This window comes from Carcharodon carcharias, chromosome 19 (genome assembly GCF_017639515.1).
Source record: "Carcharodon carcharias isolate sCarCar2 chromosome 19, sCarCar2.pri, whole genome shotgun sequence".
Classification (NCBI taxonomy): Eukaryota; Metazoa; Chordata; class Chondrichthyes; order Lamniformes; family Lamnidae; genus Carcharodon; species Carcharodon carcharias.
This window is the reverse complement of record NC_054485.1, coordinates 32,046,621-32,118,709: the sequence shown is the minus strand read 5'-3', so window position 1 is coordinate 32,118,709 and position 72,089 is coordinate 32,046,621. Positions and strand designations below refer to the sequence as shown.

The following is a 72,089-nucleotide window of genomic DNA, read 5'->3' as shown; positions in this document are numbered from 1 at the left end:
CCAATGGCCAATGAGGCAGGAGCTGGCCAAGGGCCTGAGCCCTGGCTGCTTGGACTGAGCACCTTGCAGCTCCAGGGTCACGAATTGGCTGAGCCCTGCGAGATGCTCCTCAGGTGGGATTGGCCAGGCTGCAATGGCGTTGTAGGTAGAGAGTGGACTAATCAATGCTCCTACGCCCTTTCAGGAGCAACAGCCCAAAACATTGCTGAGAGGTCCCGGACTGGCGACCCCTGCATCTCCTCATCCTCTCATGATACAAGCAGGAGGCCCTGGAGCTGGAGGGGCAACAGGCACCTTTGTCAAGCGGCTGCGGTGAAGTTGTGGTGCCAGAGGAAGGAAAGAGTGCAGCGCACTGAGGTGAGAATGTTGTTATTGCTACCATTCCAGTGTAGTCTCTATATTGATGTGAGCCTGGTACCTGGAATCCCCATTGATAATCAAAATGAGGGCTCAATGGTGCAAATCCCTGTCTCATCAGAGTGCCAGGCATGCACATTGACAGTTTCATGACTTAAACTAATGACATATCCTTCTTCTCCCTTTTAGGCCCACCAGCAGAAGGCCCACCCCTGATTCCTGAGGACCACCATGTTCACCACGCAGCTGCGTCACACCCTGTGTCAAGCAGGCACCAGCGCAAATACCAGCAACTTGGTGAGCATAACATCACCGTGTAGTCTATCGGTGCACATTGGCGAGAGTGCATCACACTCGCTTGAGGTGCAGGTGGAGGCAGAGAGTGCCAGAGCACCGCAGTTGGAAGGTAGTTGGGGAGCAGGAACATGCTCAGTATGTGGCTGATGATGGGCCTCTGGAGTTGCTCCTGAGGCAGCAGATGCTGGATATCCAGCAGGCTGTGCGGGAGGATCTGGTAGAGATACATGAGGGAATGTGTGCCATTGCCTCCGTTGTGGAGGAGTCCTTGTGGAGCATGAGCGATGCAATGACTCTCATGGGTGAAGCACTGCCTCCTCCATTGGGAGAGTGGCGACTCTCATGGAGAGTATCCTCCAGGAGCTGAATCAGGGGTTCCTGGGGTTGCGCTCAGACATGCAAGCCTTCACAGCGGCAATGACCTCAGGTGGTCAGTGTCAGTGTGGGAGATGGATTGGGCACCCAGTATCCCAGCTAGGTGCCCATCCATCAGTGGTGAGCAGGGAGGTCCAAAGCGACCTGACGTTGGCTTCTCTCAGGATGCTCCAGAAGATGGCAGCAGCCCCTCTGCCCCTCTGCCAGTGACCGAGGCTGTGGTGACTGGGGAGATGCCAGCCATGGCACTGGCCACTCCCTCCCAGGCGCAGCCAGCACAGGCTCCACAGGCCAGGGGGCGCATGCCAAGGTCATCAAGGCCAACAAGATAACAGAGTCAGCAGTTCTGTTGAAGAGTCATACGGACTCGAAATGATAACTGTCTTCCTCTCCGCAGATGCTGTCAGACCTGCTGAGTTTTTCCAGGTATTTTTATTTTTGATTTTGTTTTGGATTTCAAGCATCTGCAGTTTTTTGTTTATATTTTGTTATAGCAGAGTCAGCAGGCTGTCTCCAGTGCCAGCTCCAGCAAGGGGGAGCACCTAGACATAGCACCCGCAAGAGAAAACTTAATACACCTTAAGCTTAACACAGGCTTATCATGGGTGATATTTGGGCCCCCCCCATTTTTCTTCATTTGTTGAAGGTGTGATGGAAAACACCGGTTCATGTTAATTTCTGTGACTTTTAACATTCACAAGTAAATGACATGTTATTTTGTGCAACTGGTCTCTGTATGTTTCATTTGTTCTGTAGGTGCAGGGCAGGCCATGATGTTTTGATGGAAGTGTGTCCTGAAACTTTATTGCAAAAGCACATAATTTAGGTTGTTAACCAAGGAACTGGTCCTGTCAGGGATCGAGTATGGAGTCTGCAACCCTGGCGTGTGGTGATGGTTCTTATTTGGTAGGGTAGCTGAAGGAGCGTTGGATCAAAGCCTCCCCAGGGTCCCTGCCTCCCTGGAGGTTACCCAGGTCAGCATCCACACCCTCAGTGTTCTCCTCGCTGTGTTCGTCTTTGGACTCACTACTGGACCCTTCATCTGTTGCCTGTGCAGCTGTGTCAAGATCTTCTTCCTCCACAGCATTCCCCCTTCCCAGTGTCAGATTGTGGAGAATGCAGCATGCAACTACTATTAGTGACAGATGATCTGGGGGCTATTGCAGTGCGCCCCCTGAATCAGAAGCTCACCTTGAGAAGACCCATGCTCCTCTCTACCACCACCCTTGTGGAGGTGTGGCTCCTATTGTATCGCTGCTCGGCCTCTGTTCTTGGGTGGCGGAGAGGAGTCATGAGGCACCTTTTGAGGGGATAGCCCTTGTCACCCAGCAGCCATCCATCCAGTCGGGCTGGAGCACTGAAGAGCCCTGGCACCTGGGACTGTCTGAGGATGTAAGCATCGTGGGAGCTGCCAGGGTGCCTTGCACAGACTTGCAGAATATGCATCCTGTGATCGCACATGAATGGAGTGGAAGCCCTTCCTGTTGACGATGGCTCCCGGCTCACCCACTGGCATCTTGATGGCCACATGTGTGCAGTCTATTGCAACGCAGGCTCAGGGGAACCCAGCAATTGCTGCAAAGCCCCTGGCTCGCTCAGCCTAGCTGGCCTCATCTGTACGGAAATGAGTGAAAATCAATACCCACCTGAACAGAGTGTCTGTCACCAGTTTGATGCAACTGTGGACAGTTGATTGGGAGACTCCACACAGATCCCCCACTGAGCCCTGAAAAGAGCCAGAGGCATAGAAGTTGAGGTCTACTGTGACCTTCAGAGCCAGTGGCATGGAGTGTCCACCCACACAGTCGGAGCTGATCTCAGGGCTGATCTTCTGACAGACGGAGCCTCTGACGGCATTGCACCTCAGACATATTGAGATAGCTGCATCATTGCCTGTATACCCTGGCAGGATAGTGACATTTTCTGTGGCCCCTTCCGCTTTGGACTTCCTGTTGGCCCTGCGCCCTTTGTGCCTGCACATCTGCTCCCACAGGTCCCTCCCCTGGAAGCTGAATAGGGACACGCGGCCTCCTCCCCCTTCTGGCCCTCTCTTCCTCCTCAGAGGAGGTGCCTACAGCGAGAACCCAATCCCCATTACCAGGGTAAGGGAAGGCTGTCTGATACCTGGAAGGCCCCACATAGTGTGAATCCTCCGGTGTCCTGGAAAACAACAGTTGAGTCTTGAACTGAAGCCTCTAAAATATTGGAATGCAGCTCTGAAGTGAGATGAAGCTGTCCTGTTCACAGAAGCAACCAGCAGCAAGTGATATCCTGCACTCCTCACTAATCGCTTTGACAAGGCCGCTGACCCCTCTCATCCTCCTCGTGGATGAGGATTTGCAAATTGTGGCCTGCCCGCCTGCCCGTTTTGTCTGTGCAACGGCCTAAAAGTCGGACAGGCTATGTAAAGTCAAAGACAACTGGTGTCTCAAGGGCCTTAACTGCCACTTAATTAATGGCGGGCGTGCGTCCGTTTCCAACGCTCACCCGCCTAGAGTGCATGTTGCGAGAGTGCATGTTGACATCGGCACGCTCGGCCGACATCAACGCGCTTTAATTAACGCTCAAGCGGGCTGGGCACTGCCTGCCAAGCTAAAAATTCTGCCCATTATGTGGGGTATGTGCAAACATTTGCCCACAATGAACTTCTCACCAGACTTTACAATGGTTCTGAATGTTGATATGATTATAGAACCATGGAAGAATTATAGTGCAGAAAGTGGCCATTCAGCTCACTGTCTTTGCAACAGCCAAAAAGAGAAAAAAGAAACTAGCCGCTCATTTTAATTCCACTTCCCAGCACCTGGTCCATAGCCTTGCAGGTTACAGATGTAGATCCAGGAACCTCTTAAATGAGTTGAGCATTTTAGCCTCAACCACCAACTTAGGCAGTTGAATTTATGGGCAATATTTATCTCTCCACCAATATTATCTGATCATTATCACCTTGCTGTTTGTGGGATCATGCTGTGTGTAAATTGACTGCCATGTTTCCTACATTTTAAAGTGTCGACACTTCAAAAATACTTAAATGACTGTAATGAAGTTTAAGATGTCCCTAGCTCAGGAAAGGTGTTATATAAAGTGAGTTCTTTATTTTTCCTTTTTCATCTGGATCTCGACTTAAGCTCATCTTCTATTTATTGGTCTTCTACCTGAGTTCTGAAAGTACTCAGTCACCAACTGAAATAAAAGGCTACGCTTGAGGAAATAGTATTAATATGAATTTGCCAAACACCAGATCAGGTGCCACAGTTAGGTGGTGATCACTGGGCCGTAGAGGTTCTAATCAACTGTTATGGCATAGCGGATGGTAAATGCTGAGCTGTTCAAATCCCAGAAGGAAACTTGAAACAGCTGCTACAACTGTTTTGCAATCTGTATTTTTATTTTGAGATGCATGCCTTGAATTCAGCATTAATATGTATATCGAGTCTTAAAGGTTTTTTTACAAAACTAAATTAAACATTCATTCATAAAAGAAAAGATTTTAAACACATACACAGGTCTACAAATTACTACTATGAGAACTCCTAAAACTCCTAATTAATCTGCCTCCCAGTTACACCTCCATTAAGGCAACAGTAAAAACGAAGTCGATTTTAATAGACCCAGGCAAAGCACATAACATCCTGAACAGGGATATTCATTGTGAATTCTCTTGGCTTCGGTTCCTACAGGCAGCAGCTTGGTACATAGAGGCTAAAGGCTTTTCACACTTGTTAGATCTCAGAATGCCTTCTTCTTACACATAGTCTCCTCTCTTTTGTACATATTTTCCCCTTTGAATGCAAATTTCATTGTTTCAACATGTCTTTGGACTTTACCTTTCTAATAATAAAAATCTTTCATAATACCAATTTTATCAGTAAGCTTTGGGAAAAATAAACACACTGTTTGACTTCATCTGGCTAAGTGTAACATTTCATCCTTTCTTTTGAAATTTGAACTACTCTAGCTTATCTAAAAACTCAAATTTTCCTTTACACCTCATATTCTAAAACTTCAGCCATATTTACTTATTTAGCATTTCAAACCTGGCTTCTCCTTTGATACATCAAAGCCTTCAGACCAGCTGATCTTTAATTCAATTAAGTCCCCCCTTCCCACCACACACACACACAGACACACACATGCACAGACTATCCAGACCCCACTATTCCTACTTTACAATAAATTCCAATAATGTTATGAAAATTATTATATTTTCATGAGATCAACATATATGACAGGACTTGAGAATTGGGGAAAAAAACATTTTGCCAAAGCTTTTCATCTTTCACTCATCAGGGCAATCACAAGAATATCAATGTCAGAGGAAGCAACAACTTTATACTGTAAGAGAAGAGAGTGCTGATTGGTTGGTAAGTGGACACTGATTGGTAGAGGCATTGCCATGGAGAATGCACAAGTTAATGGTGACTGACAGTTAACTACCAAACATTGTTTGAATTTTTTAACCAGGCAACTTGACTCTGATTGACCAAGGCATTGCCCTGAGGAATGGACCAGTGAATGGCTATCACTTATTTTGTTTAGCTGTCTGCAAAGAACAGGGCTCTCTGTATTAATAAATGTCGCTTCCAGTACACTCAAATGTACCACACTGCAAGCCCGACTGACAACCTTAAATTGGTTGTCAGCATAATTTTTAGCACACTGAGGAATATTTAGCAAATGTTATCCACTGGCAAAATCACATCTAATGTTGGACACTGTGTTTTGAGTTTTGCAATCACAGGCTGGTTGGGTATGGTCTGTACCTTGCTGTTGCAAACATTGGAAGGAGCATTCAGTTTGATACAATCCACCAGTCTTTGGGATGTATGGCCTAAATACTTAGCATCACATTGGCACTGAAACTCATATACCATATTACTCATTTGTGTAATAGGCAGAACGTCTTTTTGGCTTGATGCAGCATCCTGTTCATGGCGAATACTATTTGTGTTGCTACTGCATAGTAGCAGCGTGAAACAGCTAGCTTCACCTGTTCCTGAAATTTTTGAGAACATTGCCCTTCCAGGGTAATCTGGCGTAGACTGGGCACTTTTCAGGACCGGAAGTGACAGCCTTAGGCCTACTCATTAGTTTGCGCTATATACAGAGCGAAATGATCTGATTAGGGCTGCCATTATCCCACAGGATGTCTTTGTTGTACTCTATTTCAGCATCAAGCTTGCATGATGATCAAATGGCTTGGGCCTTACTTACGAGGTTGCCGATAAGGCCAATCTTATAGCATGTGGAACTCTAAGAATCCTAATGCATGTATTGACCAGTGAAGGTAGGCTTGCAGTAGACTGTGGTAGAGAACCCTCTGGCAGATTTCTCAACTAGTACATCAAGGAAGGGAGTTCATTTGACTGCTCCATTTCAAAGGTGAATATGAGTGTAGGATGGAACTCGTTAAGGCATGCAAGGAAATTATTACATGTAGCTGCAGATTTAAATATATCATCCACATATCGGAAATATGCAAGTGGTAGGAGGTTAGGTTTCATTCCATCGAAGACATGTTTCTCATGGAACCCAACAAAAATGTTTGTGAGAGCTGGGCCTAGAGGGGATCCCATGGCAACACCAACTATTTGGGCATACACGCTTTCTTTAAAGCTGAACTTAACTGTGTGAGTTGCTGAGTTCATAAACTCATTGAACACTGTTTCAAGCAAAGATGGCGAGTTTAGGTTGCCATGATATAATGCTGAAGTGCAAATATCTAATGGCTTTCTTAGTGGAACATCAGTGAATAGGCTTGCAATATCAAATGAGCACACGGACACAGCATTGCTATCGATATGCAAGTCCTGTATGGTCTTTGCAAATGTGAAGGAACTCTTCACTGTGTATGTTGAGAACTTGCTCAAAACTGGTGGTAAAAACTCACTCAATCATTTGGTTAATTCATACTGTGCAGAGCTGGTCATAGATAAGATAGGGCATAAAGGGATATCACTTTTGTGTGTCTTTGGCAGCCCGTACATATGCAGACACAGCAAACCGTGAGGATGAGCCCTGCCAAATATATCACGTGGCTGCTCATTGTTCTTACACAAGGCCAGCAAGCATTTTTTTAATCTTGTTTCTGAGCGAGATCACCCAGTCATGTTGAGCAGCATATCCAATGGATACAAATTTGGACCTGTTTTACCATTGAGCTTATGAACTCAGCAACTCACGAAGTTGAGTTCGGCTTTAATGAAACCATGTATGCCCAAATAGAAAGTGCTGCCATAGGATCCCCTCTGGGCCCAGCTCTCATGTTCCATGAGAACCATGTCTTCAATGGAATGACCCCTGACCTCCTACCACTAGCATATTTCTGATATGTGGGTGATATGTTTGCAATGTTTAAATCTGTAGCAGCATGTAATAATTTCCTAGCATGTCTTAATGGGCTCCATCCTGCACCCAAATTCACCTTTGAAATGGAGCAGTCAAATGAACTCGCTTTCCTTGACACATTAATTGAGAAATCTGCCAGAGGGGTCTCTACCATGGTCTACCACAAGCTTATCGCTTATCAGCAACTTCGTAAATAGGGCCCAAGCCATTTGCACCATGCAAGCTTGATGCTAAAATAGGGCACATCAGAGACATCCTGCAGGATAATGGCTACTCTGATCAGATCACTTCACACTGTATATCACTCAAACTCATGAACGGGCTTAAGGCCATCACTTTCAGCCCTGAAAGGTGTCCCGTCTACCTCAGATTACTCTGGAAGGGCAAGTCATCGCAAAAATTTGAGCAACAGGTGAAGCTAGCTGTTTCATGCTGCTACTATGCAGTAGTAACACAGGTGGTATTCGCCACAAATAGGATGCTGCTGTCAAGCCAAAAAGACATTCTGCCTATCTCACAAATGAGTAATGTGGTGTATGAATTTCAGTGCCAGTGTGATGCCAGGTATGTAGGCTGTATGTCCCAAAGACTGGTGGATCATATCAAATAGCATGTCCCTTCCGCTGTTCACACTGGGGAGGGTACAGACCATACCCAACCAGCCCGTGCGTGCAAAACTCAAAACACAGTGTCCAACATTAGATGTGATTCCGTGACAGGACAACATTTGCTAAATAATCCTCAGTGTGCTAAGAATTACACTGACAACCAATTTAAGATTGTCAGTCAGGCTCACAGTGTGACTCTATTGTGTGTACTGGAAGCTACATATATTAATACACACAGCCCTGACCTTTGCAGACAGAAAGAACATGTACATACATTGCACCTGTTTCAGCTAAACAAAATAAGCAAAAGCCATTCGCTGGTTCATTCCTCAGGGCAATGCCTTGGCCAATCAGAACCAAGCTGCCTGGTTTAAATTTCAAACAATGTTTGGCAGTTAACTGCCAGTCACCATTAACTGGTGCATTCTCCACAGCAACGCCTCTACCAATCAGTGTTCACTTGCCGACCAATCAGCACTTTCTTCTCATACATTATAAAGTTGTTGCTTCCCCTGATATTGGTATTCTTGCGATTATCCTGATGACTCTAAGATGAAAAACTTTGACAAAATGTCTTTTTTCAGCAATACTCAAGTTCTCTGTCACCAAATGACTACATATCACAGGCTTCACAAATGCAGTACTCAATATCTGCCAAGTTCCCTATGCCTTGATTTATTTTTATGCACTGGAGTGTGTTTTTAATCTTTTAGGAAACGAATAGTCCAATAAAATAATGGCAAAGTTTATTCTGGTTTCTGGTAGCAAGTTCACGCTGAAGAGTTTTGTAGTCACAGCATTTATCCTCTCTGGTAAACTTTAACTACCTTGTCTGCTACATCTTAATGGCCTTTATCAGTTGACTGAATTTTGAAAACAGCCAGAACTTTGTACTGTAATCAAACATTTTGTGTAAACTTTATAGACCATGGGTAATTGAAACTGAGTTAATGGAGAATTGATTTCGATTCGTTTTGAATCACAGCTATTATGATTGTTTGTATACCCATTTGAACATAGCTTATCTTTGTGGCTTTCAAGCTTTTAATATTCTGTACTGAAAATTTCTCTCTATGGCTTTCCATCATTTACGATGATTCACATCTACTGTTCATCCGTCCGAGTCTCCAGGTGGGAGTACAGTCCTATTCAAGCAAGGTATTGTCAGTCACTCTGGAGGCATTGCAGGTTGTCATTTGCTGATGCAGGAGCTACTGTGGCGTGATTCTTCCTGTGATGCAATCTGAAGAGGTAGTCCTTCAAATTTCCTTTCCCCAATGTGGAGACCTCAGCACCAGATTCTCCGGTCATGTACAGACTGTTCTCTGTTGTCGAATTCAATCTGGCATGAAATGATTTCTCACTTGCATGACTCCTTATATCTTAGTTTTGGCTGACCAACAACCCGACTGGCAACATCAAATTCTCGTTATAGGGCATCTCTTGGTAGGCGACCATTGTCCATTCTAAAGACACGGCCCAGCCATGGTACATGCATTGAAAATAGCCATGCTACGTTCTGAGTTAGAAAGCTGCAGAACTTCTGTGTTGGGGACTCTAGCTGCCAGTGGATCCCAAGGATCTTTCTCAAGGAATGCATATGCAATGAATTTAACCTGTATTCTTACTTCTGATGTGTTGTCCAAGTTTCAGCACCACAGAGCAGTCTACTTAGCATTATAGATTCTTAGCTGTGTGGCAATTGTTTGGTGTTTTACCAGGCTCTTGCCCGAAAACTTGCAAAATATGCATAAATCATAAAAATAAAGAAATGTGCATTTACAAATCTCCTTGTCACATTAATGTCCTAAAATACTTCATACAACAATTAAAGATGAAGAATCTTAAGGACTCGAAACGTTTACTGTATTCCTCTCCGCAGATGCTGTCAGACCTGCTGAGTTTTTCCAGCTATTTTTGTTTTTATTTTATAGTACAGAGTGTTATGTACACACACACACACACACGCACACACACACACATAAATTTGTGTTTTTCTATGCAAGGCATTTATAATTTAAGGATTACTGTAGATTATCATTGACACCACTCAATATCTCAGAAAGATCAAAACTCACCTGTCTTGGAATTTAAATGCTGTGAAAGGATTTTGTTTCCAAATGCATGTTTATTATTTATTCGTTGTTTTTAACTTCAAATTCACTTTCTGCTTTATTGTAAAAGTTTTAGGCACAAATCAAATGTAGCATTAATAATCTTAGATTACTTGTAAAATGTATTAAATCATATATGTTCAGTACAATTCCATGATGTGTTTAAAGCTTGTTTTAGTGTCTCTTGTCCTACCTCCGCACAATTTCAAAACAAATTGGGTCATCTCAGCTTTATTTTCCCCATGATTCGTGGTGATGTCCTTAGATACATACAGTTGGGAGTCATCTTTTGCTGAAATGATATTATCTGGCATCTTCCTGAGAAATGAACCACAATAAACGTTGGACTCTGCAGCACTCAATGTAATCAAGTGGCCTGGTGACATAATACAATGATCATCACCATGGTGAGTCACCACAGCTGGTTGCCAGGCAAAGATCTGAACAATTTGTTACAGCAAAGCTTAGGTGGAGATCAAGAATTGATTCAGCTCTTCACTCACTTCAGAAAATTCTCTGTGTGAATCTTGGGAACCTAAAGAGTTGAGAAAATTATTTTAAAAGGCAAATTAATTAAACTGAAACCAGATTCAGACCCAAAACTCTTTCATGCGATTAGCTTATGAGAGCAGATGCTAAATTCTAGGGCCTCATTTACCTCATTTGAATTTCTCCAAATGGACAAAACTATGGCAGAGGGAGATTATGTGGGCAAGTATAAATTGGAATATTTTCTAGCCAATGAGAAATTGGAACTAAGCTATCTTCACTGCTTTTCTTCCACAACCGCTGCACTGAGCAATTTCTCCTCCTTGGTGATTTCAACCTCTATCTTAATTCATCATACGCTTCCTCCTCTGAGTTCACTGATGTCCTATCCTCCCTTAATCTCACCCTCAATGTGAACTCCTGAACCTATACACAGCCATGCCCTTGACCTTTTCATCTCACATGGCCTTGTTGCTCCCATACTTTAAATTATAGATAAGGTGTCTCTGGTTGCCTTCCTTATATTGGTCTCTATCCACAACCGCTTCCCCTTCCAAAAGCTAATTCCTTCTCTATCCACCCCTAGGAAAATCTTCTCTAAATTAACTTACAACTGCACTTTCAAAATCCCAACTACCGAGTTTTTGACCCTCTGTCACAACATTTCCACAGCTACTGAAATGCTCAACCACACCTTCACTTCCACCAATAAAATGATCACTTCTCTCACCCTGGCCACTCCATCAGTAAGGTCCTCATCTCCACTCCATTAAGTTCACAGGTTGTAGACTTGAATGGGCATAGCAGACAGCTGGTTTAACCATTCACTGCCAAACTGGACCATATTAAGCATTATCAAGTCCTGCTGTCATCTAGAAAAACTGCTGTCTATTCCAGGATCATTCTGAAATGCAACTGATAACCCTGGATTCTTTCTTCTACTGCAAACCATCCTCTTAAGCCCCTCTCTCTTGATTCCTTTGCTCTCACCTCCAACAATAAGTGTGAGAAACTATTGGATTTCTTTGTCACTAAGATTGAGACCATCTGATCAGCTGTCTCAGCCATATCCCTCCCTTCCACCAGCCTACCAGGCTGAACTTTCTCTAAAGTCCCCCATGCCCTATTTTGTAACTTTCTCTAGTTTCATTCCTATCTACCCTCATCCCCTTTCCAAGCTTATTTTGTCCATGAAACACATCCCCTGCTCTCTTGATCCAATTCCTACTAAACTACTGACCATCCAACTTCCCCTCCTGGTCCTGAGTTAGCGTATATTGTTAATGGCTCTCTTTCTCTCTTCAGGTGTTGATCCCCTCTCTTGCAAATCTGCCATCATCACAAATCTCCTCAAAACAAAAACCCTTGACCCCTCCGGTCTTGCAAGCCACTGTCCCATCTCCAACCTCGCTTTCCCCTGCAAATTACTGAAACATGTTGTCACCTCCCAAATTTAAGCCCATCTTTTCTGGAACTCCAAGTTTGAATCACTCCAATCAACTTTCTGCCCCTGCGACAGTACTGAAACAGCTCTTATCAAAATTACAAATTATATCCTATGCGATGGTGACAACAATAAACTTTTCCTCCTTCTCTTTCTCGACCTGTCTGCGGTCATTAACACGGTTGGTTGTTCAGTTGTGTGGGACTGCACTCACCTGTTTCCTTCTTATCTATCTAATGGTAGCCAGAGAATCTGCAATGGCTTCTTTTCCTGCTCCTGGACAGTTATCACTGGTGTCCGCCAAGGATCTATCCTTGGCACCTCCCCCTTTATTTCTCAATGACATGCTGCTCTTGACAGACGTCATCTGAAAATTCAACCTCCATGTCCGCATGTGCGGCCGAGATTTTCCAGCCCCAGTGCGGCAGGATGCGGAGGGACAGCTAAAAGTCCACTGGCTTCGGCAGCACTGATAAATCCCACAGGCAGGCGGGACCAGATGATCCTGCCTAATGTTAATGACAAATACATTCTCCCATCACCCCTATGCCAACCCACATTGACTCCTGGTTAATCAACACCTTGATGTTAAAATTCTCATCCTTGCTTTCAAATCCCTCCATGCCCTTGCCTATCTCTTTAATCTCCTCCCCTCAACCCTCAGGGATATTTGCGTTCCTCCTTTCCTGCCTTCTTGAGCATCTCTGATTTTAATTGGTCCACCATTGGTGGCCATACCTTCAGTTACCTAGGCCTCACATTCTGGAATGCGATCCTTACACCTCTCTGCCTCTCTATCTCACTTTCCTCCTTTAAGAGGTAAAATCTACTTCTTTGAACAAGCTTTGGGTCATCAGCTCTAGTATCTCCTTAACTGGATTAATTAAGAAAAATCAGCATGGTTTGTTAAATCAAATTTTGTTTAATTAACATGATTGTGTTTTTTGATGAGATAACAGACAGGATTGATGGTATGGAATTCCAAAAGGAGTTTGATAAAGTGCCATGTAATAGGCTTACCAGTGAAGTTGAAGCCCATGGAATAAAAGAGACAGTAGCAACATGGAGGAGTGCTGATTCATCAGCTGAGGGTGTGGGGAGGGGGAGCGTGGAACATGGTAATCAGCAGGAGGTTTCCTTACCCATGTTTGACCTGATGCCATGAGACTTCATGGGGTCTGGAGTTGGTGTTGAGGACTCACAGGGCAACTCCCTCCCAACTGTATACCAGTGTGCTGTCACCTCTGCAGGGTCAGTCCTGCCAGTGGGACAGGACATACCAGGGATGGTGATGGTGGTGTCTAAAATGTTATTTGTAAGGTATGACTCCATGTTGTTTGACTAGTCTGAGACAGCTCTCCCACTTTTTTAAGGAGGGCTTTACAGGTTTGACAGAGCTGAGTTTGCCGTTGTCATTTCCGGTGCCTAGGTTGATGCTGGGTGGTCTGTCCAGTTTTATTCCTTATTAATTTCTATCTGTTTGATATAACTGAGTGGTTTGCTAGGTCATTTCAGATGGCATTTGAGAGTCAACCATATTGCTGTCGATCTGGAGTCATGCAGGGCAGACCAGATAAAGACAGCAGATTTCCATCCCTAAAGTGGAAGGACTGGCAGGACAAACCCAGCAAACATGCTGGCAGTAGTGAAACCAGATGGGTTTTTACAACAATAGACAATGGTTTGATTGTCATCTTTAGACTTTTAACTCCAGATTTTTATTGACTGAATTCAACCCGGTGGAATTCAAACCCACGTCCCCACAGCGTTACTCTGGGTCTCTGGATTACTGGTCCAGTGGCAGTACTGCTACACCACCATCTCCCCAGTTGTTTTTGATGAACATGTTTTCTGTTTACAATGATAACGATTCACCATCTATGATGTAATTGATTTTGAAAGCCTGAAGTGAGCTCTGCAGTTCACTCGCAATAGAACGAAGTCACACAAAATGGAAATCTTTCAAAAGAAATGGATGACACTTTTCACTTTCCATGACATCAATGAACCATCCAATAAATCCTTCTGAATGAGGGGAACTCTCAAACCATTGCTTAGGAAGGCAGCAGTTCAAGTTACCCCATTGTGAGATTACATGCAGTATGAGAGGGCCATTTTCACCCTTTTGCGTGAAATCTGTACCTTAATTTGGGATTTTTTGCAGTCTTTTTGAAGAGAGGTTGAGTTGCTGAATTGTCACAAAACTGTAATAATTTTCATAATATTGTTGAGGTTTATTGTAAAGTAAGTTTATGGATGTGAGTATAGATGGTTCTGTTCTGTGTGGTTTAATTGAATTAGTCAGATAGGCTGCAAGATTGAAATTATCAAAAGAAGTTTGGGCTAAAAGGCATCTGAAATGCTAATGTGTAAACACGGATGAGGCCTTAGCATGTCGATGTGAAAGAAATTTGCATCTTTAGATAAGTGAAGCTGTTGTTTGGGTTTCAAAGGGATGGCAGGATGTTTACAACTAACAAGATAAATAGGGCAAGGTTATTATGTTTATTTTTCCCAAAAGGTACTGACCATATTGGCAACAGGAAAGATTTTATATTCTGGGAAAGATATTAAGAACTATGGAATTTAGAGATTAAAGAGAGAGAAACATATATAAAGGAAGGAAGGTGATGTTGGGGGCCCAAGTAAGATCTAACAGGGGTGTGTGAAATAACCTTCAGAAAACCTCCAAATATTTTTGCAAAAATCTGCTGTGTCCAGTAACTAAAGTTGGAGAAAGGCCTTTGGAATTCCACTGTCAAGTAGGTGTTGTGGTAAACATGCTGGCTTGCTGTTTAAATTAAAAATCTATTTTGGGCTGTTTCCTTAAAGTGGGTGTATAGTTGGGAGTCAGGTTAATTAGAAATGTTGGGATTTGTTATAGTATTAAGTAACTAGAAGCTTATTTATGTGCTTGAAATCTTTTATTTTGTAAGTGTTTTAATTAATTTTTTAAAACTCTAAAGGGTGCTAGTGGACTCATTACTTCTGAAGTCAGTGTCCAAATCTTCTCATAACAAATACAAATTGCAAAACCATTGTGATAGTGTGACCAAGTTTCCCTTGTGGATTTGGTCTGCCTGGCACATATCATCTGCCAAATCATAACAGATGAAAAATATAACTAGGCTTTGCTATACATCTTTAGCAAATTGGTCATTCTTGCCTGCAAGTAAAAAAATGCCCTGATCCCAACTGTTTCCCTTAGTAGTAGGGTTGAAAACCAGAGGACACCGATTTACGGTGATTGGCAAAACCAGAGATGACGTGGAAAAACTTTTTTATGCAGCAAGTAGGGAAAAGGAGATACTGGTCCCACTCATGAATGGATTGAGAATGAGAGGGCACAGACTTAAAGTAATTTGTAAAAGAAGCAAAAGCAATATGATAAAAATCTTTTTCATACAGCAGGTGAGTCTGGAATGCATGACCTAAGAGTGTGGTGGAGGCAAGTTCAATTGAGGCATTCAAAAGGGAATTAGGCTGTTATTTGAAATGGAACAATGTGCAGGTTTATGGGGAGAAGGCAGGAGAATGGTACTAAGTAAATTGTTCATTCTGAGAGCCAGTGCAGACATGATGGGCTGAATGGCCTCTGCGCTGTATAAATTCTGTGATTCTGGTTAAAATCTGGAATGCACTGCTTGAGGGTATAGTGGAGGCAGATTGAATTGTGGCTTTCAAAAGAGAATTGGATAATTAACTGAAGAGAGAAAAATTGCAGGCTATGGGGAAACGACAAGGGAGTGGGACTTTCTGAATAGCTCTTACAGAGAGCCAGCATGGACTTGACAGGCAGAATGACCTCCTTTTTTACTGTAATTATTCTATGATATGAAGCATAAAAATTCTTGAATAATTGGTGTTAATTGAACTGTGGTATTAGTAAGTGCAGCAACTTCTTTCTAATAACATTCAGTGCACAATGAGGAGTCACGTTAACTGCCTTTTTTATATCATCAATCAGTTTGCTTAAGAAGTTTGTAGCCATAACTTTTTATCTACATGTTTAATGTCCACAGTTTCTTTTTTATTCCCAACCCCATTAAAATAATTGCTTATCTTTCATTTTTTTTTGTTCTCACAAAGCAGCAGGCCAAAAATGTTTACTTTTTTTTTCTTCTTTTAATGCTGATTGATCTGCCATGTATTTCACATATGTTCTGTTTTCAATTAACAGTTCATTGTGAACAGTAAACAAAATAGCTAAATCATTCATTATTCATCTTATTATAAGTCTGATTCATGAGGGGCCATGTTCCAAGGAAGTGGTAGTTGTTGTAAATGGGTTATAAATATTTAATCTTTGTAATGTTTACAATGTTTTCATTGAGTTGGCAGATGTGATGTTTGTTTGTCATAAGATGCCTTGTGACTTTTGTTTTTGTTGAACATACCCTGTGTAGTTAATGCATGAAATGCCTACAATGCATCCATGGACAGTCATTGCCCCACTTGCTTCTAGTTTTCATTACTGACCCCTTTTTACTCCTGGTGCTTTTGGTGCATTAATGAATGTAAGAAGTTGACTTCACCAAGGCATAGGGGTAAATTCTGAGCATTTTGAGATACTTTTTAATTCAGAACGCTGGTGTGTCTGGAGGCTGAAAGGATCTGTCACTCACTGAGTGTGAGAAAAAGCTAGCTAGAAATATAAAGACAGATAGTAAGAGTTTCTATAGAGATTTGAAAAAGGAAAGAGTTAACAAAGTAAGTGATAGTCCTATAGAAAGTGAGTCTTGGAAATTAATAATGGAAAGTAAAGAGGTAGCAGATGAATTGAGCTGCTATTTTGCGTCGGTCTTCACTATAGAGGATATAAGTAACACCCCAGTAATAGTTGTAAATCAGGAATTGGAGGGGAGGGAGGAACTCAGGAAAATCATAATCACCAGGGAAGTGGTGCTTAGCAAATTGTTGGAACTGCAGGTTGACAAGTTCCTGGGTCCTGATGGTTTTCATCCTAGGCTCTTAAAAGAAATGGCTAGTGAGATGGTTGATATGTCGGTTTTAATTTTCCAAAATTCACTTTATTCATGGGACGTTCCATTCGATTGGAAAATAGCTAATGGAACTCCTTTATTCAAAAAGGGAAGGAGACAGGAAGCAGCAAACTATAGGCCAGTTAGCTTAACATCTGTCAGAGGAAAAATGTTAGAACCTATTACGAAACACGTTATAGCAGGGCACTTGGATAAATTCAAGGTAATCAGGCAGAGGCAACATGGTTTTATGAAAGGGAGATCATGTTTAACCAATTTTCTGGAGTTCTTTAAAGGAGTCACATGTGCTGTAGATAAAGAGCAACTGGTAGATGCATTGTACTTAGATTTGCAGCAGGTATTTGATAAGGCGCCACATCAAAGGTCATCACAAAAAATAAAAGCTCAAGGTGTAGGGGGTAACATATTGGCATGGATAGAGGATTGGCTAACTAACAGGAAGCAGAGAGTAGGCATAAATGGGTCATTTTCTGGTTGGCAAGATGTAAAGAGCACTGTGCCACAAGGATCAGTGCTGCAGCCTCAGCTCTAAAATTTATATAAATGATTTGTATAAAGGTACCAAAAGTATGGTTGCTAAATTTGCTGATGATACAAAGAGAGGTAAGAAAGTAAGTTGTAAAGAGGACATAAAGCTACAAAAGGTTATAGATAGGGTAAGTGAGTGGGCAAAGATCTGGCAAATGGAGTATAATGTGGGAAAATGTGAAATTGTCCATTTTGGCAGGAAAAGTATAAAAGAAGCATATTATCTAAATGGTGAGAGATTGCAGAGCTCTGAGATGCAGAAGGATCTGGGTGTCCTAGTGCATGAATTGCAAAAGGTTAGTATGCAGGTACAGCAAGTAATTAGCAAAGCTAATAGAATGTTATTGTTTATTGTGAGGGAATTGAATATAAAAGTAGGGAGGTTATGCTTCAGTTATATGGGGCATGGGTGACACCACGTTTGGAGTAGTGTGTGCAGTTTTGGTCACCTTAAGGAAAGGTGTAAACGCATTGAAAGCATTTCAGACGAGGCTTTCTAGACTAAAAACTGGATTGGGCAGGTTATCTTACGAGGAAATGTTGGACAGGCCTGGCTGGTATCAGCTGGAGTTTAGAAGAGTAAGAGGCGACTTGATTACAACATATGAGATCCTGAGGGGACTTAACAGAGTGGACGTGGAAAGGAAGATTCCTCTTGTGGGAGAATCTGGTACTAGGAGTCACTGTTTAAAAATAAGGGGCTGCCCATTTAAGGCAGAGATTATGAAAATTATTCTCTTTCAGAGGGCTGTGTCTTTGGAATTCTCTTCTTCAAAAGGCAGTGGAGGCAGAGACTTTGAATATTTTTAAGGTAGAGGTGGATAGATTCTTGATAAGCAAGGAGGTGAAAGCCTATTGGGGATAGGTGGGAATGTGGAGTTGAAGTTAAAATCAGATCAACCAGGGCCCTATTGAATGGCGGAGCAGGCTTGAAGGGCTGAATGACCTACTCCTGCTACTAATTCATATGTTCGTACGAAGAGACAATGTGATCAGGAAATTCCAACCTGCAATCCTAAAGTTTACACATAGGAAAGTTGGGCTATATGGCCAGGACCAAAGGGCAGCAGAAGCTGAAGCTCATCTATGTTCAAAAACTTTTCAATGAACATCCCCTTCATAACATTCTGAATTGTTTCTTCTATGGCTTTGTTTCTTCAATAACAACTTATATTCAAATCATGCTTTTAAGGCAGCAAGAGACTTCCAAATCTTTTCTCAGGGGATGTCAGCAGACAAAATTTGCCATAAAGATATATAGGAGAGAATTTTATAAGTTACATAATAAATTTGACCCTAATTGGAATTTGGTCAAATTGGCATAATGTTAATAGATCAGTCCTTCTGAAACAATTCAAGCTTAGATAGTTATGAAGTAGATTCCACCATATATAGATATGAACAGATATTTTTGGACACCGAGCTTTTGAAAAAGTCATCATCTATAGTGTCTGTTTTAATGGGCAGTGACTAAGTATTTTAAACCTCTAACTAATAAAATGGCTATAACTGAGAGCAGTGAGATAACCAATAGCTTTAGCAAATTAATAAATAACAAACAATATCAAGACTGGCAATGCTAGGTGTACTGCATTATCAACCAGCGGGACTGAGATCAAATAAATAATTGTTACTTGGCAACCCTTAGCAGGCAAGCTTCTAATCTGGACTGCTTCACAATGACCGAACAAATTAGTTTTAAGATAAGAGAAATAATTGCCAAGGCCAGGCCAGAACTACAGACGTATACCTTCAATGATGGGTGGGTGGATGATGATGATAGTCCCTTGTTTTAACATCAGCATTCTGTTCTTTATCCTGTCCAACTCTGCTGTGGTGTGGTGGGGTTGGGGGGGAGGGGGTGGTAGTGGTGAGCGAGCATGGAAACTTGGAAGAATGGGTGATATAAAAGGAATAGGGCTTGTTAAAAACTGACTGTACATCATTAACAGCTTCCTCTAACTGTAAACTCATTCTTCTTCCATTTGCCAACCATTCACATGTAAAACTAAATTTTGCAAGCAACAGGTTGCTATCTGAAAAAAGAACAGTTTGATTGCTTTTCAAATTAACTTACAGGTTAGTTTGTAACGGTTTTAAATATATCCCATGTGACAATTAAACAGAGCAGAAATATTGCTTGTGTCATAACTGCTTAAATATTTCCAATGATGAGTCCAAGAATCTCATTCAATATTTAAAGTTCATGATGCAAACTTATTAAAATAATTTTGATGATCACGCTATGATTTTACCACATCTCAGCCACATACATCGAGATATCTCTGACATCAACAAGTACTTCCCGGTTTCATTAAAAAACAAGAGACCAATTTTAATAAAGAACCGATTTATTTTAAATACTTTGACAAATTGAGAGCAAAACTTCACATTTGTTGGAGCTCAGCATTGAATTTGACTGCATATATATTATATATATTTAATACATACATACACATTTATACACACAAATATATATGAGTACATAAAATGTTCCACTTTGCTTTTCATTAAATTGACAACTGCACATCAGAAATTTAAGATTAATCATACTCTCTTAGTGATAGTATCAGGAAAACATTTGCAATTACATTTCTGCAAACATTTGTTAACAAAGGCCTAAGAGTCAAATAAATCTGCAGTACCAAGAGAATAATAGTTTTTTCTCTCTCAAATGGTGTTCGCTATATCGCAACAGAACAATCATATCTACAGGACTAGTATAAATGTTTCAAACAAGTCAAAAAGAGTGTTTTGTCATGCTCTAAGTTCAGAGAGGGCCAGAGCAGCTTATTTCCTCCTGTTTGCAACTGCTATTCTGTCCAGAATAAGGTTTATACACTTTCGGCAATGCAATATTCAACCAATAGTGTGTGGCAGTTTCAGCACACAGAGCTCTCCTACAAAGATCCATACTGTCAAGTATTGTTCAGTTTAGTTGCCCTGTATAATGAGCCGGCCAATATTATTTCTGATGTACACATGGTCAATTTCCAAACATCAACTATGCATAATGATCTCACGAGACACCGGAGACAACTGCAATACTTCCATATGTTAATTTCTAATATAGTGTTAACATTTTTGTCAAAAGCTGAAAATCCGTTACACTGAATAGTTTTTTGTAAAAGCCAGAGTGTAATAATTTGACCACATGCAATGCATTTTGTTTGCAATGACCTTATAAATCTTAAGGAACTCCAGTAGAAGTTCTGCAAAAGATTAACAAAAATAAAATTTTGTCTTAGTTTAAGCAGAGAATATGAACAAAGAGTATTTCACATATCAGAACATTTCTCTAATTCCATTTAATGACAGCCTTTATTTTAAAAAAAATCACCAAGTAAAGTTTAACTAATGAAAAGTGTCTCTATGCATCAAACACAAAAGATATTGAGCGTACATATGATTACGTAAATGTAAATTGTATCTCTGCCCAAGAATCTTGTTATTAAAGCCAACAAAAGCTGGCCAGAGTCAGGATCCTCAGCAGTGCCCCACATACTGGCATCAGACACCAGTCAACATCCTTGATTCCTTGTATGATCCTTCTGTTTTTCTAGCAGACAGCAAAAATTAATTCCTTACCAGCATTTCTGCAAAGTATTATGTGATTTGTTAATTAAGCAGCTTGAAAAGTTGTTAAAAGTATTCTATGTCACATTTAAAAGGAAACCAATACCTGTAGATTTGGTTTAATGTGTTAAACGGTAAATATAAAAGTAATATATTATAATATAGTAACTGTAATGTTGTAGCATGATATTCTAATATAACTTTGACTGGAGATAATCTTCCCTGATCATACAGGTAAGAAACAATTGTTTTCTTGCTGTGAGAAAATCACTTGTCTCAGTACAAATCAAGGTGATGACCACAACACCAACTGTGTGACTGGGTGTGGTGTGTTACAAAATTAATCCTTTCACCACTGTGTGAAGATAGATTCCTTTGTTTAATTCCTGCTTGCATCTTAGAAACCATACTCTGAAATCAGGGACCAGCAATTCAAAAAGCTGTGGGAAAGCAGAAAAAAAATATCCATTCTGCCCCGTCAAAAAAATACATTAAAAAGGTGCTTACACTACCCATTTAAATACCCAGTTTTTTTAAGCTGAATCAATACCTGTGCTTTGAAGCACACTACCATCACAGCTTGACTTACTGTTAAATCAGTTCAGCATTTGGATTACCTATAATGAAAGATATAAATGATATTTTCTGATGTACTCATTGATTTAATTTGTTCCTTTCCAATTTCTTTTTTGTCCTGCTCAAAAAGTTGTGTTTTGACACATCAGCTGTCCGGCATTTATTGCTAGATGACGCCTTGCTTTATGAATTTGAGCAGTTCCTTGCGGTTGTTCAAAATGGTGTCATAACTCTCTTGCAGCCGGCTTTGATGGTCCATTACTTTCTGCTGGAGATTGCGGATCCAACGCAGCAAGGCCAAACGCCGGTACATGATCACCTGAGTTTGGTGCTTTTCCTTTTCTTGCTCTTTGAATCTTTGCTTCTCTTGCAGACTCTGGACTGCCTCAAGTATTGAAGGCAGTAGGGAGTCTGCAGCTGGTGGACTCCCTGAAACATTTTCAATCTCTGTTGCTGCAGCTTGCTGCCACAGGTCAAGACTGTTGCTCACAGTTCCAGTTGCCTCCCAGATGCTTCCTTCAACACTGTCTGGGCTTTCTATACTCAGGCAGCTGCTGGAATAGCCATTGTCATCTGAAGGAGAAACGGCAAACTCTTCGCAATCCTTAGCTGTGCCAGGCTTGCTGCTGTGACCCATCTCAGCTCCTTCTGGTGGGACTCTGACATTCTCAACAGACAGTGGATTTCTACCCGATTCCAAACTTGAGGATCCTTTCACAGGGAAACAACTGCCGATCTCCTTTTCCACTTGCAAGTCTGATTCCCCTTTTAGGTTGAGGCTGTTTCTGAAAGTGGACCCACCTGACCGAAGATGACCAAGGTTTTCATTCTTGTCATACATATCTTCCATAATGTTAAAATTCTTGTCCTGTTTGACTTCTGTCACACCAATGGCTTGATTTCTGATTTGAGGGTCAAGTGTCCCATTGCAAAACAGAGCATTTGAAGAAACTTCATTGGCCTTCAGCTGCTCAACTGCAAACATTCTGATTGCTTTAAAAAAGGTGAAAAAAATGGTAGTTACAGAAAAAAATAATAGAAACATTATTACATAACAAACTTACTGCAATATATGGTAATATTTGTAACTAGCAAGCCTTTGGAACGTTAATGACTGTTGATTAACAAAAAGTACATAATGAAAGAAAAAGATTTGTATTTATTTTATGACATTGGGACATCCCAAAGCACTTTACAACCAATGAATGAAGTTTAATTACTGTTGCAATGTAGGAAATCATGATGTTAGAGAGGGCTATATTTTCACTTGTGAGTTAGGTCAGCTTGATAAATGCTGATGGTTATCAGAGCTCATTACTTTCCATGACATATCCAATTCGATCACATACTTGTGAACAAATGAATACTGCAATCCACAATGGCAGAGGCAAAATAAACTCTTCGGTCTCCAAAGGTATAATTCAGTTTTGCCTATGCTGAAGCAAATGGCCTTTACTTTTAGTTTTGTGTTGTTGAAGAGTGTACCAAGGTTCAATGTTGGGACTCTTACTAGACACATTGTGGCCTGACCAGAGCACTATTCAGTTTGAGCATTACTTTCTTTGACTCCATTGTTTTGGCGACTTACCTTAACACTCTGGATTCAGATCCAAGAACATTGGTCAAATTCACAATCAATATCAAATTTGGAGGCACAGTTGATCTGAGGAGGTGGCTCAGAACTACAAAATGAGCCAGGCAATGTGCAAGTGGGTGGAACAATGCCAATTGCAATTTAATACAACGAAGTATTACACATCAGAAAAAATAGCAACGTAAACACTCCATGGATAATTTGAAATTGAAAGGGGTCAATTTGTCAGAGAACGATTCAACATACAATACGTCGACCATTATGAATGCAACAATGCAAAAAGAGTGATGTATGAATAAAGAATATATGATCAAAACTGCAGATCTAAGGCCAAAAGAAATTCATACTGAAACTGTATAATGCCCTGGACAAGCAACATCATTTCCAATTATGGTCATTCAAGTTCATTCCCTGGAGGCCTTTCAGAAGAGTCTTGAATGACTGATGTGAAGCATCAGAGGATCATTTTTTTTTTAAAATACTGGAGAAATTTGGGCTTTTCAGCCATGAATAATGATGTCTGAGAGGTGATCTTATACTGATATTAAGTGGAAAAGGTAGATACAGAACACTGCTTGAAACCAAACTCTGACAGTGGGGCACAGGTTCAAACGCATACAATGCAGATTTAAAATTGATGTCAGGTATCTGTTCTTTATACAAATTGGAATCAACACATGAAACAATCTTCCAGGTAGGTATTTGGATTTATCCAAGAAACACATGGGACTTTGGCTGAATCTTCAGCTCGGCGAGCGGGGTGGGCCCTGCTCGCCGAGGTGTTAAGTTATTACTATTTTTAGAAGTTTCTCCACCGCTGAAGCTAAACTGGCTAGCCTGTAGTTGTTGAGCTTATCCTTACACCCTTTCTTGAACAAAAAAAATTACTGAATTGTTCTAGATTAAAAAACAGCTCTATTGACCTTTTAAGCATACGTGCTCAAAACTCACCCCAGTGCTTGCATCAAAAACCTCCGAATGACGATTCAATTTGATTAAGAATGGTCTTTAATTGCATCCAAATGTTCCCACCTTGCCTATGATGCCATTTTCATTGTATAGGTTTCAAACTTATTGCTATCGGCATTATCTACAATAAATTCCATTTACAATTCTAAACCTGCCTACTCAATTTGGCTCAATCTCTTTGAATACCATTAATATTACCTGTGCTGGTCACCCAGCTGCAGTTTATTGTCATCAGAAAATTTATGAGTGTTACAGAAAGTGCCCCCCAACATGTTACTAGAAGCATAATCAGGAGGAAGCTATAGCAAAACAAAAACAGAATTATCTGGAAAAACTCAGCAGGTCTGGCAGCATCGGCGGAGAAGAAAAGAGTTGACGTTTCGAGTCCTCATGACCCTTCGACAGAACTTGAGTTAGAGTCCAAGAAAGAGTTGAAATATAAGCTGGTTTAAGGTGTGTGTGTGGGGGGCAGAGAGGTAGAGAGACAGAGAGGTGGAGGGGGGTGGTGTGGTTGTAGGGACAAACAAGCAGTGATAGAAGCAGATCATCAAAAGATGTCAACGACAATAGTACAATAGAACACATAGGTGTTAAAGTTAAAGTTGGTGATATTATCTAAACGAATGTGCTAATTAAGAATGGATGGTAGGGCACTCAAGGTATAGCTCTAGTGGGGGGTTTTTTATATAATGGAAATAGGTGGGAAAAGGAAAATCTTTATAATTTATTGGAAGAAAAAAAAAGGGAAGGGGGAAACAGAAAGGGGGTGGGGATGGGGGAGGGAGCTCACGACCTAAAGTTGTTGAATTCAATATTCAGTCTGGAAGGCTGTAAAGTCCCTAGTCGGAAAATGAGGTGTTGTTCCTCCAGTTTGCGTTGGGCTTCACTGGAACAATGCAGCAAGCCAAGGACAGACGAAGCTATAGCAGACTGTTACAATACTCCAGACTCGGTACTTCAAGTGCCTTCTGCCTATTGCCATGCCAATATTGAAAGAAGCCAGTTCATTTGTAATTTATTCTGTGTACATTAACCTCTTAAAATAATTTTAGTGCAGAACTTTATCAAATAACCTTAGCAAATTCATCAACATTCTCTCAATGGCCTCATCCACTCACTTAATTATCTCATCAGAGAAAGGAAAAGTTAGGCTTTAAAACGTTGAGTCTTAAAATGAATACTGATCCCATTTTCTAAAATACTGGAGGATCTCCAAATCACTCCTACAGACTAACTGGGCTATAATTTCTTGATTTTCATGTGTCTCCACTTAGAATGAGTTTGCTAGAAATCACTTGTGCTCCAGTCATTTTATATCTGGGGCAAGAATAGGAATTTCCTTCTTTTTGTTTTATATATTTCCTAATAGCTGGGGTTTAAAATAGAAGCATTGCTAGACACAAAATGGAAGGCAAACACGAGGAAGGGAAACATTTTTAGATAAAGCTACTTTTTTTTGCAGGGGTAGCACTCTTCAAAAGTTAGTGAATATATTATTTTGTCGAACTGAATTGTAATTTCTATAAAGGGATCATGAAGCAGCATATTATGAAAAAGAAATCAACAGATAACGATCATTACCCCTTTGTGCAAAGACTGTCCACTTTTTCCTGGCTTGGTTATTTCAAATGAAATGACATTACATAAAAGAATTTCCACAAGATAAATATCCCAGTTCTGCCTGCAAGTCTTCTGGGTACAAGCTCCTTGGGTATGTATGGCCCACATATTCTACATGTAAATTCTTAACTTGAAAGACTGTGACCATGTACCAAGGAAAAGATGTGGCCAATTTGTGCAAAGGAACTGTTACTCTCTGGGCTGCTGTAAAATGGAAGCTTCATTAACTCCTTTGTGGACTGATCCACAGTTTTCTCATGCGAGTAGCTTGCCGCGATCTCTTTTGTATAGGTCACTTATTTGTAAGTAAATCTAGAATTAATTTAGGATGCGACATTGTACTGAGATCCTGCCTATCCTCTCAGATGAACAAAGCAGGCCATAAGGCAATAATCTAAAGAACGCATGGGATTCTCTTGGTGTGCTGGCCAACATTCAACCTCAACAAGCTCCACAATTTTCCAGGTCATTTATCTTATTTAATGTTTGTGGAACCATGCTGTGTAAAATGTAGGTGCTGCGTTTCCCTACATTATAATTGGCATTACACTTATTGTACTTCATTGGCTTTGAAGCAGCTTAAGACATCCTGAGGTTGTGGAAAGGCACTACATTGCAAGCTCTTCCTTTTCCTCCGACCGTAGTTTAACCTTTATGCAAAGTGAATGAATACATTCCCTTCTTCCAAAGTAGTGGGTGACAAAGTGTGACTTGCATGATTACTGTACAGTGTTCAAGTTTATTTGATGCACTTAGCTTCCTTGAATCCAAATCAGACGGGGAATGAAGATGCAGATTTCAGCTCCAAATAAACTCTACCCATGAAACTAAAACCAAGCAAGTTACACAAAAACATTGGGAAAAAAAGAGCACAGCGATTAAGAATTTAAAAAACAAACAGTTCATTCAGTTAGAGAATTTATTATGGAATAGAATTCCCATTATGTTAGATGTCATGAAATATCTTAATAGAAGTGTCATTTAATTCCTTGTATAAGCATTGCCAGCACGCACCTGCATACAATGATGACCAAATTATTGCCTGAAGATATGATCTGTCTTTCAGGTAACTCAAGCCAATGCTTTTAGCTCTGATGGTAGCAAAGAATGAGCTTTCACTGATCCATCCACTGATGTATTTTCTGCCGCCAACAGACAAAGGAAAATACAGTAACAAAATGTTAAATAAGATGTATTGAGTACAACATGACAATCTTGCAATCTGCTGATGTGCCATGCAGCAGTGCTTGTTTTACTTGGGGCCCAGCGAGGCACCATTGTAACAGGATGTGTCCGACTAGTTCACTTGGCATGAACACATGCTGCTTTGTGGAAGCGAAATCTACCTTGAGAATAAAAATTAAAACGTCATTTGTAAGAAGTTTACAGCAGTTGAAACACATTGACCCCGGCCAATACCACATATTTTTAGGACACCGAATAAATCCCTTTTGTTGTTCATTGGGCATGTGATTCACTTGTTAATTATTTTGTCCCTTACCAGACGAGCACTAACTAGCGGACATGTAAAAAAAGATATAAAATAACATTAACTGAATACAAAGTACTAAGCAAGTAGAATTCTCATGATGATTTTTGACTATTTTGAAGACTCACAGCCAGAACTGGGATATTTAACTTGTGGTACTTATTTTATGTAAAGGTCTTTCTTTTTAAACCACAGCACTTAATGCAAATATCAGCTTTTATTAGAAAAATGAAAACTTTTCATATTTACACTCTTGTAAAAATTCTTAGAAAAAGTTATTCATAATGAAGGACCATTACCCAATGTTGCCAGGTAATGGCTCCTTTGGGCTTTAAGTAGCCCAAAGCATTCAAATATTTTATTTGACTCATTTTTTATAAATTTGTCTCATTGAATCAACTGTAGTGTAGTTTAGGTAAAAATGTCTGGCAATTACTTTTTGTGGTAATTGTCATATTTTCGTCTTTTTACAAAAAAATGGGTTAAATGCACATTTTTTATAGACTTGTACAGCCAGTGAGTAAGTAGGTCAATGTTTGAAATTTTACAATGGGCAATGTCATGCAAAGTTGGATTCACTGCAGGTCTCTGTAGATGTTATCATGAAAAGGTATGACGTGATTCGTTTGACCTAGGGTAAGGGTCCACAAACATGCTCATGAAGCAGCATGTTTGGTAATACAACACAATGTGGCCTCTGTGTTAGCAATCCTGGAAGGAAGTTCCATAGCTCAAGAAAGAGCAACCAGGTAAGGAAACAATATTGTAAAGCAGCACTACAGGATTGATATGGAAATTAAGGAAAGTTGGGGTTGCCAAGGCAGCTGATTTTCTTGCCATACATCACTGTCTGGGATAGTTTATGTTTTGAATCGTGCACTCCCTATGACCCCTGTGTCCCTGCCAACCTCTATAACCTGCATTATAAGATATGGTCACTGCAACCAGGCTCTGTGCCAGAAAACTCCTTTCAGCTGACTAATACCAGATGATTTGCAGTCAAATATTCAACTTTCCATTTTTTTCCCCTGTCTGAATTAAATCTAGTGAGTTTCTTAGTGCCCTTTGAGAAGGGTAAAAAGCTTCTTTTTGGTCCCCACTTGCTAATTTTCGGATGGAAGAACTCCTCAAAGTTGGGGGTACAAACTGCTTTCATAAACATCTTATAAATATTAATGCTCAAAGTAAAACACGGTCCCAGGTCTTTTCAGATATGCCTATAGAATTAATTGTGGCACTTTGTGAAATTCAGAGCCAAGCACTACCCCTCTAGGAAAAATAAACAGGATCACAATATTGTGAAACAAGTAGTACAAGGCAAATTTATCTGGCTTGATTAGTCACATTTCCATTTACTATCTTCTGACATCAATACATGTCGAAGCTGTTGTAAAATGAGGAAATACTGTGAGGAAAAAAAGATCAAATAACTAGGCATCATTACCTCAAAACATCATTAAAACCATTTTTAATGTGAACACTTAAAAAAAAATAAGCAAGGAAGTGACTAGCAGCTCAGTAAAGATGACTGCAGTTAATAACTGCCTGAAAACCTTAAGCATTTTTTTCACATCGGTAATTTATTTACAATGTGAAGAGCTGAAAAGGCTGGCAATACAATGAGAGAGGGTAACATGTCATGTTATATACCAGCATGTTGCCGCACAGGTTGCTTCATAGTGATGTGCCTCTGCATCCTTCTTGAACTCAAGTAACATGAACAATGTTGAGGATTTCTAGTGGCTTTATGGTCAATCATGGTAGTTTTTCTAATCTAAGTGATGGAATCCCTAGATAAGTCTTGTCTTAAAACTATCTATACCTGTGGTCCTTTCATTCCAATGGGATAGTCACAAAAAGGTTACCCAACCTTTATCTACTGAATTGTTGAAATTCAAACATGGAACAGTACAGCTATTTCAATTACTTCATATTCTATGTCAAGTTTAGGAAAAGTAGAATGGAGTTTCTTGTTAGCATGTTCATCTCTCCTGACACTTTTAATTTTAATGATCTAAAAGGCCAAATAGTGAAATCTTTGGCATTTAAAGCCAAAGATCCAAACTATGGCTAGCCGTGCAAATCTCAATAAAGTTCACTTTTTATTTGTCACTTGCATTAACTCTTATTAAGAATTGACATTTATTTAGATCCCACACTCATTCAATGCATAGTTTTTTGACTTTCTGCTTTGAATGTATTGTCTATCTCTTCTTGAATCACTGTAGAGCCATTCACCATTTGCTAAGATTATTGATTGCATTCCCAATTTCTCCCAACTTATGGGATTTCTCCCATTGCTAAACTTGAACAAACCTGACAATAGGTGCTGTGTGGCTGTATAGTACAGAAACCTGCCTAGGGTAGGATAGGATTGACAGCAAAGAAGCACGTCAATTGACCCAATCAGTGGTGTTTATGTTCCACTCGAGCCTCCTTCCATCTTTTTCATCTAAATCTATCATCATAAGCATCTTTACCCTTCTCCCTCATATGATTGTCTAGCTTCCCCATGGATGCATCTATAGTTCTGTCGAAGGGTCATGAGGACTCGAAACGTCAACTCTTTACTTCTCCGCCAATGCTGCCAGACCTGCTGAGTTTTTCCAGGTAATTCTGTTTTTGTGATGCATCTATAGTGTTCACTTCAAACACTCCCTGTGGCAGAAAATTCCACATTACCACCACTCTTTGGGCAAACAAGCTTCTTCTGAAAATTGGATTTCTTGGTGACTACCTTATATTGATGCCCTTTAGTTATGCCCTTCCCCACAAGAGGAAACATTCTCTTTGTATCCTGCTGACTCTTCTCTTCCTCCCTGTGGGGAAGCACTGATCAACATGGTTGGAAAGGCTGAAGGCACAAGCACACACCTCACATCTCTGTAGCACACTGCATTGGAACACTACAACATTGCACCAGATGCAGCAACTTCACACTGTGCTTTTAAGGGATTTATATATTTAATGACTATTAATCACAGGAGCGCTGGGCAGAATGCTTAGACAAGTCCAAAAGGACATTGCTGAAGATTCAAATGCAAATTTGCAGTGAGCGCACCTGGGCTTTAAAATCTTGCCTAAACACAGGATTAATTCTGAACTCACTCAGAACTAATAACATTCAGTTAGCCTGGTTCAGCTCTTCTAATTCTTCACAACTCTGCACACATGACTTTTTTCTCAAATCTCACAAAGTTTCAACAGTTCTTATTAGGGCAGCATAATGGCAATGTTTTTAAATACAGGATACAGTCCAGACCCAAACAAAAGACATTTTAAGTGGCAAAGTCAACTGTACATTATGCAGTCAGGTTCACTAAATGGATAAATATAAATATCATACAAATATAAATATTTTTTCCACTGAATCCTGATATACAGTTTCAGTCTAAGTTACTGGCACACCAGGTATAACTTCTAAATGGTTGAAGAATTGTACCCCCATCAGGGGGGAAGTCCAGGAACGGGCGCGGGCAGGCGTGCCTCCGATCAGCGTCCACGATTGGGGGCACGTCGCCATTTTATGTGGGCAGGCCACTTAAGGCCCACCCATTGTGATGCCCGCCAGGAAACGTTATGCGCTCCTTGAGCAGGTGGGGGGCGGGGTGGGATTCCCTCAGCCGAGAGTGCACTCTTTTGAGCATGCACGCGAAAGAGTGCACTCACCTCCCTGAGGCTAAGTGCTGCCTCAGGGAGATCGGCGCCGAATTTAAAAATGGTCACTGTACAGAAATAAAATTTCCCTGACATGTCCCTCCATGTGACACTGTAACATGAGTTGGGACATGTCCATCACTTTTAATCAATCTTTTATTAAATTGTTAAAAGCCCTCATGAAACCTCAACCCGCCCATGGATGAGGTTTCATGCTTTTTCTGAAGCCCGCCAGGGCTCCCGGCCTGTCCACCAACCTTAAGGTTGGATGGGCAAGTCCATTAATTACTGGAATTGGTTTTTAAACGGCCTCAATCAGCTATTGACAGGTCGGCGGGCGCACAGCCGATTCGGCCATGCCCCCGCCGACCTGAAAATTTAAATGGGGCACGGTGATGTCGGGGGTTCCATCATTTTACATGTCGGCGAGCAGGCCCCTCTCCCTGGTCACCAACCTCAATATCCTGGCCAAAGTGTGGCAGGCTTAACACAAAAGTGACAAATTGATTATTGATATCAGGATCCATGACTAGATGTCATAAAAGGTATGATGCCATGACATGTCAGTGTGACAGCTGCTTGTTTTGTTCTTCATTTGTCAAACTATGGAAGCATTAGTCCAGTCAGTTCTGATCCTAAGACTATGTAAGGTTATAGCAAACCTTAGATGTTGTTGTGTTGCCCAGCAAGATAAAGCTTCTTTTCTTTTTCAAATATCACATGCTTGTTTACTAAAAATGTTCCCAGGCGTAAAATGTTCGTGCTCGTCAAAATGAGGCATGAGATAGCTGGGGAATGAAAGACACTTCCAGTTTAACACCAACTTCAGTATTGTATCATCAGTTGCTGCTATTTAAAATTTCATTACTAAACATTTGTTCCAGTCCATGTGTTTTTAATATTTTATATAAGAAATAAGCCAATAAACCTCACCCAGTTTTTAAATTTGATTTACTTTTCTGCTGTTGAAGATTAAGTAGCCAGCAGGTTGTATTGTACTTAAGAACTGTTGGATGTAAATTATGTCTCACAAACATCATCTCATGGGATAGCTTCAATTTTTCCATCAGGACCACAATTGGCTTGTGGTCGTAATTATCAATATTTAAGACCGTTTTTCAATTAATATTGTTAAGAGATTTTAACATAAGGAAATAAATCAAAACACAGGGTCGGGGGGAGACAATTTCCTAATGAGAAAATAGAAACAGCTTGAAAATTAAGACTATGTTGGTTATTTATAAAGAAAAATTTCAATGTACCTTACTTCTGATGAGTTGGTTGCTTTCTTACCTATTAGCTTTAGAATCTGAAGTTTGTTTTAAAAATAGCAGGATGAAGTAAAGAGATGAAGATCAAATTTAATAGGCTTTGGGATCTTTATGATGACTTTGCAAGTTACATTCCTATGGTCTGATTTGTGGGTGAATGGTGAGCATACTGCCTGATATTTTGGAGTGACTTTAGAAAGCCCCAGCCAGGCAAAAGCATTTTCCATTTTGTACTCACCCCAGTGGCGACAGCTTACTGGTAAAATGAGATAACTGGGAGAGGCTTGTGGCGTTACCACTACATCTGATTATGCCAAGTCTTCATTCCCAGCTCTTCCTCCTGAGATTCTAAATCATTGCAGGATTACTATTTCAGATACATCAGGTAACATTCAATAATCTTGTCTGGGAGCTTATTCTACCTGTAGGAATCATGAGGATGTGTCTGCAGACTTGGGCTGAAAATTACAATGCAGTTCCAACATGGGCCTTGGGGTATTGAACAGGAGTGGGAACCCTGGACAACATATATGCCCTTCTTGCAATAAAACTGCAAATTTGTTGGGTAAGTTGTCATGACAATATAGATGGGAACAGAATTGGTGGTTATGTCTTACTGTGAAAGGTTATACATGAACAATGTCCATTTGGGCAAGGTACCAAAAGGCAGCTGACATCCATAAGACTGTTCATCATAAAGGGCAAGGAGGAAGAAAAAATCTTCCCCACCAGTTTTCCATGTTAAGCTACCCCTAGTGTAGCCAATTAAAACCAATGCAAAATAGAAAATCCTAGCACACAATGTTAAAATAATTCAAGATAAAAGAGCTGTGACATCACCAATTTACTTTCTGTAGATGACTGCATTATTCTAAACTTCCCCTCACTCCTTAAGTATGCACTGCAGATGTCAAAATCTGATTAAGTGCTGAAATGTTGGACAGTGACAGTCTCAAGCACTGTGATCAGCATCTTGATATTGTCATGAATGCTGAGTTTTAAAAGACAGTTATGTTTTAAAATGTTCCATTTAGCTTAAGATGAAGCAGAACATTCTGAAAAGGGGATGGTAAGGTCATGACAAACACTCCAGCTCAGAAACACGTCCATGTAAGTGGATTGCCATGGGAGGAGAACTAAAACAGAAACCAACTGAATTGCCAAATAATGGCTTTAAAGCATTTTCACAGTGTCTCGCAGAAAAAGGACAGCTGTCTTTTGAGAGGCAGGGAGGCAAAGAAGATACTGCTGTGGAGAAGCAGAGGACTCTTTTGTGTTAACAGCCATGCAGGATGCTTGTAGAAGTTTGTTTTCTGTTCAGAAGGAAGGGAACAGAATAGATGAGACTCTTGGGGATCTAACGAACAGGGAGTCACTGAGGTGGGCTTTGCTGGTGAAAAATTGGATCTAGAAAACTCAGACTGATTGGAACGATTTTCAAAGACACTGGTTGTTTTGACCTAGTGTAGCAGGGAGAAGCAAGTCTGCTGGAGAGCTGGGAGTTACTATGGAACTGTTTTTGTAATAATACATATCTGCCTGAAGTGTGACACAGTGAAACGGTTTCATAAGACATATCTTTCTTGGTTGTGTTAGCTGATGCGATAGTACACTTTTAGTTGAATGTATTAGTTGCCAGGTTGTTTGAGCCAGTTGATTTAAGTTTGTTTGTTGCAGTAAGAACCTTAAAATGTGAAATCTTTGTCCTTTGGTCATTTCTGTCAGTCGCTGCATAATTCATCTCTTTTAAAAAGTCAGCGGTCTCTACGGGGATCATATAACATAGCTAATTCTGTCCCAAATGTCATTTTTCTTTTTGGCTAAATTCTTTCCACTCAAGCTCTCCAAATATATTCTTCCTTAGGTAAGAAAGCCTAAACTTTACACAGCAATCGAGATGCAGTAAGGAAGGAGGCATTGCAGGATCTGTTCTGGAGAATGAGGTGGAGAATCTAGGGTTGTTCTCCTTAGAGGACAGAAGGCTGAGGGGTAGATTTGACAGAGGTATTCAAAATCACAAGGGGTCTAGACAGAGCAGATAGAGAGAAAGCATTCACTTTAGTGGAAGGGTTGAGAATCAGAGGACTCTGTGTTGTCCTCACTGCTGACTTTCCCATATAGCTTTATATTGTTAGCAAACTTAGATATGATGAACTTGGTCCCCTCACCTAAATCACTGATAAAGATTGCAAACACTGATCCTTGCATCACTCCACCTCGTTACACCCTGTCATTCCAATACTGACCCTTTTATTCCTACTCTCAAATTTCTGTGTATTAACCTATCCTCAACCCATACTATTTATATTACTCCCAATCCCATGAGTCCTAATCTTGTGTAACCTTCTGTGTGGCACTTAATTGAGTACACTCTGAAACTCCAAATATATCACATCCACTGATCTCCCCTTATACCCTGCCAGTTACACTCTCAAAAAAACTCTGCTAGTTTTGTGAAACATGATTTCCCTTTCACTAAACCATGTGAATGCTGCCTAATCATAGTAATTTTCCAAGGACCAGTTAACATGTCCTTAATAATAGGTTCTAGCATTTTCCCACTACTGATATCAGGCTAATTGGCCAATCGTTCCCTGCTTCCTTTAACAGCCAGGTTACATTTGCTACCTTCCAATTCACTGGACAATTCTAGAATCTAAAAAATTCTGGAATATCAAAAACCAATGCATTCACTAAGCCTACAGCCAGCTCTTTTAAGATCCTCAACTATAGGCCATTAAGTCCTGGGGATTTTTTAGCTTTTAGTCTCATTAATTTTTCCTAGTTCTTTTCCTTTATAAATGAAAGTTCCCTACTCTTATTAGACTCTGCTTACTGACAATTTCCAGTATGTTCTTTATGTCCTCTAATGTGAAGCCAGGTAAAATATCTTAACGTCTATGTCATTTCTATATTCCCCATTATAATTTTTCCTGCCTCAGTTCCAATGAACCCATGTTTACTTTCACAATCCTTTCCTCTTGTAAAAGCTCTTACAATCTGCTGCTATATTTCTTGCTAGTTAACTCTCATTCTATTTTTTTCTATATATACACATCAAGTTCTTGGATGTAGTTTGCTGATTTTTAAAATCCTCCCAACTCTCTGGCTTCCTGGCAACATTGTAAGCTTCTTTTAGTCTATTACAATTCTTAACTTTTCTTGCATGGCAGTACCAGTGAGCTTTCTATTCCTCAAGGGAATGCATTTTTGTTGTGAATTGTGAATTATTTCTTTAACTGTTTGCCAATGTTTATCTACCATCATGTTTTTGAATCTAATTTTCCAATCAGCATCAACAAATGCACCCTTGTCCCTCTGTAATTAACTTTGTTTAAATTTAAGGCCCTTGTCTGAGACTCAACCACATCACTCTCAAACTTAACATGAAATTGTATCATAATTAGTCTTCTCCAGGGCTAGAATTTTTCGCTGAGTGGGTGGGCGTGCGCTTGACCCACTCGAGCGTAAAATGAAGCACAATGACATTGGGCGAGCGTCCCGACGTCATCGCGCACACGCAGGCGGGAGTTGGCAGCCGCCCGCCGACAATTAACAGGCCTATCAAGGCCATTAAAGTAATAATTAAATGCAATTTTTCACTGCCCGTCCAACCTTACAGTTGGTGGGCAGGCGAATTGGTCAGGCGGCCTTTGCATTTTTATGAAACCTCATTCACGGGTGAGATGAGGTTCCCAACGGGAATTAAAAATAAAACAAAAATGTTTAAATCTCGTTTATAACATGCCCTTGCTCATGTGACAGAGTCACATGAGGGGGCATGTTTTTAACATTTTTAAATTCTTTATTTATGTTCTTAAAAATCTTCAGCTCCCTGAGGCAGCTCTGTGCCTTCAGGGAGCTTCCAGTGCGTGCGTGCCCATGTGCATGTGCAAACATCCGCACTCGTCCCCACCCTGTCAGCGCTCAGCGTTGCAATGCACAATTTACGCTGGTTGGCCATTAATTTGCCAGCCAGCGTGAAATCGTGGTCAGGGCCCGATTGCGGGCAGTGGTCGGTTTCGTAACTGCTCCCAGGCCTGCCCATCGGGCCTGACAAAGTAAAAATCCTGCCCCAGATTGTTATAAGATTACTAATGAATCCCATCTCATCGCACAATATTAGATCTAAAGTAAATTGCTCCCTAGTTAGTTTCTTGACATATTGTTCCAGAAACTTGTCTCAAATGCATTCTAAGCATTCATTCCCCAAGCTACATTTGACACATTGGTTTGCTAGGTCTATATGAAGATTGAAGTACCTCACTATGATTGTATTATCCTGTTACATGCTCCACTAATTTGCAACTATGCTTACTACACCCACGAGTGTTATCTGCTGCTTGTTATTTTGTCACCCCACCCATATCTCGGAAAATAAGGGTGTAGAATCAAAAAGATTGTTTCTTTCCGCCATCTTTATCTCATTCTTTATTATCAGGTCTACCCCTAACTTTTTCCCTTAACTTTTCTTCAAATCAAGTGCCCTGGAATATTTAGTTTGCAATCTTAGCTACTAAGTCAAACCCAGTTATAGTTGTGCCATTAATTCCTCTGTCAAATAATGAACACTTTATGCATTCAGATATAATACCTTTAATTTTACTTTTTAAAAAAACTATTTTTCCCTGATGTAGCTTTAGTTGCTAACACCCTATTACTGTCATTAAACTCTCTGTCCATTCCTGACACAATCTTCTTGATTACTATTCTGTTCTATGGCCTTGCCTTCTCTTTTATTTACCTTTTTTCTGAGCTCTCCATGTCTCCATGTCTCCATATTAGTTTAAAACCCTATCTACCACCCAGGTTATGTGCTTCACCAGAATATGTGGTCCAGCCTGTTTTAAGTGGAGGCTATCCCAAAAGAACAGCGCTCACTATCCCCTTCTGCTTGAGCAACTGTTCCTCCCTCGACTAGTTGAGCTGATCAGAGAAATCCAGCATGGGGATATGTAAAGAATAAGCATATCGAAAAAACCTAGCTGAATTTTTGGAGCAAGTAACTAATGTGTTGTCGATAAGAGAGTGTGTTTATGGCTGTTGTTCATATGGCCTTCCAGAAAACATTCAACAAGAGACTGTTAACAACAATGAGTGCACATTGGAATTGGAGGCAACTATCAGCTTAGATAGGGGATTGATTAAGAGGCAGTGGACAGTAGGGGTAATGGGTATGCCCTCAAATTGACAAGATGTAACTGAAGGAGCAGGATTTTATGTCCCGGGGGCAGGCGCGTGCCCAACCCAATCGGGCGCAATATCACACACTATTTTTCGTCGGCAGGCGTACGTGAGAGTCAGCCCTTTATTAAGGCCCTTAATCAATTAATTTAATCCTATTTTTCACTGCTCGTCCAACATTATGGTTGGTGGGCGGGCGAATTGACCAGGTGGCCTTTTGAGTTTTTAGCAAACCTCATCCACGGACAGGATGAGGTTTCCACAACTAAATAAAAAAAATATAAATTACTGGGTAGAATTTTTATTCTGTTGATGTTATTGTGGGTGAGTCATACGTTGGGGCATTTTTTTTTTCAGATTTTTAAAACCTTTATTTTTGATTTTAAAGTTCTTTAGCTCCCTGAGGCAGCTCCTTGCTTTTAGGGAGCTTTCAGGGTGCGCTCCCCTGTGCAAGTGCAGACTTCTGTGCTCCCACACATCCCACCCCCACCCCGGTAGCGCGGATGTTCCCAGTGCACCTTTCATGCTGGCTGGCTGTTAACTGGCCAGACAGTGTGAAATTGTGGTCGGGGGCCGATTGCAGGCAGTGGACTGTTCCTCGGCTGCTTCCGGGCCCACCCACCGTGCCTGCCCGACGACCTGAAAATCATGGTGTTCCCCAAGAATCTGTACTGGGGCCACAATGCTTCATGATTTTTATGAAGGAGTTGTATATTGTTGGCCTGGAGTTGTTTCAATAACTCCCGAAGACTGTCAGCTGCAAACACACAACCTTATTGCAATATATTGACAGTTATGAGAACAGTCCCTTAAATTAGCTTCATGTTGCTTTCTCCCAGTTACTCAGATCACAAGTATATGTCACATGCTTCTATGACATCAGACTATTATGGTTAACCCTATATGGAACGTAGTCTAACATACTCCATTATACTACATCTCCTCCCCAAGTCTCTGTTCAGACTTCAATGTTCTCTGACGTTCCTGGTAACTCAAAGTTTCAGTCTGCTAATCATTCTGAACATTTCAGTGTTTTGGATACTTGTGGGAAATGTAGCCTCTTTTTAGCTCTTAGGTAAATGTCATTTTTCTTTCTCTATCCATGTTCTCTCTTCTCTCTCCTTCCTCCTTTTCTTTTGAGATTCTCACCTTCCCTTATTCCAATAAGCATTGTGATGCCTTCACTAGTAACCCTACCTCGCTCTCCTCTCGTTTGTAGGGAACAAAGCGTTCTCATTCTGCTGTTGGTCTTCTGTGCAGAATTAAAACTAGTAGATTGTTCGCGATCACCTGCTTCAGTGTCTTCTTTCATTTCTGATGATTGCAACCTCTCTAGTCTCTGATTTTTACCCTGTTGCTCAATTGTAATAAGAGCTTATCGGTTTCTTCTTACTGCGCCCTGTTCCATCTGGACAATATAAGATCTCAGGTGTGGCAATTTCTCCATTATTTCTCCAAATCTCAACTGATCTCTGATCCAAACTTGTTCTCTCTGTCAAAGTTCTGATAATGCTCTTGCTCTGTGACAGCAGTCATAGTGTTTCATCTGTTTCCTTAGTAATTTTCCTCTCTAAGTCTGTGCCTCTGACCTGTAGCATCAATGTATGTGGAATGGTAGGAATCTCTGAGCGCAACCTTCTTCCCTTGAGTAACTCACATGGAGCCAATCACTCTCGCAAGAGTGAGGATCTATAAGTTAAGAGTGCCAGTTGAAAATCCTCATTTTTTTTCAGTAATGCCTTTACAGTTCTTATACCTCTCAGCTTCTCCAGTCGCCTGAGGAAACCTTGGTGAGCATGTGTGAACAAACCTAAATACCTCTTGAAACACTACGTTAATGAATTGTGGACCGTTATCTGATATCATAATATCAGGGATCCCATGGACTGCAAAAATTTCCTTCAATGGCGTTATCACTGCTTCTGACGTGTGACCATGTAACTGTTGCACTTCAGTCCACCTCGAGTAGTAATCTATTATGAACATTTTCCCTTGATGCTTAAAATAATCCTATTTTAGGCATTTGTAGGTAAAGATGATGACAGTAATGGTTCTTTTGACTCATGTTGTTACTTGTGCATGTGATATATCTGGGTATTATTTCTTCCAATGATTTTGAGACCCGGCTACCAAACTGAATACCATGCTCTGGCTCTGCACTTGGTAATACCTAAATGATCCTGATGTAGGCGGTGTAAAATTTCATGTCTCAATGCGCTTGGGATTAATGTCCTATCATCATATACCAATAAATCATTGATCACTGTCAGATGAGCTCTCTACTCAAATTATGTTCTCAAAGGGACCATATATGTTGGTCATCCTCTAATGCAAAATTCTCTGTTCTGATATTATCTGATCTGAAATTCCTCATCTGATATTTGAATCTCTGATTTCACTCAATCTTTGGGCAGTTGTTGGTAATATATGGACTATCATTAGAGCAAACTCCTCCACTTCTTCCAAAATTCAATATTGTAATTTCTGGACTCTCTGTTTCAATGTGTGATCTGTTGTTTCCCTTGAACATATAATGTAGGAGTTTCAAACCTCACCGATCTTAATTTAGAACTCTTAATGGTATCACTGCAAACTCTTTCGAATTCAATAGTGTGACTGAAGGTTTATGGTCTGTTTCTATCATAATGTGAAGACCTAAGATAGAGTCAGCAAATTTCTTGTATCCCCATGTGGCTGCTTACGCTTCCTTTTAGATTACTGCATATCTTTTCCCTGTATCTGTTAATAAATGTGACGCGTAATAGACTGATCTGCATTTTCCATCTCTTTGTACCTGAAAAAGTACTGCATCCAATCCTGTAATGGATGCATCTCCTGCTATTATTGGAGGTAATTCCAGATCATAATGTGTTAATATCTCTGATGGCATCAATCTCTTCCTGATTTTTTCCAAATAATTTCTGACATGTTTCTTTCCAACACCTTTCATTGGCGTAACAACTGATGTAGTGGTACATTGAGCACTGAAGTTTTTATTAAGAAATCTTGCCACTTGATTCACCATTCCCATGAACTTTCATAACTCTGATGTTCCTTGGAGCTGGAAATTCCTTTATGATTCTGGTCTTCACTGGATCAATCTTTATTCCTGATGCACTCACTATGTGAGCAAGAAACCTGATCGTTTGCTGCGAAAACTCACACTTACTGTTGAGGTGTCAATCCTACTTCTTGTAGTGTTCACGGCACTGTTCTCACTCTCATGTCATGGTCAGCCTGAGTGGACCCATGATTCGACACATCATCCATGTAGCAAACAACTCTGTGTAAGCCCTCTAAAAGATTTGACATTGTTCTTTGAAAGATCTCTGGTGCTGATGTTATTCCAAAGGGTAACCAGTTAAAACAGAATCTTCCAAGTGGTGTTATGAAAGTTGTGAGAAGCTTGAACTCCTCTCCTAGTGGAATTTGCCAGAATCTGCTGTTAGCATCTATTTTGGAGAATTTTGAGCTCTTTCTTAATTTTGCTGAACTCTGATCTACTGATATCATTGGATAGACTTCTCTTTTCAAAGCTTTATTGAGTCGTGTGAGATTAACACATATTCTTATGGAATCTTTTGGTTTTGGAATGGGTACCGTCCCTGAGCACCAGCTCATTGGTTCTTTTACAGATGAAATGACCCCTTGTCTTATCATTGAGTCAATCTCTTTCTTTACCTTTGGAAGTAAAGTGTGTGGCGCCTTTCTGGGTTTATATGAACGGGCTGGTTTTGCTGCTGGGCTTAGTGTTATATGATATGCTGTTTTTATCCTCCCAGTCCTGTAAATAAATTTGGAAATTCTGCTCTGAAGCCTCCTGATTGATCTTCACCATTCTTTATTTCTTCTATTCTATTAGACCCAATTCCATGCATGCCTTTCTACGTAAAAAGTGAACAACTCTCATCTTGAAATATATACATCACTTCAGTAATTACTTTCTCTCTGTGCTTTAAAGTGGTTGTTAATTCTTCCAGAACCTTCAGCTCTGGTCTGTGTAGCTTTTTGCAGGGTGGTTGAAGAGCCCTCTTTTTTTAAACATGGTTCAATATCTGAAAGAACTGAAACTGCTGCTCCAGTATCTAATATAAAGCGTGTCCTGTAGCCTTCTGCATTCCATTGGTTCCACTCCTTTAATCTCTCTGAAGGGTATCCATATGTCTTGTGACTCTTCAACTTCATGGACTCTGTTTCCTTTTAAAGCCTGTTTTCAGCGTTCTGCCCATTTATTCTACTGCAACATACTGCCTGAAAATGCCCCATCTTTTTCCACCAAAAGCATTGTTGATCTTTGATGGGAGAATTCCTACGCCCGTGCCTTCCTCTTCTGCATCAGCAACAGCTAGTCTGGGCTGTCGCCATTCATTGCTTCTCATGTGTCTCCTTCTCTCTATTTTCCCTTTTTTTATGTCTGACTCGTTCAACTGTATCTGTTACTTTGGGACTCGGGCTGTCTCTCTCCTGATTACCAGTTGGTTCTGCCTCCTGATCTCGGCTTGCTCACTTAATTAAATCAACTTCGCCAGCATCAAGTCTTTTCAGGGCTGCAAATTATCTGTTAATGAATCATCCATTACTCCAACAACTATTCTGTCATGAATTAGCTCCTCTTTTAGATTACTGTACTTAGTCTTCTGCTAATTAGTACAAATTATTAATAAACACAGTGATGCTTTCCCCATGTCTCTGGGTGCATTTATTGAACTTTGCACATTCCACGATGGTGCTCTTGCGGTGACTGAAATTTGTCTCCAATACATCAATGACGTTGGCAAATGGGGCTTTACCCTCATTGATCCTCAGGGTAACTAAAATGCCATCTGCACAGTCACCCACTGCGTACAAAAGTGTTTTGACCTGCTCACAGTCTGGCTCGCTGCATGACCTAAAGTGGTGCAAATTGAGCAAAACTCCACTCAAAGTGCTCCAGCAGAAGTAAAGATTTTTCTTTCACCATCTTTTTAACCACACCACCATATATTATTGTGCTGTTGGTTTGTAGTAGATTCAATATCTCCAAAAGACTGCTGACTGCAAACTTTATTGTAACATATTTACAGTTATGAGAACACACCCTTACTCTAGCTTCTTTCCATGCTGCATCCTAGTAGACTCTCAGATCATGAGTATATGTCACATCCTCCTATGATATCACAGGCTATTACAGTAAACCCTTTATGGGACTTAGTCTAACAAACTCCATTATACTACAATTTGAATGAAGGAATATCTAAGTTTGCTGATGACAGTAAGTTAGGGAGTTCAGTGAAATAATGTAGATAAACGCAGAAAATTGCCAAGCAAGTGGAGAAAACTGCGGCAGGTGTGTTTATTGTGGGGAAGTGTGAGGTCATTCACTTTGGACCCAAGAAAGATGGGTCTAGTGATTTTTTAAAAAAAAAACAGAAAGTGCTAGAAAAATTCAGTAGGTCAGATAACAATTGTGGAAAGAGAAACAGAGTTAACATTTCCAGTCCAACATGAGTCTTCTTCAGAGTCCTAGCTATTTTGCAAATGGCAAGAAGCTAGAGCTATGGATGAGAAGAGAGATTTAGGTGTTCAAGTATCGAAAATCACGAAAAGCTAGTAGAGTGTACAAAATCTGTAAGGCTCATGGAGTGTTGGTCTTGATTTTAAAGAGGACTGGAATATAAGGTGATCTAAGTTGTTATAACTGTACAGAGCTCTGGGTAGACCCCTATCTGGATTCAATTCCGGGCTTCATTCATCGGAAGAATATATTGGCTTTGGAGGGGATGAGGCACAGGTTATCCAGAATGAAACTCGAGCTTAAAGAGTTAAACTTTGATAACATGTTGCGATGGAAGGTTACAGAACTGAAATGTGAAATAATCTGTTTCCTCCCCCCACAGGTGCTGCCAGACCTGCTGAATATTTCCAACATTTTTGGTTTTTATCGCATTGGCTTCATTTGTATTCCCTTAAATATAGAAGGTTGAAGGACAATCTAATTTAGTCTTCAAGATGATTAAGGCTCGATAGGGTAGCTAGAGAAAAAACATTTTCTAGATAATTGTTTTCTAGAAAACCTAGTGTCCGAGGATAAAGGTACACAATACTACAATTCGAACTAGGCCATTCAGGAATGATGTCAGAGAATGCTTCTTCACATGCAAGAGCTGCGGAAATTTGAGACTATCTCTCCCAAAAAGTACTTGAGGCTAGGCCAATTGAAATTTTCAAAACCAACATTGATAGATTTTTGTAAGGCAAGTGTATTAAGGGAAATGAAGTCAAGGCAGGTAGAGGGATTCAAGATACAGATCAACCATGATGGTGGAGGAGGCTCAAAGTGATTGAATGACCTATTGCTGTTCCAATGTTCCCTCATCATTCCATTACCTGTTATTATTTCCTGTAATATCACTAGGGTGGCCAGTGTCACGAGCTACCAAAACCAGGCACCGGAATGATTGCTTGGGGGGGGGGGGGGGGGGGGGGGGGGGGGGGGGGGGGGGGGGGGGGGGGGGGGGGGGGGGGGGGGGGGGGTGGGCAGGGGGTGTGGTGGGGGGGCGGGATTGTTGGGTGTGGAATAACACCACTATGTTTGGATATTCAGCACTATTTGAGAGACAAGATGAATGGGGAAGTGGAGGGTAAAAAGATATGAAAACAATGCTATTTTTTGGGTTCCCATCACATCAAGGCTATTGCGCACAGTGAATAGAATAAGCACAGGCCCTTGCCAGGGCTTTACTAGACTAACTGGACTAAGGGTCAAAATACAGACATCTTGTACCGGACAGGCCAACTTAAACGAAAGTCAGTCATCTGGTCTTTATAAACTTTCACCCTCCATCCACCCCTGCACCCACTGACCATTTCCCTTTGCACTCCCATTCTCTCACTTCTTTTGAACTTACAGCCTCATTCCTTTGTCTTTACATCCCCATCCCCCCTCCACTATCACAAGTACACTCCTCTATCCCTGTCACTGTAACACTCCCGTCTTCCTTCTTTGTAACAAATCCTAACCCTCCACTGTTACCATCCCCATCCTCCCAATGTGAGCCTCCCCCATCCTCCCCACTGTGACCCTCCCTTCATCCCCAACGTCCCCGGTGACCCACCCTCCATCCCCACCCCCACTGTGACCCTCTCTCCATCCCAATCCTCCCCACTGAGACCCTTCCTCCATCCCCACCCCCCACCGTGACCCTCCCTCCATCCCCATCCCCCCCACGGTGACCTTCCCTCCATCCCCATCCCCCCACTGCGAACCTCCCTCCATCCACCCCCCACTGCGACCCACCCTCCATCCCCCCCACCCCCCACTGTGACACTCCCTCCATCCCCATCCCCTCAGTGACCCTCCCTCCATTTCCATCCCACCGACTGTGACCCTCCCTCCATTCCAATCCCCCCCACTGTGACACTCCCTCCATCCCCATCCCCCCCACTGTGACCCTCCCTCCATCCCCATCCCCCCACTGATCTTCCCTCCATCCCCATCCACCCCCTGTGACCCTCCTCCATCCCCCCAACTGTGAACCTCCCCCTATACCCCTCCCCACTGTGACCCTCCATCCATCCCCATCCCCCCACTGACCCTCCCTCCATCCCCCCCACCGTGACCCTCCCTCCATCCCCATCCCCCCTCTGTGACCCTCTCTCCACCCCCCCCACTGTGACCCTCCCCCATCGCCCCCCACTGTGACCCTCCCTTCATCCTCACCCTCCACAGTGACCCTCTCTCTATCCCCACACCCCCACTGTGACCCCCCTCCAGCCCCACCCCCCCACTGTGACCCTCCCTCCATCCCCACCCCCCGACTGTGACCCTCCCTCCATCTCCATCCCCCCGACTGTGACCCTCCCTCCATCCCCATCCCCCCCACTGTGGCCCTCCCTCCATACCCATACCTCCACTGTGACCCTCCCTCCATCCCCATCCCCCCACTGACCCTCCCTCCATCCCCCACACCGTGACCCTCCCTCCATCCCCATCCCCCCCCGTGACCCTCCCTCCATCCCCATCCCCCCCTCTGTGACCCTTCCTCCATCCCTCCCCACTGTGACACTCCCTCCCCAACCCCCCACTGACCCTCCCTCCCCATCCCCCCCCACTGTGACCCTCCCTCCATCCCCATCCCCCCCCCACTGTGACCCTCCCTCCATCCCCATCCCCCCCCACTGTGACCCTCCCTCCATCACCCCCACTGTGACCCTCCCTTCATCACTCCCACTGTGACCCTCCCTCCATCACCCCCACTGTGACCCTCCCTCCATCACCCCCACTGTGACCCTCCCTCCATCACCCCCACTGTGACCCTCCCTCCATCAAGCCCACTGTGACCCTCCCTCCATCAAGCCCACTGTGACCCTCCCTCCATCAACCCCACTGTGACCCTCCCTCCATCAACCCCACCGTGACCCTCCCTCCATCAACCCCACTGTGACCCTCCCTCCATCAACCCCCACTGTAACCCTCCCTCCATCCCCATCCCCTGTGACCCTCCCTCCATCCCCATTCCCCACTGTGACCCTCCTCCACCCCACCGCCACTGTAACCCTCCCTCCATCCCCATCCCCTACTGTGACCCTCCCTCCATCCCCATCTCCCACTGTGACGCTCCTCCATTCCCATCCCTCACTGTGACCCTCCTCCATACCCCCCACTGTGACCCTCCCTTCATTCCCATCCCCCACTGTGACCCTCCTCCATTCCCCCCCCACTGTAACCCTCCCTCCATCTCCATCCCCTACTGTGACCCTCCCTCCATCCCCATCTCCCACTGTGACGCTCCTCCATTCCCATCCCTCACTGTGACCCTCCTCCATACCCCCAACTGTGACCCTCCCTTCATTCCCATCCCCCACTGTGACCCTCCCTCCATCCCCCCCCCCCACTGTAACCCTCCCTCCATCCCCATCCCCTGTGACCCTCCCTCCATCCCCATTCCCCACTGTGACCCTCCCTCCATCCCCATTCCCCACTGTGACCCTCCCTCCATCCCCATTCCCCACTGTGACCCTCCTCCACCCTACCCCCACTGTAACCCTCCCTCCATCCCCATCCCCTACTGTGACCCTCCCTCCATCCCCCCCACTGCGACCCTCCCTCCCTCCATCACCCTCCCAACTCCAATCCGCTCTCCATCTCGTCCTGCTATTGCGATACCCCCTCTACCCCACTCCTCACTTTGACGCCCCCTCCACGGTGACACCTACTCCTCTAACACTCCACACTCCTGTTAGCTACAGTCCTCTTTCCGCTTCTCTTGCTCCCAAACGCTCAGCTCCGCCATAACCTGCCAAGTGGCTGTGATAGATTTTAAATAACACAGTTCATAATGAAACACACACAGGGCTGAGCGCCGTCTCAGTCTTCAAGAAGGAAGAGGGGCTCTTTCATCTTTTTAACGCTGAAGACTTGGGAAAAAAAACAATACGAGGAAGAATTTAAACAAAATCCACAATTCCGGTCCTCCATCTCCGCAATCAAATCCTCACATACTGTAAATACCTTCCATCTGTGATTTCCAAATCAGTGACCTGGGATTTCGCCGCAATAATAAATGGTTTCCTTCTGAAGATTAAACCCTCCCCATCCACCGATACCAAAAGCCCGGTTAGCTCCGCGCTAAACCCACATAGCTGTCCCCAGTATAATGACATGATTGACCTACCGTGCAGGAAGGTGTGTCACTGTTTATCGTTTTCTGCTCAGGTCGGTTCGCAGCTTTGATCAGTTCCAAATAGCGGAAATACATCACGTCCCCAACCTCCCCAATAGCAGAGCCAACATACACCAGCCGCTCCACAGCGCCAGCTCCGTCACTGAGAGCTGAGAACATCCACTTAGCACCAGGACCATTCGCCCATACATCAGCCACTCTGCCCTATATATACAGGAGCCTTAGACAGAGCTGACGATAGGACAAGGGGCTTTATACCTGATACAAGATTGTCCTGGAATTAAAAAATAACCTCCAGACTCTACTGCGATTAGCATTCGGGAAAAAAATCATAGGGACATTGTCTTACCATTTGTTTTAAATATTTAGTAGCTGTAAACTGACCAATCTGCTAATTAGGAGCCTGTTTATTACTCCAAACACAAAGAGGTATTCACCGATTAAATGAGAGGAAAGGTTGTGGTAGATGGATTTCAATGAGGCTGAGTGTGAAGTCATCCATTTTGTAAGAATAGATCCCTGTATTTTAAGTGGCAAGGTGAGAGTGACTAAGGGTGACATCAAGGCAGCACTTGACAGAATATGACACCAAGGAGCCCTAGCAAAACTGGAGTCAGCAGGAATCAAGGGGAAAGGTTTCCACATGGTTGGAGTCATACCTAACACAAAGGAAGATGGTTGTGGTTGTTGGAGGTCAATCACCTCAGTCCCAGGACATCACTGCAGGAGTTCCTCAGGGTACTGTCCTAGGCCCAACCATCTTCAACTGCTTTATCAATGACCTTCCTTCCACCATAAGGTCAGAAGTGGGGATGTTCATTGATGATGGCACAATGTTCAGCTCTACCTGTGACTCGGATACTGAAGCAGTCCGTGTCCAAATGCAGCAAGACCTGGACAACATTCAGGCTCAGGCTGACAAGTCGCGAGTACCATTCATGCCATATAAGTGCCAGGCAATGACCAGCTCCAACAAAAGAGAAGCTAAACATTTCCGTTTGACATTCAATGGCATTGTCATCACTGAATCCCCTACTATCCACATTCTGGGGGTTAACATTGATCAGAAACTTAACTGGACCAACCATATAAATATTGTGGCTACAAAAGCAGGTCAGAGGCTGGGAATTCTGCAGAGATTAACTCACCCCTGACTCCCCAAAGCCTGCCCACCCTTTACAAGGCACAAATCAGGAATGTGATGGCATACTCTCCACTTCTTTGAGTGCAGCTCCAACAACACTCAAAAAGCTTGATGTCTTCCAGGACAAAGCAACCCACTTGATTGGCACTTCATCCACCACCTTCAACATTCACTGCCTCCACCACTGACACCGTGGCATCTACAAGATGCACTGCAGCAACTTGCAAGGCTCCTTTGATAGCACCTTCCAAACCCATGACTTCTACCATCTAGAAGGACAAGCACAGTAGAAGCATGGGAACATCACCACCACCATCTTCCCCTCCAAGCCCACACCATCTTGACTTGAAAAATATCACCACCCCTTCACTGTGGCTGGATCAAAATCCTGGAACTCCCTACCTAACAGTTTTGTAGATGTCCCTACACCACATCGCCTGCTGTGCTTCTAGAAGGCAGCTCACCTCCTTGATGGTGGCCTACTGATCTTTGTTTGGGACCAAGCTTTTGGGCAACAGTAAGGATCATGCAAATCTCTATCATATCATCTCTAACATGGTCTTAGTATGTTCAAGCAAATGAAGCAGCCAGCTAAATATTGGAACCAATTACCTTGTGGTCTTATTGAAACATGAAAGATTCTGAGGGAGCTTGACAGGGTAGATGCTAAGAGGATGTTTCCTCTTGTGAGGGAATCTAGAACTAGGGGGAACAGTTTAAAAATAAGGGGTCTCCAATTTAAGATGGAGATGAAGAGGAACTATAGAAGAGGAACTTCTTTTCTCAGAGGTCGTTAGTCTTTAGAATTCTCTTCACAGAGAGCAGTGGAGGCTGGGGTCATTAAATATATCTGAGGCTAAGTTAAATAGATTTTTGATTGACAAGGGAATCAAGGCAGGAAAGTGGAGTTAAGGCCACAATCAGATCAGCCCATGATCAGATAAAATGGCAGGGAAGGCTCAATAGGCTGAATGGCCTACTTCTGCTCTTATTTCTTATGATCTTATGGAATCAATAGTGAAATCTGAGTATTCATGTGAAATACATGAACTGGCTTTGGAATCCCAGTCACTGGGCATTTTGCAGCAGTTGGTCCCTGGAGTTGCCACATTTCCATTGTAGACTGCAGTTTTGTTAAGCAGTCACACACAACTGCACATAAATAAAGAATGGACTCTAACATAGCCACTGACCGAACTCAACAGGCATTTACAGACACTAATAATATCAAAGAACATAAGTGCTCAAGTTCAGTATTCAAATTCTTCTTTTAAATGCACTCCTGGCGAGGTCTGATTTTTCAATGCTCTGAAATCGAAGAAGGATGTTAGATCGTCCACTTGTTGGCTGCTTCCTGTTCCTCTTCTGTCACTAGCAGCTGTCCCTGCTCCAACTCCTTATAGTCTGTAAATCACCAGGAGCACCCTACTAAAACTGAGCATGGAAGTACTCCAGCATGGCAAAAAGAATCTCACTGAAAGGGGTGGTTCAGTGGAAAATGGCCAGAGAGACTTAACGTGAGAATGTTATTTTGATGTTTATAAAAAGGACTACTAGGGAGGACACCATTGTCGAATTGGTTAAAAGTCAAATTACAAATATTATTTTTTAAAAAACCAAAATATTAGTGAAGTTGATCAATTTAACAAAGGCTAAGGTGCTAGCACCTGATGGAATACATTGCAAAGATCCTCAGGGAATTAGAGAGGGAAGTAACAAAGGTCCTAGAAAGTGTATCTTATGATTCTACAGAGGTTAGATGTATGCCAAAGGACTGGAATGTGACCAATGAAATCAATTTTCAAAAGGCACAGTTAATCTTCATTGGATCAAATTAATATTATCTAAATAAGAGTGCTATTCCAATCCAATCAATAGATTTTCAGTGATCCGTGTCACAATTTTTCTGCAAAAATACGACAGGATTTCAAGAGTATATGGAGCACAGAGTAATTTTTATCCCCTATGCAATAAAATATCATTATCAAATAGAAGCATTCTGGGAAATGAATTAAAATGAATAATTTCAAATAATTGTTTGGCAGTACAGAACTTGAGCATTGCTGAAAAAAAAACATTTTGTCAAAATTTTCGTCTTGTACTCATCAGGACAATCGCAAGGATACCAATGTCAGGGCAAGCAACAACTTTATACTGTATGAGAAGAGAGTGCTGATTGGTTGGCAAGTGGTCTCTGATTGGTAGAGGTGTCGCCATGGACAATGCAATAATTTCATCTAGTGATTGACTTACAAGTGCTGCAGATTGGCACAGTTGATTTCAAATGAATTTTGTTTTGAAGCCGATCTGATATAAAATGGCAAAGACTGTTCCTACTTAACTGAACAGAAACTGAACATGTAATAAACCGGTCAGGTTACTTCACATCTCACCGTCTTTTTCCATTCTCACTCCTATCTCATTCTACACTCTCCATGGCAAACTACAGCTGATTTTAGTGGCCAGCCATTTTTCTTTGAAGCTAACCTTTGTCCCTGTTTCATTTCAGATGTAGAAAGTGTCGAGGCACTTGTGGAAGGGAAGAACAGCCTTCCTGAAGATGCACCATCACTCAATATGAACCTATAACTCAGAGACTGGGACCTCATGTACAGTGGACATTAGGCTAGAGGGGGTGCAAGGCTACGGAGTCCTGCATCAATAGGGGCTTCCACTGTATCATTCTCTCCTGTCCTTGAGCAGAGCTGTACAAATGCTGAGGCACAGTCCCAGAAAATTGGCATTGGCTCCATGGGACAGGCGCTTATTATGTGACAGCATGTGTTCTCCTCCACCACCCACACTGCCAATGCCCTTGGGACAGATTGCACTGGACAACACAAAGTCCCCAAAGTGTAAACAAACTCAAGGTTGCCAACCACATCCACCTGAAATGTCCTCAGTGAAGACTCAGTTGCCTTCCATCTTCCATTTTGCCATTTTGTAAGAGCCCCAGGATAAATAAATGGGCAGAGAAGACTGGCACTAGGGATTGGTACAAGTGTGATACTTAATTCTGCATGTTGACTGGTATCCAAATATGAAGTGAGCTCCCCTGTCGTAATCTTTTTTTCTAGGTTGTTGGTTTTCATGGTTGCAATAAAGTGAGGGGATGATCCATGAACCTGGGCTGCAGGAAAGCAATCAGATGTTATGAGGACAATTGGGCTGAATTTTACTGAGGGCAGGGGGCCCAGCTTATCAGTCAGGGACAAGCCCACCTCCACTTGGCTGGCTTGCTCACAACCATTTAATGGCCATCGGGCCATTATTTAGCGTGAGGAGGGACTTTTCCCCCCATTTGTTGAGGAAGTCCCACCTCAGAGAGCTGCCGGCCAATCCAGCCATCCTAGCAGCACCACTGAGGAGTGGTAGTCACTGCTGTGACTGTAGCCAGTCCTGTGCTGTGATAGAGCCTGGACTATAAGATAAGCCCAGGGTCTCACTGGGGCTAGGTTGGCAGGCCCTGGTGAGGGAACCAAGGTGAGTGGGAGCTAGAGTGTCCAGGATGAGGGGGTTGGGGGGGTGGGGGGAATCACCGTGGTGGGAAGATCTTGGGGAGGGGGATGGCTGCAATGGGCACAGGGAGTCTGAAAATGTGGCACCCTCCCTGCTTGACTGGCCACCAGCTCACCCAGTGAGATCTGGTGGGCTTGTCACCGGGTGCCAGTCTCCCCACCAATGGTAAAATTGCAGTGGAGGTGGAAGGCCCTTATGTAGCCATTAATTGGCCACTTAGGGGCCTCAGTTGGCCCGGGCGGTGGGGCCCCAATGCCTTCCCCTCCACTGTTAAAATTGCGATGGGGATGCTGGCAGTTGGGTGCACAGTTTTCTGCTCCTCACTGCTTGCCTACTCACACTCAGGGGGCCATAAAATCCAGCCCACTCTTTCTAAGGGTTGTTGTTATATTGGGGAGGGGAGAAATGGGTCAGGTAAATTATTCCCATATGAGTTTTTTCTAAGAGCTCAGGCAGGAGGAGGACTGGTGTTCATTCCTGCCCTTACGCTTCCTCTTCCTGCTACTCTTCCACTTCTTCTTGCCCAGGTGGATATAAGGATTGATCCTCCTATATTACAAAATCATGCAACATGAAACATGATTAAAGCACTCTGCATTGGACCCTTATTTTAAAATGATAATGAGGCGGATCAGTTCTTCCAGTGCACACCCTGCTCTTCTGAGCACCTATCCAATATGGCGGGTGGTATACCCCTGACATACCAACTACATACCAACTGCCTTAGGTGCCAGTTTCATGCTGGGAAGACAATCCAAATTCTAGGGCTTTGTTTTTACAGCTGGCATCAACATTGCTCCCTATTAATTAACCTGAGTCGTGCTTTACAACATGGGAAAGATCATCATGCCAATGCGTCATCTCTGAGTTGTGGATGCCCACCACCATAATGTGCTTCACTTAGAAAGATGATCAAAACTCATGAAACACATCAATAATTAATGAACATCTGTTAAAAGTAGTTTTGGAATCCTTGGTCTCTGATAGACACTATTGCATCATTTCTTGAGCTTTTCACCCTCTTCATGATCCAAGAATTTTCTTAAAGTGTGTTTTAACTATTAGTTACAGTTATGAAGCCATGCATTATAAAGAAAAGACTTAATGAATTTACTGGCTGGAAACTCACTAACTGTTTTTTAAAGAAGGCTAAAACCACAGTTCAATGACAAAATCACAGTCAAAGGTGGCTTCACATTTGCATTACTATACCTTCCAAAGCCATTGAAATGGAGACCACCTGTCTGCAAAGCTTCACCTGGAACAATTATCTTAAAGGGGTACAAATGGGAGCAATCTTCTATCTCAGTAGCAAAGCATCTAGGCAATCGCCTGGGTAGTCAACTGGGTGGAGTCAAGCCATCAGACATAATCACTTGGACAATGGGACTCCGACTATGAAAAGTGTTTTGCCAGATATAATCTAATCATGTGAGCCATGCATCTGGAATCGACTATACCACAAAAATATTTGGAGTAACTGGGCAGTTGGTGAGAGATGGTCATATGACAAGTCAGATAACCCTTTGTGTGTTTAAGCACCTGTTTTCTCTGCACATCAGCACAAGCAAATGAAATGCTGAAGAAGCAAAATCCCTGTGTGGGTCTATCTCTCTCTCCATACAACTTGCAAGTTTTGAACCCTGTCTGCAGTTTTTGACTTTACAATTACTACTCCATTTTTAAAAGGAGCTCAACCTAACAGATAAATTGTCCATCTACATCTTTAAACTAGCTCATAACTAAATTCAGAAGGACCATTGAGTACAGCAGAAAATCAACCAAGTCAACTATATGAACTTTTTACGTTACTGGACTTTAAATTGCTTAATCTATCCTCTGCAATCTATTAGCGTGTGAGCAAACTCTGAGTTTGTGTCTTTGTGTGTGAGAGAGAAAGTTAGAGCATTGCAGATTGGATTATATATAATAAAGACTAATCTTTTTAAAAACCAATGAAACCTGTTTATTTGTGTCTTTAATAGTCACAGCACGATAGTCGAAGTTAAACACTCATTGAATTAGCAAGCACATCCACTTTTTAAGGAAAAAACCTGTTACAGTCAAACAAGAATTGGGAAAAGAGGGAAGCCACCCTACCTTCCTCATCTGGTCATAACAGAGACCTGTTACAAGTTATATCATTTGAGAGATTTGTGGTTCAGTGAGGTCATTTTGGAAATCAGTAAACAAGAATGTAAAGATGAAGAGAAAACCATTCTTTGAAGAAGAATTGAGAACATTTGAAAAATAAGACATTATAGTTGAATTATCTCACAGTTTATTTCTCTTTTGTGAAGAGCAAGTTCTCAAAATTAAACTGAAATATTAATTTAATCTGCTACTCAACAGTCCTGTTCACCATTACAATCCTGTGATTACATCACCTTGTCAATCTAATCATCTGAAAATGTAGCATATGGAACAATAAACAACTGGCTGGTTAACTGTCTTGTCAACAAACATCAATGGGCCTTTTTAAGTGTATTTCTGAAAAGGTCTTATCTCTTAAAAATCAAAAGACATTAAGCATACCATAATATTTTTTTTGATTCAGAATAGTGCATCACATGAATTATCAGCTCTGTCTGATAGCCCATTGGAATTTCAGATGATCAGTACCAGCTTTCATGGAATGTGTTTATATATAACCACATTGAAATCACTGGATTTCATTAGGTCCTTCTTGTGCTTGTTTACATCAACCACTGATACTTGCGCACAAAAATAACCCTATCTGATGAGAGGTTTTTTGGGCAATTCAAGATGCCCAAAAAACCTCCATATGTGTTCCAATTCATTTAAGACCTTCCATTTGTTTTGCATCGTGGGATTATTTAATCTGCACTGCTATTAACGAAATTTGCATTTTTGAAGAGCAACATGCTCCAGGTTAAACTGCATTACTCTATAAGCTTTCTAAATTAAGAGTGCTCACTAACACAATAAGAATGCACAATAGCTTGTGAACAAATGTAATGACTCTATAAGACAGAGAATTTAAAATTAATAGAATATAGCTGCCTGTACAGCACAATATATCATTGCAATTTTGTGATCAAATTAATGCAAAGTGTTTAATACCTCTTACCGCCTCACAGTGATACATAATCAGAGTCAAGTAAACTACAATACTCTGCCTGAACATAAGTCAGCTGAGACCCATTGAATTGCAAGTTTTAAATGGCTGCGTTTGCTGCCAATGCTGCGCAAGTGCAGTTGTATGCATGGCCATCATTTTTATAGGGGGCAATATGCATCAGTGCGTACACGTGATCATCAAAGGCCCTGGAATTGCAAATATCACAGTGTTGGCAACATCGAGTTAACACTTTTAACAAAGCCTTCCATTCACCCCAAACCTCACGCTCAGGGCTGGAAAGAGCAAGTGGCAAATGGAACCTGCACTCCATCTGCCCATCCTCACCCTTAAGCCCCATTAAAATGACACATAATGTTGGTATCTTTTTAGAAATTTATTAAAAGATGAAATGTCGAAAGAAATGGCTGGGAGAGAGGGAGGAAGCAGGAAAGACAGAGACAAGGAAATGTCCGTGCCTCAAGTGCCCACCTGTCGCGGGGCTCCGGAAGCATTGAAATTGTTTGAAATTTCAAACCATTCATTACATTAACCCAGAGGGATGGTCCACCTGGCTGCGTTATGTGATTTTTATGGTATAAATCATTTTGGGGATACATGCGCAATGAAATGACATTCGTTATTAAAAGTTTGAAGACTACTGAAAAGAAGCTATCACCATTTACGAGAGTGGATTTGTGTCTCTTGCAAATGGTGCCATTGGCTTCTGCACACGCACTGACAAGTACACAGGTGGATGCGCAGAGGCACTGCCGGCGGCCATCTTGCTTTGGCAGGAGTTTTAAATCGCCCCTATTTTGGGCAATACCCAATATATGATTGTTTCATTTAAAAATTATTGTCCTATTCAAATTTACAATTTGAATTTTATATTATGACTGACGATTTAGGGAAATTTCAATCTTAAATTAGTTTAATATTTCCCACTATAAAACCATGTAATCCATATACAATGAAAGATAAAAGTTCCAGATGCTGAAACATAGGGCCATCTCCAAAAATGACTATTTCTCTTCATCATTAGATGATAGCTACTTAACTGCCTTAAGGCAACTGATAATATTCAATTATTTTAAGTTCTGCAACCATTCTATTATGCTGGATGCAACAACTAACGTTTATATTACACTTTTCGAGCATTGAAACATCCCAAGCTGCTTTACAGGAGAAGTGGTGGACACCCAAGCAGGAAATAGTTGGGGGAAAGTCACTGAAAGTATGGTGAAGAGGTCCATTTTAAAGGTGCTTTTGAAGGTGGTGAGAGAGGTTAGCAAGGTGAAGAAATTTCACATAAGAGTTCCACAGTGCAGGCGCAAGGCATCTGATTGTGCCATCAGTAAAGGATGGAGGAGAGGTATGGAGTCAAACAATGTAACAGTAGTGTGATTTATAATTGCATTCTGCGCACACCTGACTCAGAGTGACAGTGCAGATAATGTAACTGCAGTGTTAGACTCAAGAGAACTCGGATGCATTATCCTCCCTGATCTGTTGAACAATCAGGGTGCAGTTCTTCCCTTTCCTATGTGATGAGGCCACTCTGTTCTCCTGACCGAAACTGCTCCGTTTTTCCACCCCAAGACTCTTCTTTGGTTTTCAATAACCTTCATTACAACTCCTGTACTGTGTGGTGTTCTTTATTCCCCCAGAGCACTCCAGATTGATTCTTGAGAGTTCTTGATCATTGACAACTCTTTGTCCATTGACGAGGGTTGGCAATTATTAACGGTTTGACTATTTTCGTGTTTGGGCGCAAGCTATTTATACTTGATTGGTTTTTTCGTATCTGTAACCGTTACAGTTTCAATTTCTGCCAAATTTTGAAAGATAGCTTTAAAAAAAAGAATCTGTATGTATTTCTATTCACAATATCAAATTGTAACTTGCACATATCCCTCCACTATCAGGGATCCATGTGCCTCCCAGGCGGCTAATATGCCTTGACACTAATTTTAATGAAAGGGTTAATGCACTTGTGTAAAATTCCTTGACAAGCCATTTCAAATGAAGTCATAAACCTGGTTATTTCAACCAGTACTTAAAAAGTGCCACAGAATTTGTCATTCACTTTAGACACAATTCCTACACTCCACACAGAGCAGCAGGAATGAAAAACAAAGAAAGAAAATATGAATAAATAAATACATCAATAAAAAGCCATATGAGATTCCCACTGATGTACAGAATCTAAATGCCTTTCATTTCATCCCTATTTCTTTCCTCAGAAGCAATACATTTGATTCCATTAATATATTACAAATTGTTAGGTGTAAGAGAGCAAAACGAAGCATGGGTTAGCAAATACTATTTAAATATAAAAGATGTTTAGGTTAAAACAGAAGTGGTTCTAGGACACAGGGTGCAGAATGTTTTTACATACCAGCAAAAGAAAATGGTTAAGAAATTTCAGTGGATGTTCAAACCTTAGAATTCAGCCTGAGAGCAAAAGTCCCAGAGGTCTTTGGGAAGTGTCAACTTCCTGTGTAAGCAGCACTAATGATGGAGAGATTAAAGTAAAAGCTTGATTCCAGAATTCTCAGGAGACAAAGCAGACACTTTGAGAACTGCAATCAAAAGGAGCTCATTCTGAGATCAAAGCTGCCCATGCATTGATCTTGGAGAGGTTTCTGCCGGGCTCTTAATTCTACCCTACAGAACTGCATAGGATTTAGTTCTCTCACCACCCAGTGAAAAAAAAACCATGCACTTTCATTTTTATGGGGTTGAGCAATAGTAACATCCACTGACTGTTTCATATAGGAAGCCATATTTTTACCTGTGCACAGGGAACAGCTGCCAGTGAAATCTTGAAACAATTTTTAATTGTCGTAAGTTGGAGAATACTGTGCTGAATAGGAAAAGGATAAAGAGCAGAAATTCAGCAGATACTGATCACATTGTAAATTGTTAAAAGAGAATGCATTGCATTTATATAGCGCCATTCATAACCTCAGAAATTTCCAAGCTGCTTTATAGGCAATTAAGTACTTTTTAGGGATAGTATATTGTAGGGAAATGTAGCAGTTCATTTATGCACAACCAGCTCCCAGGAAGAACGATAAGATAACAACAAGATAATCTGTTTTAGTGATGTTGGTAGAGGGATAAATATTAGCCAGGACATCAGTGAGAGCATCCAGCCCCTCCTCAAAATAGTGCCATGGAATCTTTAACATCCAATTGGGTGGACGGTGGCTCAATTTAACGCCTCAAGACGGTACCTCTGACAGTTCAGTGCTCCCTCAGTATACATTTAAGTATCAGCGTTGATTATAGGCCCATTTTTCTTGTGGGGCTTGAGGCAAGCTTCTGAGGCAAGAATGTTACCACTGAGCCAAGGATGACACTTTGAGGTAAACCTAAATTCTTGAATTGCAGCATATAACCCTCACCACCCATTTACTAAATTGTATATTATGTCGATCATTTTAATTCAAAAATATATTTGTGAATATCGTTTTGACAATACTTATAAGGTTTTATAGCAGTGAATCACATTGATAATAGACTTTATGATCACAGTTCTTTTTAAATGCTGTGCATTTGTCAGTAAATTTAGGCTTGGTGATCTAAAGGTCATCTTTGACCTAATTTTCATAAGCGGGGAAGGCTTCTTACTTGATGATTTACTTTATTAACAGACCGGATGTTTCCTAATGTGATAGTTTAGCAGCAACATATCTGTGGCTCAAGGAGTCAGCAAGAAAATCTTTTTCTTGCCAACTTTAGCCCTTTCTCTAACAACAATGTTGATCCCTTTTTGGAATGCAGTCTCATAGGTGTGGGTCATACTCCAGTACCTCATTTTATCCACGTGGGGCCCTCGACAGTGAGGCCTTGACAGTGTGGCCTCGACAGTGAGGCCTCAGCTTCTCTTAATGCTGGCGCTGAGCCATTTCAAATGACTAGTGACAGTGTGATGCTAACATCAATACGAAACCTAGGCTTGACCGCTGACAAACTATTTTATTTCAATGGGCATTAGCTTGCGCTCATCCAATTTATACACATGTGCACTTTGAGCAGTGGTGGCCAAGTATCATTCAAAAACAGGAAGCTTGGCTAACTATCTAATTCCCAATTCAGAATTGCCAACTCATTGTAATGCTCCTACTGCCAGCTCGATACAATCAGCTAACTTGGCCTAGTCCTCACATCAAACCTGCACTTTCATGGTCTGTATGGCTCGACTGTTCCTTTCATAAATTCCCTGAGCCACCAGAGGAATTGACCAACATATCTCGATCAACAAAAAACGCATTGTAGGTCTCAGTAAGGACAAATAAAAAAAACCCTTAACATTAACTCCAAAGAGCATCAGAAATATAGCTTTGAGTCTTGCTGTGCTTAATAGTATAGCCTTTTCCAAATCAGCATACATTTAGCAAATTTGCATGAGCGGCAGTTTTGCAAGGGTAAAAGTGGGATGTAGAGATTTCTGTGGAATGTTTATGGATTCAACATGATAATGAAAAAATTCAGGAATAAGTCGTTAACACCTGTTTCTACCCAGCCCCCGGATTTTCTTGACATAACAAAAATTGGCATTTTGCCACACTTACAACATTGAGTAGGATTTTACAACCCCCAGGCGGGCATGTGCCCGACCAGGTCGGGCATAAAAAAGTGGGTCGGGCGATCTTCCCGACGCCATCGCACAACCGGGCAGCGGGCGTGCGTGGGAGTCGGCAGCGTGCCTGCCGATGATTAAGAGGCCTATTAAGGCCGTTAATCAATTAATTTAATTTTTTTTTGCTGCCCCTACAACATCACGGTTGGCGGGTGGGCAAATCGGCCAGGCGGCCTTTTGAATTTTTAGCAAACCTCATCCACAGGCAGGATGAGAGGTTTCCACAATGAAATAAAAAGTAAATATAAGCTATCGGGCAGGATTTTTATTCTGATGGTGTTAGTGTGAGTGAGTCCTATGTCGGGACATTTTTCTCAGATTTTGAAAAAACTTTATTTTTGATTTTAAAATTGTTCAGCTCCCGGAGGCAGCAGCTCCTTGTCTTCAGGGAGCTTTCAGTGCGCACCCCCCACCCCCCCCCACCCCCAACGCAACCCCCCAACACCCCCCCCACCACCCACCCCCCCCACCCCCCACACCCTGGCACATGCGCAGGCTTCAGCGCTCCTCCCAGCCTCACCCCGGCATGAAGTCATGGCTAGGGACTGATCGTGGGCAACAGACCATTTCCTGGCCGCTCCCAGGCCAGCCCACCGCGCCCGCCCACCGCTCCCTCCCACCGCGCCCGCCCACCGTGCCTGCCCACCGTGCCCACCCACCATGCCCGCCCACCACGCTCGCTCACCACGCTCGCCCAACAACCTAAAGATCCTGCCCATTGTTTCACTGCAACTTTTCAGAAAATTCCAGGTCATTAATTTTTCAGTTAGACATTAAACCAAGACCCCCATCTGCCTGGCCAAAAAGGCTGCACTGGCACTATTCAAAGGTGCCCTGGTCAACATTAATCCTCTCATGTTCTTATAATGATATAAATCCTGAGCTTATTTCTTGTATAAGAAACAAGGCACCAATCACTCATAAGATATTGGGTAAACACATTGTGGATTCATTTAATAAGGTTAGGCATATGAGAACAGTCTTACATTGTTGTATAACTTGGAAGAACTAGGAACCGTTGTCTGCCCTGCTGCTTAATGTAAAAATGAAAGTAAGATTATGACACACAATACATGCACCATTTCCTCTCCAGGGATGCATACAGAGGCATGCACACATTGTTGAGGGTTTACTACAACATATCCTTCAACCAACAGCACCAAAGCAGATGTATTGGTGATGTGTCTCATTGTGTTAGTGGGGCCTTGCTGTGTGAAAATTGCCTGCTGCGTTTGCCTACATAACAACAGTGACTACACTTCAGAAGTAATTAGCTGACTGTGAAACATTTTGCAATGGCCAGAGAATCTGAGCCATATAAATGCAGGTTCTTTCTTCTTTCCATCCCTGGAGCGAAAATAATTAGAATGGCCAACAATGATTAAAAGTTGGATTTATGGAGAATCTGTGCAATGTATGGTAATGTTCATGCTCCCTTTGATGGACCAAAAGTCACTTGAACTTTGATGAATATTCAAGGTGCAATTTAACTTAATCTTGTTTGTTTATTTATCAATATTTGAAGCTGACGATCATTTGATGAGTCTCCAGATTATGTCACCATATTCGTTGTGAAGAAGAATTAATGCATCTATACTGCAGTTCTTACTTTTTATAGGTGGCATGTTGATAGATTTGTTGCTTATTTTAGTAGCACACCCTGAAAGAGGATGGGTTATAAAAAGGTTTGGGATATTTTACAGGGATAGTATTTTCAAAATGTGATTTAATCATTTCAGTTGCTGAATGGCTTTCTATGGAATGAAAGTGCAATGATTCCCGAATCAAATTAATTTGGTTTAGTTTATATTATGAGTGAGATGCTTGTTACTGACCCACTCTGAGAATGTTTAGTTTATGCTATTTTAACAGTTTTAATCAGCTTTTTGAAGATGCTTTAAGACTGTGTCATCAGCATATAAATGGAACTTGGAGTGTGTCCCAGGATTAAATTCACCCTGAACTGACGAGATGAAAGCCTCCTTTCTCCAGAAACTGTAAGTGTCCTTTCTGAAATGATTTTGAGAAGTCAAATCCGAGGCCCAGATTTTCACTCCTGAGGCAGGTGCGCAGAGTTGGGAAAATTCTCAGCCTGGCCCACCCGCCTCAAGAGAAACAGCCTCGAGTGAATGGATTTTCATTCTGGGAGAGGGGGTGGGTGTTGGTGGTAGTGGCGCATGTCTGTGCTGGAGTTGGGCCCCCTGACTCCAGAAGCAGTGCAGAGGCAGCCACAGGAGCCGCCAAGTGCTGAGGCAAGCTGTTTAAAAGGCCCGCATTGGTGCACTGGAACTTTGTCCCAGTTGTAATAAAAGTACATGCTGAGATGAAATAAAATAAAGTTCTATGTATCTATTACAGACTTCACTATATATAAAAAAAACTCTCATTGATAAAAGCCCATTCAATATATTTAAATCCCTTCAAGTACTAAATCTCTTATGAAAGCAAACACATATTCATAACCCCACATCAAAAACAGCTAATCCCTCAATAACCTCTTGGAGTTATCAATCAAACTGTGAATTTACAGACCCCTCACTATGATACTGATAGATTGAGGAAGCAGGTGATGGTGTAGTGGCAATGTTATTGGGCTAGTAATCCAGAAGCTCAGTCTAATGCTGCCAGGACATGGGTTCAAACCCCACCATAGTAGTTGGTGGAATTTGAATTGTGTCAACAAATCCTTAATGTAAAGCTAATCTCAGTAGTGGAGGGCATAAAGCTATCAGCAATTGTTTTTTTAAAACTCTGCAGGTGACTCCAGACCCACAGCAATCTGGTTGACTCTTAACTACTCTGTGCAATGGATTGCAAGCCACTTAGTTCAAGAGCAAATAGGGATGGGCAACAAATACTGGCCTTGCCACCAATGCTCACATCCCATTAAAGAATAAAAAAAGTAATAATACTAGTAAAAATTAATAAAAAAATAATGATAACAATATAATGATAGCCCCAAGCTTATGTCACAACTATTGAAATTGGAAGCAAATGATTTTTTTCAACTCAGATACACAACGGGCTTTTTTTTCAAAATTTACACAGAGGATTTAAATAACTTGACAGCTTGACAGTTCCCCAGGTCTTATCCACCTCTTATCCACCTTTTACACACATACATATCCAACTGTTAAAAATCCTAAGTTGCACACTGCAGGAAATGGACCTCGCTCCAGCAAAAATGGGGTCTGTTTGAGCTCAGCACTAAGTTTGAATGGCCCTGCTGGGTCTGGGTTTCTCCTGTGTGTGAATCAGATCCCCATCCCCATTCATTACCTCCCCTCCACCATCACACCCCCTAAACCCCCGGCCTGTTGAAAATAGGATCAATGCTCATCAGTAGTCTCATTGCTTGTGGCTTAAAAGAGCAAAACCATCCATAAATCAACACTGAGTCTCAAAGATGCCAGCAGAGATTGCTGTGGAAAATTAAGTACAGGAACTCAAATTTTATTTATTATTTTTTGGGATTTGGGTGCTGCTGGAAAGGCTAGCATTTATTGTCCTTTCCTAATTGCCCTTGAATGGTTTGCTAGGCCTTTTCAGAGGCAATTAAGAGTCAGTCACATTGCTGTGGTCCTGGAGTCACATGAAAGGCCAGACCAGGCAAGGATGATAGATTTCCTTCCCTAAAAAAAATTAATAAACCTGATGGATTTTACAACAATGGATCACAGTTCCATGGTCACCATTACTGAGACTAGTTTTCAATTCAAAGTTTTATTAAGCAAATTTAAATTCCACCAACTGCTGTGGTGGGATTTGAACCTGTGCCCAAGAGAATTAGCCTAGGCCTCTGGATTACTAGTCCAACAATATTACCGGTACTTCACCATCTTCCCCTTAGAGAAAGGTGTCCTTTGGAATTTGGCGTAAGGTACCTCATTATAGCAAAGCCAAAAGTCTAAATCTGGCTATACCCGAACTAAGAGCCTTTCAGCTTTGATGCTTACATGTCTTTCTCTATTCAATATGAAAAGACACTCAATATATGAAACAGAAATAAAGACTGCTGAAACTGATAATAGGTTAGTATCTACAGAAAATAAAAGAATTAACAGAATTTTACGTTACCCTGCCGGCAGGTTTGCAGATGTGGGGGGTTGACCGTATAATTTCTCAGAGGGCTTGCCACTGACTCCCGCTCACCCCAACCTCTCCACAATTTTACGCTGGGATGAGCGAGGCCTCACCTACCTGCCCCCTCCTGAGAATCCCAAAACTTAGCTGGGAGTAAAGTTCTGGGGACTGCTTGCAGGGACAGGTTAGCTGCTGGCTAATCAGATTGACTGAGCGGCGGAAGTCCCGACTCCAGCTGATTAATACTCATTGGAGTGTGTAATGGCTGCGGGGCAGCCAGTATGGGTGGGGATGTGTTTGCCGCCGATTCCTCAGATAGTGGGAAGGGAAACTCCGTCATCCGTATTATCCTGGCCAGGGTAACATTTTGGGTGTCTCCAACTTCAGGACTAAAAAATGAAAGAGGTACAAGTGATGCAATCAGACAAAAGGAGGTTGGGAAATGGCGGAAATAGAAAACAAATATATTCACAGAAGGGATAGTTAATAGATGAACAAGGAGTAATCTGCATGGAGTGACAGATGATATTAGCAATCTTTTCAGATACGAATTGGACGGATTGCCAGAAAAACAATATAACATATGAATAGCTAATTTAGTGATAGACTTACCCCTGAGAAAAGTTGAGAAAATAATGGAAAATTGAAATTAAGAGCATGAACACTAGGTACCATTCCTTTCATTCAAACTGCCCTCCCATCTTTCTGCCTCTTTCCAGCACTGATTCCCTTTTCACTCAAAGGAGGAAAAAATGTTCACTATTTATTGAGTGTTATTGGCATGATTTGATCTAAGCTCATTGCCTTCTAGATGTTCCTGTAAGCTATGTTTATCTTACTTTTCAACATGAAACTGTGTTAAAGTGCTCCCTGTTTGGGGGCAGCAATTGTGGTGACAGGTTGGACACTGCTGTGAGATGGTTGTGTCTGTATCTATAGATGGCGAGTCATGAGGTGTCCTCATAATTGGAGTAATGGCAAAATTCAGTTATTACCATATCCTCTGACACTTCCTCCCACATGGACTACAGCAGTTCAAGAAGGCAGCTCAAGACACCTTCTCAAGGGCAATTAGGGATGGGCAAACAATGCTGGCCTAGCTAGCAATGCCCAGAGGAAAGAATTTTAAAAGAAGCTCTTTGAATATAATGGCTGGTCTATGCAGATGCACAGCCACCTTGGAAGGACTCTAAGATCAGTCATGGCACCACTACTGGGCGCCACCCCCCCACCCCCCAGCCCCCCCCACCCCCGTGGAATCTGCATGAAAACAGTCTGCAGGGTAAAGATTGCCATCATTGTTCTTTCCGAACAGTCTGACTGTCAGTTAAATCTAACAATGACAGGCTCCTGTAAGTGGGGGTCCAAGATCTCAATGATAGCAGTCACGATACATGTGTGAGAATGTTGTTTTGTGTTTCTTAGCTCACTGCTTTGGAGTCCCCCTGCAGATGGCTGTGAAGAGGCCACTCTTAACATGGTGTTCTCCAATTTTCAGTGATGTTGGAGGTGAACAGTTGCACATTCTCTACCAGCTGTCGCAGGCCACTCAGGATAACCTCAATGGATGTGGAAACACCTTCTGCCCCTTTATTGATGCCTATTCAGTTTCCAAAAAATGTGGGCTCAAAACCTAGCAAGAACTTTATTCTCTCTTTTTGGCCACCTCCATTTGTTCATTTTAATTTTGGGCTTGTGATTCACCTAGTGTCATGTTTTTAAACTCTCCAGAATGCTAGAGCAAACAAGGCAGCCATCACTTACTTTATATATTCATGTACTGCAAATTGGCTCAGACAAAAAATACTTGTATTTATTTTGCACCTTTCATGACCTCAGGACATCCCAAAAGTGCTTTACAGTCAATGAAGCACTTTTGAAACTCAGTCACTGTGTAAACATAGGGCTAATTCGAGTGATATTTTGGAATGATGGGAGGCATAGAAGTTAATGACTATGGTAACGTTTGCAATCATTGGCAAGCACTTGTGGAAGAGTTTAGCTAGAAGAAACATTGCAGTATGGAACAGAAACTAATCACAGCCTCTTTTGTGAGCTGCCGTGTGTATGAGAACTATTCCTTTCACATATTGAGATATGCACCTTCTTCTGTAAGTGGAGGTATATGGGTATTGGCAGGTGATGCAGAACATGTCAGGTGCAGTCAGACCTGCTTTTCATTCTATTTTGTCCTCTGCGTTTAGGCTTGGGAAGAGAACAACAACTGAATAAAGATTGCTATGGAGCCTCGTCACAGCCACAAAGAAATAAAAAAGCATAAATCAGACAGTTCCCCTTGTGGATTCAGATAAGGTTCTTCAAAAACAATCTGGATGTTTATTTTACGTGGCCACATAGATCCATCAGTGATAATCCGGTGAGAATTCCAGGAAATTGGATGATGTATATTAATGTAATTCAGGGCTTTCTTAATGATTCGTTAGAAAATAATGTAGTGCCAGGTGCAGTGGAGCTTAATGCCAGCTTGGGTGAGCACATCAGTATCTGAATTGCCAAAGCAAATGTAGCCTTCGGCAGACTCCAAGCAGCAGCCTGAGAACAAAGAGGAATAATTCTGCCTACCAAACTGAAAGCCTATAGAGCAATAGTCCTGCCCACTCTGCTCTATGCATGAGCGATTTAGACAGCTGTGTACCAGCCTCATGCCAAGCAGCTCAACCACTTTCACTTGAGCTGCCTTCGGAAGCTTCTGATGATCAGAGGGCAGGACAAAATACAAGACACATGAGCTGGCATGCCAAGCATCCACATATTGAGACAGTCACAACTAAGTTGACCTGCTCACGTAGCTAGAATGTCTGACACTTGCTTACGAAAGTGAATCATCTATGTGGAGAGACTGGAGTGCATTCTCATGGCAGTCAAAGAAAATGCTAAAAGGACTCTCTGAAGGCTTCACTGGTTTTTGATATTGATCCTAGGTCCTTGGAGAATCTTGTCCAAGATAGCTGCACCTGGCACCACCAAATATGAAAGGGTGCAGCCTCCATTGAAAGCAAGGGCATATCCAAGACAGACAGAAAATGCAAGGAGAGGAAATCCCGAGCCAGCAGCTTGTCCAAAATGCAATTGTCGTCACTATTGTCCTACTGCAGCAGAACCCCACTTGGAGTCCTGTGTACAGTCTTGGCCATCATACTATAAATAGGATATAGAGGCTCTGGAGAGAGCGCAAAAAAGACTTATAATGATGATACAAGAATTACAAGGTAAGACCCATCAGGAAAGGTGACCAGGCTGGTTTCTTTTCATTTGAAAGGAGAAGACTGGTGGTGACCTAATAGAGGTCTTTAAATTTATGAAAAGTTTTAATAGACTGGATATAAAGACAACTTAAGGTGAAAAGCAAAAGCAGAGGCCATCAATACAAGATAGTCATCAAGCAATCAAATGGGGAATCACACCAGGAATGACTGAGGTGAATAATATACATGCATTTAAGGTGAGGCTAGATAAACATATGAGAGAAAAGAGAATAGAGGCTTATGCTGATAGAGTTAGACGAGAAAGGATGAGACAAACTTCAAGTGCAGCATAAACGCTGGCATGGACTAGTTGGACCGAATGGCCTTTTTCTGTGTTGAATGTTCTGCATGATTTTATGTAACCTACGTAAAAGTGACAGGAGTAGACAGTACGTTTTCTTTTCTTGAAACTTTGGCATGAGGAACTACAGTTACATGGATAGATTGGAGAAGTTGGGACTGATCTTGGAGAAGAGAAGGTTGAGAGGAGATTTGATAGAAATTTTCAAAATCATAAGGGGTCTGGAGGGAGTAGATGGGGAGAAACTGTTCTCATTGGTGGAAAGATCAAGAACAAGGGGGTGCAGATTTATGGTAATTGGCAAAAGAAGGAATGCTGACATGAGGAGAAACTTTTTCATGCAGCAAATGGTTAGGATCTGCAATGCACTGCCTGAGAGTGTGGTGGAGGCATGTTAAATTGAGGAAATTGATTATTGTCTGAAATTTGAAGGCTCCTTCGACAGCACCTTCCAAATGACCACTACAATCTAGAAGGACAAGGGCAGCAGATACATGGGAATACCATCACCTGGAAGTTCCCCTCAAGTCACTCACCATCCTGACTCGGAAATATATTATTGTTTCTCACTATTGCTGGGTCAAAATCCTAGAACTCCCTTCCTAACAGTACTGTGGGTGTACCTACACCAAACAGACTGCAACGGTTCAAGATGGATTATTCAGGAGTTAGTGGTTGGGACTTTACAGAATCTAATCACCTAGGCCATGGGACAACAGCTATGATGTGTCCAGATGTGAGCTAATTGATTACCTTCTGAAATCATTATGGTAGGATAGGTCATATGACTAAAATAACAACTTTTGAAATCTCTTTCATTACAACATGCAAGCAGCAAGCATGTATGTGTGTGTGTTGTGAAGGTTGGGGGTGGGCTTTACCTTTTGAAATATCTTCATATCTTTATTTGGATGGGTTTTTAGAGCAATAAAAACTAACCCCTTGTGTTTTAAACTCAAGGAAGCCTGCCAGACTGGTTTCTTTGCAATCAACTTGAAAATGGTTAAGCATCGCCTTCACCTTCACTAAATTTACAAAAAAGCTCTGTTGCAGTCAGGCTTGGAGAGGTATAATAGGGGAGTAATTTTTACCCCTCCTCACGTGGCCATAACAGAAATTTGGGGGCTCATCCTGGATTTGAATCTCACAGACTATGGAAGCAATTGCAAGTGGGAACTAAATTAATTCCTAGACATAATTTTTTTAAAAATCCAGCCGAGTCTTTCTTGTGCACAGTCCTAATAATGTGTCCATATTTGATGCCAATTCCTTCATAGGCCAGATGGAAATTACTTCTGATGATTTAAAGATCCTGTCCCTTGAGGAGATTAAAAAATATAGCTAAGAAGTTGGAGCTTGAGTTTCGCCCGAAAGCCAGGAGTTTTGACATGTTCAAACTGGTGACCAGAGAATTGGATTGAGAACCTGAGGAAAGTTAAAAATAAAAAATAGCTTTAATGAAAATACGACTAGAACAGAGATGGTTAGAGCTAGAACTCCAAGCATTAAAAACAGAAAAAAGGGAAAAGGAGAGAAAGGAAGAAAGTAAAGTGGAAAAGGAGAGATAAGAAAGAGAGAGTGAGAGAGAGGAACCTTTCCAAAGAAGGCAGAAAGAAAGGGAAATAAGATTATGTGAACTTCATAGGGAGGTAGAGACAGCCAAGGCAGGCTGGAGGATAATACTCCTGAAAAGGCAAGGACTGTCCAGAGAGGCAGAAAAGGCTGGAGAAAGCCAGCAGGGATCTGCCGAGGTGCAGGGAACCGAGAGAGGTTTGGAAGCCCTACCGGGGGCAATAGAACCTGTGACTAGGGAAGAGCCAAAACAAGGCTGAAACCAGGCCAGTAGAAGTAAAATGGGTCTGGATAGAATCCGTGAGAGTTGAGGTGGCAAAGGAAGAGCCATTTGAATTTAAAAGGGCTGAAGCCAGACCAGTGGAAGAAAAAAGAGTCGAAGTAGACCCCATGAGGGTTGATGTGGTTAATGAAAAGCCACTTGAGTTTAAAAAGGCTGAAGCCAGACCAGTAGGAGTAAAAAGAGGCAAGATAGAAATCAAGGAATTTAAAAGGGCCAAAGCTAGGCCATAGAAAGGAAGGGATGGTTAAAAAAGATGAAGGAAAAGATCCAGTGATCTGTTTAGCAGATACCTTCATGGCAGGTTTAAATGGAGACAAAGTAAGTTCCCAGATAGACCAAGAAAGAATGAGGTGATTCCTCACTCAGCTGAAGAGCCACAGGTGAGTACAATAGGAGCTGAACATCCACTTGGGGGCAATGGCATTCCAGGGGGATATGGAACAGGTTAAGGGAAAGCCCATTCCCAAGACCAAGCAGGAAAGGGAGGGAATATACCCCAAGGCAAACACCACTTGTGGAGACTACAAGAGGAATAGCAGTGAAGCAGAGATACCCACTGCTGAGCAAAACGAAACTTATCAAGTTTTAAACCCCAACCAGCCTAGCAGTGTTAATGAAAAATTCACCAAAAGTGAAGCATCGGACACCAGTCCAGAATTCCTTCAGGAGGCAAAAATCAAATTGTAACCCTGGCAGGAAAAGCAATGTAAGACCATGCTATCCAGAGCCTAACACAATTTTTGTTCAGCTGAGTACCAAAACTATAGCAGATCAGAACGAATGCAATTAGATTAAAAGTGTGAATGGGTGTGCATGTTATTCTTAATTCTGAGTATTGCTGAAAAGAAGAGACTTTTTTTGTCAAAGTTTTTTGCCTTGCACTCAGCAGGACAATTAGCAAGAAAATGCCAATGTCAGAGGAAACAACATACTTATATTTTATGAGAATAGAATGCTGATTGGTTGGTAAGTGGACCCTGATAGGTTGCTATGTGAAGATGTTGAGCATTGTTCCTTACAGGATGGCTGGGGAAGGCCGGCCTCACCATATCCACATTCAGAGTCTCGATCCTCCCGTGCCCGTTTGGAAGCCTGCTCTTCAAATGGTGTGAGGGGGTGGAGATTGGACATGCCCCCTCTTTTTTTTTCTCTCTCATGTCTGTTGGGTGGTAACTTGTCCTGCGCAAGGAGAAAGGATGCTTTGAGAGCAAGTAGGATGCAGGTGGCGATTACATGCTGCCAATCTTCAGCACCAACCCACTGGCAACTCTGTGCTATGGGAAAGGCGCACTGCAGCTACTCTACAAGATCTATAGAGGGAGCGCAGTGAAGGTTTACCCGACTGATTACTGGGATAGCGGGACTGACATATGAGGAGGGATTGAGTCGATCAGGGTTATATTCGCTGGAGTTCAGAAGAATAAGGGGGGATCTCATAGAAACCTATAAAATTCTAACAGGACTAGACAGGGTAGATGCAGGAAGGATGTTCCCGATGGTGGGGGAGGCCAGAACCAGGGGTCACAGTCTGAGGATATGGGGTAGACCATTTAGGACTGAGATGAGGAGAAATTTCTTCACTCAGAGAGCGGTGAGCCTGTGGAATTCGTTACTACAGAAAGTAGTTGAGACCAAAACATTGTATGTCTTCAAGAAGGAGTTAGATATAGCTCTTGGGGCGAAAGGGAACAAAGGATAGGGGGAGAAAGCGGGAGCAGGCTTTTGAGTTGGATTATCAGCCGTGATCATAATGAATGGCGGAGCAGGCTTGAAGGGCCGAATGGCCTACTCTTGCTCCTTGTTTCCATGTTTCTATGTTTCTACAAGGGTTCTCTGGCAGCATGCTCCAGAGTGGCAACTTCCTGCAGCAAGAAGGACAAGGCCAACAGAGGCATGGCATCAGCGGTAGATGCTATTGCCCTCTATGCCAAACCAACCACCCCCCCTCCAAATATGAGCTCTCAGTGTGGCAGAGTCAGAGACCTGCAGTCACCTCCCCACTGAAAACTACATAGACTGCAGTGGGGCAATGAGACATCACCGCAACATGCTGAGACTTGCTTTTATGCATGGACAGCACAGATGGTGGCCTTGCCACTGAGGCCCATGTCCGTTCCCATTCAGTGAGGTGAGTATGGGCAGCAGAGGGTTCACTTATCCTGGCAGTGCAGGCGAGGTCATTCCTCTTTTTCCTGCACTGCAGGGCGGTCCTCCTGTGAGTGGATTTGGCACTCACCAGCCTGGCGACTGCCTCCCATGCAGTGGTGGTGAGACAGGTGGCCCTCCTCCTCCTTCCCTCAGGTAAAGGGTGTCCCTCCTGTCCTCCACTGCATTCAACGGTACCTCCAGAGGTGCACTGCTGAATCTGGGGACCTGTGCTCCTTGGCATCTGCGTGCCATGTCCTGCAAAGAGCAAGATAGAAGTAGCTGCCTGGGAGCCTTTTAAATATGGTGCCTGGATATGACAGCGAGGTGCATGGCATCCTGCCCACCCTGCTGCGAGAAACATTGGGAAATCCCTGGCTGCCTAAGTAATGAGCCCAGCATCCTGCAATTCGGCGTGATTTTCCGCTAGGCTTCTCGGTGGAAAGCACTCTTGTTTCCCCCCCCCTCGCCACAGATCTTAGGCCCGGAGCTGATGATTCCGCCCACTGGGCAGAATCTTATGGCCCCCTTTCGATGGGGGCGGGGCCGTAAAATGCGCTGAGACATTCTAAACCTCATTGGCTGGGGCGGGAACGTAAAATCCCACTGCTGCAAAATTTCACCCATTAACTTTTGGAAAAGGTGGATTAAATTTTTAAAAAGAGCCTGTCTCCAGAAATTGCAATTACCTGGGGTTCAAGACCACAGTGGAAAAATTCTGCTTCAAACTGGGATAACAGCGAAGAACTCTATTTTTTCACCTCTAGCATTGAATTTTTAATTTGCCCGAAAAGTAACTTCCCACTGTATAACTTCTAATTTTGCATGCTTGTGTGAGTATATCTGTTGCGAGGGCTGGGCATGGGTTTTACCTTTTTAAATATC

At 42.1% G+C, this 72,089-nt stretch overlaps 1 protein-coding gene across 1 annotated transcript; it reads right to left on the bottom strand.

The window, feature by feature from the left end:
• Positions 1-19,907: 19,907 nt before the first annotated feature.
• Positions 19,908-47,048, bottom strand: LOC121291138 (UPF0500 protein C1orf216 homolog). The gene is made up of 3 exons (XM_041212219.1): positions 46,990-47,048; positions 26,913-27,040; positions 19,908-22,708 (listed from the first exon to the last, which is right to left on the bottom strand). Exon 3 carries the CDS (start codon positions 22,698-22,700, stop codon positions 21,882-21,884), a length of 819 nt encoding a protein of 272 aa, XP_041068153.1. The 5' UTR covers positions 22,701-22,708; positions 26,913-27,040; positions 46,990-47,048; the 3' UTR covers positions 19,908-21,881.
• Positions 47,049-72,089: the final 25,041 nt, after the last annotated feature.

Bases quoted from the DNA above. Each gene is read 5' to 3' on its own strand.
- LOC121291138 (XM_041212219.1), bottom strand. From the start codon at position 22,700: ATGTTTGCAGTTGAGCAGCTGAAGGCCAATGAAGTTTCTTCAAATGCT.